The sequence below is a fragment of the Marmota monax genome, unplaced genomic scaffold (assembly GCF_021218885.2).
Source record: "Marmota monax isolate L192 unplaced genomic scaffold, Marmota_monax_Labrador192_F-V1.1 WCK01_AAM20220418_F8-fsc00024, whole genome shotgun sequence".
NCBI classification, from domain to species: Eukaryota; Metazoa; Chordata; class Mammalia; order Rodentia; family Sciuridae; genus Marmota; species Marmota monax.
Genome location: NW_026695224.1, coordinates 2,867,960 through 2,940,048, shown reverse-complemented (window position 1 = coordinate 2,940,048; position 72,089 = coordinate 2,867,960). Strand labels below are relative to the sequence as shown.

Genomic DNA, 72,089 nt, shown 5'->3' with positions numbered 1-72,089 from the left:
TGGAGATTGCCCCCTCAAGTGATAAGAAGTTCTCCAGAGCCACCTCCTAGTACCAGAACGAAATGATCAAGTAAACCACAGTGTGATCAAAATTGCTTAACTATGCATGCCTGCCAGCTCCTGCCCCAATTCTTCCTCTAGTTAAAACTAAAGCTCACCAGGTGCAGCCCACACACCTGTAATCCCAATGACTCAGGAGGCTGAGGAAGGAGGATCACAAGTTCAAGAGCAGCCTGGGTAACTTGACAGGATTCTAAGCAACTTAGCAAGACCCTATCTCAAAAACTAAAAAGGGCTGGGCTGTAGCTCAGTGGTAAGCACCCCTGGTTTCATCCCCAGTCCCAAAAGTAAACAAATAAATAAACCTAAAGCTCATGTCGGCATCCAGAAGACAGGGCTCAGATGCTTGACCCTACTTGCCTTCCTGATATGGTCATATTGACTACAAAGTTCCTTTCCTGCTTTTCACTATGGCCTCTTCTGTTTTGTTTTTTGGGGGAAATTTATAAACCTGATTTGTTGAAACTCCCAGAGTCAGGCCTCTGGCACAGGATTTTGGTAGCGTCCCCATGGAGCTGAGGGTATACTGGTGGAGCCAGACATGAATCAATCATGGCACATAAGCACAGAGAAAACTGGCACTATTGATACAAGGGAGAGGGGGGTCACAGCTCCCTGAGAACCTGCCTCAAGGGATTTTTTTTTTCTTGGCAGAGCCAGGGATCAAACCCAGGGCCTTGTATATGCTAGGCAAGTGCTTCACCACTAAGCTACATCCCCAACCCTTACACCAAAACTCCTGAGACAGAGGCTTCTGTGAAATAATAGTACTTATTGGATGCTTAGGCAGAAAGGGACCAGGTCCTGGGACAAGTTCCTCAACTACCAGCAACAAACAGAGAGTAATTACAGTGTGGCCACCAGGTCTAAGCCAAGAACATTTTTAGAATGTAAACATGGAAGAAGAAATGCATAAATGAGTTACCTTTTTGAACTGAAGTTCTCTGAAGAAGCTGCATCTGTATTAAAGATCCTGCAGACTGCCTGAGCTTGGCCAACAAGAACTTTGGGATTCTGGAGAGATGGAATATTGCGGGTCGGGAAGCAAAATTATCTTCTTGGACTGTCTTAGGCCCTTTCACCTGCCTTGTGTATCTCACCTTACTTTCTGGTTACTAATAAATAAGATTCTCAGAATATATCACCGAGCTTCTTGGACTTCTGGTCTCCACCAGCCTTAAAGCTAAGAACAATTTAAGAGAGCATCTAGAACCTTATAGAAAAGATTTTCCCATCCTGCTCTGGACAGCCTACCTGATGCACCCAACAGTGCAATTGGCAAATGTATGGATTTATGACTTTCTTTTGTTCTGTGCCTATAAAAGTTCATGTAATCTCTTCCCCATGGTTGAAAATGTCATCTTAGGGTAAATTGAATCCATGTTCCCTGGCCATGGTCACTCAGATTTGTCTCTGAATAAAGTATGTTCTTATTTATTTATTATTTCACTATTTTCTTATAGCCTTTAAAGTACAGTTGTTGTTTTACGTTGACATGTTGAAATTACCCTGGCTGTAGGTAAGGGAGGTGGATAATGTGAAGCAGGGAAAGTTTGGGGGCGGGTGGACCACGCATCAGAAGTGCTGTTACTTCTGAAACGGTTGGGGTGAGTAGTCCAGAAACTACACAAGAGCAGGAGCTAGCTGGAAATGGTGGTCCGCGTCTGTAACCCCAGCTGCTTGGGAGACGGAGGCAAGAGGATCACAAGTTCAAGGCTCAGCAACTTAGCAAGAACCTGTCTCAAAATTAAAAAAAAAATTAAAAGGACAGGGCATATGGGGGGGGGGGCGGGGGGGGCGTGGTGCTATGTGCCATTCACTGATAGAATGCCCCTGGGTTCAATGCCTAGTACTTCAAGAAAAAATAACGCATTCAGAAATGGGGGACCAACTTTTGTAGGGTTCACTTAGTAGTCCTCAACTGGTTAACTTCCTTTATCTCTTCCCTTCACCACCTCTTGGTCTTTTGTAATTAAATTTGGACATTTCAGAATTTTTTTTCCCTGAATGCATCTTTGCTGTGTGTGTGTGTGTGTGTTTGTATTGGGGATTAAACCCAGGGGCACACATCCCCAGCCTTTTATACTTTTAATTTTGCAACACTGACTTGCTAAGTTGCTTATGGCCTCACTAAATTGCGGAGGCTACTCTTGAATTTGTGATTTTCTTGCCTCAGCCTCCCTAGTCACTGGGATTATAGGAGTGCACCACAGCACGCAGCACATTATAAAACTTATGAGTTGTTTCTAGAATTTTCCATGAATATCTTAGTTGACCTTGGGTATCTGACAAATAAGGATAAGGGAATTCCTGTATCACCAAGGCTTCCAGGACTACAGTGGTTTATTTAAATTAAATGTGATTTACATGTGACTCATTAGGGTTCCAAAATGCATCTCAATGGAAGAAATGATGGATCTTCTGAACAATAAAAGATTCAGGATGGAGTTTTTATTTTTACTCCTAGCCTTTAACTCAGTTAAAGGAGACTATCCTAAAATCTTTGTAAAAATAGACAAAATTATTGTAAGAAAGCCAAAATTATCGTGGGCTCTCTTAGGACCTTTATTAGCCATTCTCCTTACCTTGTGTATCTCACCTAACATTCTGGTAACTAATGAATAAGCTTCAGTGACTTGGAAGGATGAGGCAGGAAGATCTCAAGTTGAAGGCCAGCCTTAGTAATATAGTGAGGGCCTGTTTCAAAATAAAATATTTAAAAAAAAAAACAGACTGGGGAGGTGGCTCAGTGGTAAAGCATCCTGAGTTCAATCCCCAGTACCCAATAAACAAATAAATAAGTCATCCCCCCATAAAATACTTGTTAAGACAGCTACCCCCGCCTATCTCCTAGGACAAGTTTTAGATCCTCTGACAGGTTACTGCGTCTCAAATTGTGGGGGTATAAGGGATGGAGTTCTCGTTTCCTTATCAAAGTTCCAGAGGAAAGAAATGGTGTCATCACTTGAGAAAAAACACTGAACCAGCGCAGCGGCAACTTGGGAGGCTGAGGCAGGAGGATGGCAAGTTTGAGGCTAGTAACTTAGGGAGACCCTATCTCAAAAATAAATAAATAAAAGGTGCTGAGGATTAGTTCAGTAGTAGAGTATCCCTGGGTTCAATCCCCAATACCCACCCCCCCCAAAAAAAAAGACAACATGCTGATCACCCACCACCCCCACTGATAGCAAGACTATTTTATGGCTAATGGAAATGCAGACTGCACTGGAGTGCAGGGTAACATATGCTCTGTGATGGTGGTGGTGTGTTGTCCGTCAGGTTTGTTGTTGTTGTTAGTTGTTGATGGACCTTTACTTTATTTATTGGCCCGTCAGTTTTTAACGAGGTACACACCATACTTGGTTTTGTATGAAAACAACTCTGTCCCCATTCTTGGTCTTTTTCTGTTGTGATATAGTGAGGCACAGCTTTATAAAGGCTGAAGGGCCGTCTTAGCTCTGGAGGCTGAGGCAGGAGGATCATGAGTTCAAAGCCGACCTTAGTAACTTAGTGAGGGCCTAACTGACTTGGGGCTGGGGATGTGGCTCTGTGGTTAAGCACCCTTGGGTTCAATCCTTTGTATTGAAAAAAAAAAAAAGCTATCTTAAAGCAGTTAGGGTTGGTGGAGGAGACGTCTATTAAGCTTATTGATATATTCTGAGAAGTTGGGTTATTTTATTTTTATATTCAGGATCTTTTTATTCATCACCTAACAGAGGTTGGTCAGCCAGAACCCAAATAAGCTAATACATAAGGCAGGGGTCATGCTACGACAACACAAAGACAGCAGAACATTCCTTTTTTTCTAAATGATTAGCACAAAAAACAATTAATATTTCAGCCAGTCTCTGAAAACCACGAGGTCAGAAACTCATAATCTTATCATTGAAAAAAACAGATCACGTTCATCAATGTAGGAGGTGAAGAAGATTTGTAGGTCTATGAGATCAGACTCAAATTAACTCGGATAAATTTGGGACTCTTGTGATCATTACTGTTATTCACTCTCACACAGGAACCCTTCCTTTATAACCTCCAGCTTTACTTACTTTTGGTAGGGCTGACACCAGTGTCCATCTTAAGTTACATTAAAAAATAAAAACCATTGATTTTCCTTCTAAATGTCCATGTAGAACTGTGTTTTTATACCATACTCTCCTGCCAGATGTTTAAGACCAAGTTGGTCAAAACTGACCTTTTTCCCCTTACTCTTCAGAATCAGCTAAGATTCCTCAGAGATCACACTTGGGGACATGTTTGAAGCCTCCTGGCTCCTTTAGCTTTCCTCTGCCAGTGATGCCACCTTCCAGGATGGGTTGGGGTTTGGCTGACCTCATGTGCCTTCTCTTGGAAGCATCAGGAACATTTTCATCTCCAATGACCCTCCTCTTTGTAGAATGTGCACTGATTAGCTTCCTGTTCTTTGGGATCCTCTTCATCTCCCTGATCTGCCCATCGGGTGACTCTCCAGGGTTGAAGGACCCAAAGCAGGGTACTGACATTCTTGGGTCCCAGCTGACCTTAGAGGGCAAAGGCCAAAATGTTGGCTGCTTTCTCCTTGACGCTTTTACTTCCTTGACTTTGGGATCCAATTTTTTGTTTTAAACATCCAGCAAGCCAGTTTCACCAGTCTTTAAGAGGGAATAATAGGTTATAACTCAATATCTATAATTTTACAGATACCCCTCTCATTTAATTGGCATTAGCATTAGTAGGAAGTCAGCATTATATATTATCTGACCTGTAGGTGATGCTTATTCTCTCAAATTAACCCAGGTTGTTGTTGTTGTTTAGAAGCAGTATCTCTTCGAAACACTAATAGGCAACAGGTATAAAGTTTACAAGGAAAATACAAAATGAAATTAACAGAGCAAAAACATATTCAGTTTATGTAATAGCTATGAACAAAGAAAAATGATTTTTATAATCTTTTTTAGTTGTCAGTGGATCTTTATTTTACTTATTGATACATGGTGCTGAGAATCGAATCCAGTGCCTCACACATGTTGGGCAAGTGCTCTTCCACTGACTCACAAGCCCAATTCGACTTTTATAATCTTAAACCTTTATTTAGTTATATACATTCCCTGTTTGAGATAATAGTAATCTTTAAAACAAAAATCAATCTTTTGAATACAACTTTAAATGAGCTGAAGTTTAGACTATTTTGGAGCCATTCTAACATGGAGTAAGGTGGGAGGCAGAGCCTTATCTCAGGTAAGGTGGGACTCTTCACAAATAATACAACATTACATCTGAAACATGAGTCAAAGAAAGACTAAGAGAGATTTTAACTTTCTTTTTGTGGAAAAAGTGGCAGAATGCTTCCATGTTTTACAATGTCACCTTTAAACAGATCCAGTTCTCCTTAATACCTTCCAAAAATACACTTAAATTCCAATTCCAGTGTGAAGAGTAACACAAAATTGTATATTTAACTTACTGACAACAGGTAACTTTATTCAGCTATAAAACATCAAACACACAAATAAATACCAACCAAATTTGTTATTTTCACAAACCCAAGATTTTTGCTATACCTAATTTTAGTTTGGAGAACACCAACTTGGCAAAGTGCTCTCCAAAGCTTTATATTTAACTAGTCTAACTTTTAAAGTATACAGTATATACATAGTATACAGTAACAATAATCACAGGTCTGAACGGGCTAACAAAAAGCAAATCTCTTATACATTTAGGAAACAGAATTAATGAGCAGAAATTAGCTTAGTCAAAGCAAACAGATATAAGGCAGGTCTTCAAAAGACAGTGGAGCCCTTCTACATCAGATACAATATATAAAAGAGAGCACTTATTGGTTATCTTGCCAGTAAACTTACATAAACTTTCATTTTACAAACTTTTACATAACATTTAGACAAGGCTTAGACAGATATAGTTCTCAGATGCATGTATTTAGTCGCATATATTTAGGATGTCAACCATATTGTTAGAATCTAAATAAACAGTTGTTTAACCAGTTACATAGTAATCATTTAAGACTTTGAAACAGGTACAACCCTAATTCCTTTAATATTTAGTTTCCCCAAATAATAAAACCTAACAAACCACAAGAAAATTATCTCATAGGTAAAGCAGATCAATGTTTCAGACTTTGTTTCATATCAGTACATTAAAGTTCAATTAACTGACTGCTAACTACAGCCAATTTAATCACAAATACAAACTTTTAGAGATTTACCTTCTGCAAACCTTCTGTGACTTACTTAAACATTCACAACTCCTTTACATTCTAAGTTTTGTCCTCTTTCATCTTGGAATATTACTTTACCAGACAAAATACTTTCTCATCAGGAGACATTTCTTTTATCTTCTAATTTTCCATACTAACATATATTTCCATACCTATGACTTTCTTTTATCTTTTGTAGTTTTGGACCCTTTCTTAAATTCATATTCCAAAACAAATCTTATGTGCATTTAATTCACACAACCAATTTCATCCCAGGAAAGGGTTGGACAATCCATCATTTACAAAAACAAACAAATAAAAAAAAAATTGTGGGTTAATCTTTTTTCTCCCAGGTTGCATTCAAGGGGTTGGAGCACAGGATGTTTTCTAGCCTGACCTACCTCCATTATCACTATCACAACGCCATCAACTTTAAGTTAGCGTTTCCTATGTCAGTTGTACCCAGAGGTTCCTCTGGGGCCTTTTTCTTGGCATGCAGTGGAGGAGGACTTTTCCATCCCTTTCTTTAGGTTTCCTTGAGATCCCTTTGCAGAAGCTGCCTACAAAACACGGTTGACCTTAGTTTCTGTCTTTTTCTTTTCTGGGTGCAGTTATTTATTCTGCCAGTCTCCCCAGGTCATAAACTAAGAGTGCTGGAACCCACCACCACATTCCTCATGGCCAGCAGCCTCCACGTCCCCACCCCAGGGCAAAAGGGGCTGGAAGACAGGGCAGAGGCCAGGTTCTCTTTGGCCATTTTCTACAGCCCGGGCAGCTCTTCTGGGATTTTTTTCCCTCCCATTTTAGGGTTGGTGTCCTTTACCCACAGTGAGATGATCTGTGGCTGTCTGGGGCCAGGCTGAGAAATAGTACTGGGAGTGCCAGCACTGGGTTTAAAAGATTTAAAAAAAAAAATTTTTTTTTAATTTAAAAATTTGAAAATTTTTAAAGTTTTTTAGTTGTTGATAGAACTTTATTTTTATTTATTTATATGTGATGCTGAGAATCAAACCCAGTGCCTCACACATGCTAGGCAAGCATTCCACCACTGAGCTATAACCCCAGCCCCAAGATTTAAATCTTTTTAACCCTTTCTTCTGGTGTCTGCTCCCCTTGCACCCCAGAGGCACCCTTTTGTCCCCTTCAACTTAGTTCCTGTTGGTTCAGACCCCTTATCATGCAACTGCATAAATGCCTGTACATACAGAATCACTTTCATATACTTTACTCCTGACATACCAACTTCAACTTGAAGATTGTATAATAATCCACACACATACACGCAAAAATTAAAAGGCCAGGTTGTGTTACAGTAAACTATCTTTCTCTTAGACAGGCTTATTCCTACAGGTGGCCTATGCAGCCAAGATCTCTGACCTCAAGAGACTACCAGTAAGATCAGTGCAGCATGACCCATGTCTTAAAGGGCCAGTATCAGACAAAAAACAAACAGATAAGAGAGGATCTCTGAAACCAGAACTGACAGACGGGAATCTTTAAAACAAAACTGAAAGTACGAATTTCTTCCACTTACTTTACCTTTGACAGACCAACTCCAACTGTAAGGTTGTACAATATTTTAGAAAGCTACCTAAAAGCCAGATCATTACAGTAAAACACACATAGACCTATATGTGGCCCTTTAACCACTCACTTTTCTCTGACAGTCTTGCAACTCCAATTGCAAGACTGTGCAAAAAAGAAACAGAAAGAGGCAACCAGAGAGGAACCCCCAAACCACGGCTGACAGATGGGAACCTTTACAAATTGACCAGTCAAGATCTTTCCCAAGAGACTACCCATAGAATCAATGCAGTGTCGGCCATGTCTGCAAAGGGGCAGCAGCAGATTCAAACAAAACAGACAACCAGAGGGAATTCCCAAAACGGCCAGCAGACTGAAACCTTGAAAACAGATAGTCTAGATAGGGGAAAATCCCAAGTTCCCAACTCCAGCTTAACCATGACTTCTACACTAGCGGTGCCACAGATGTCCCCATGAAGAGGGACCAGATGTTCCTACAAAGAGGAACCAGGTGTATAGAATCAAGGGTCTCAGCGTGCACACTGGGGGAGCTTACCAAATGGCCAAAGTTGTCGCTACTTTCCTGAGTTCAGTTTCCTTTTTCTCAAAGTAGAGCAACTGATGGAGCAACTTGTGCAGTTCAGGGAGAGAGGGCTGGAGTTCCCCGAAGCAAAATGAGCTGTGGCAGCTGCTAAGATGGTCCCTCAGTCCCTCCCTTTACAGCTCCTCTGGTTTGGTCTGTGGCAAACTCACGCCGTCTCCCAATTTCTCCAGAGGTCAGCTCCCAACAAATTCATCAGCCCCATGAATCCTCAGCATGGAAACGGGGTTCCTTGGAAAGTGGGGTTCCAGGCCTGACCAAGAAAGCTGGATGGGGGCTGCTCTTGGGTCCCATCTGGGTCACCAAATTTGTGGCCAAAACCTCAGTCCTTGTCCCTGACACCAATCCAATGACAAGGATATAGTTTTGAGAAAAAGGAAAAAGAGGGTTTGTTGCTTTGCTTGCAAAGGAGAAACACAGGGGACTCCTATCCCAAAGGAATCAATAGGAACATCTTCCCATCAGTAGGAAGAGGATTTTTTGTTTGGGGTTTGTTTTGTTTTGTTTTGTTGGTATTGGGGATTGAACTCAGGGGCACTCAACCAGTGAGCCACATCCCCAGCACTATTTTATTTAGAGACAGGGCCTCACTGAGTTGCTTTGCACCTCACTTTTGCTGAGGCTAGCTTTGAACTCTTAATCCTCCTGCCTTGGCCTCCCAAACCGCTGGGATTACAGGCATGGGCCACTGCACCTGACCACAGAGGGCTTTTACAGAGGTGATTCAGGGAAAATGAGATTAGGGAGGGGATATCAGTAAGGAAAAGATCAGGGAAGAGAGTTTAGGGAAAAGAAGATCAGAGAGAAGTTTGGGAAAGTTCGGGAAAAAGAAAAAACATGTAAGTTTCAAAGCGACAAGAGATATAGTCAAAGCATCAAGTGGACTCTGTTACAGTTGCACTCCTGTTTCTTACTTTAAAACCCTGTATGTGATTGCACCAGCACAGAACCCAGGAGGACACTGACCTAGACACTGCTGGCCAGGGGGCATCTTGAATCTGTTTATCAGATTGGTTGGGGAGCCCAGCAACATTCCATGTGCTGGTCTATTTTGAGCAACATCCCCAAGACAAATAAGATCCAAGCATTAGGGGATGGGGTTTAAGAACACATTGTCTCTTCTTGCTTACCTTTCACAAGGGCAAAAAAGGAAGCTGTTTACACATAAAGGTTTGTTATTATTATGACCTAGCAATGCAAGAACACTTAGCAGAGTCACACTGCCCTGGTTCAACTGCCCATTCCTAATATCTTATCAGCTTTGTGGAACATTCCAGAATCTCTCCATGCTTTTGTTTTGTTTTGTACTGGGGATTGAACCCAGGGGCACTTTAACACCAAGCTACATCCCTGGTCCTCTTTATTTTATTTTTATGCAGAGTCTTGCTAAGTTACCAAGGCTGGCCATGACTATCAATCCTTCTGACTCAGCCCCCTGAGTACCTGGGATTATATGCATGCACCACCACACCCAGCCCTCATCTTTAAAATATCCATGGATCCAAGTTTTAGGAAGCCAATAAACAATCATTCTGCCCCTTCTGAGGCCAGAACTGAGAAATAAAAGTGGAGATACAGATCAGTGATAAAGCCCTTGCCAAGCACGCACAAGGCTGTGAGTGCTATCCCCAGCTCTGCAAAAATAAAAAACAAAAAAGACAGAAAGGTAGAGATCAATGTCATCTTTATTACTAATAAATGCTGTGCTGGAAGATGTGGCTGAGGCGAAAATACTTCACCCAGTCGGTAACACAGTGGGCAACTGCAGACAGCAGATAGTAGTGTTACCGCTGTTGACCGGAGTTCTTGCTTCCCCAATGTTGAAGAATAACACCAAAGAAGCACGCCGAGGCAAGGTCAGAGTAGAAATTAGAAGTTTATTAAAGGACAGCAGAAAAGACTTCTCCCGGAGGAAGAAGGGGACCCAAGAGGTGGAGTCCGTGGAAGTGGGGTTGTCTCTCCATTTTATAGTTTCTTTCAGTGATGGAATGTAGGTGGGAAGGCCCAGGGGTGGGACACAGGTGGGCCAAAGAAGTAGTCTGAGCAGGAAGGACTTCATTAACACTTCTTTGGGATGGACTTTAGCCTAGGGCCTTTTCGGGACTTCATTAACATTCCATGAGTTGTCCTGTGCTTTCCCTGAGTCATTCTCCGCATGGTCTCCATTTTAGATTTCACTCGATATTAGACCCGATTTATCTAACTACACTGACTACCTAACTTTAAATCTGGCTTCATTAGCACACCCTGTTCAGTTGGGCATGGTGCTCTAACCCAGAACTGAACCTTCCCAGAAAGCCACTACTCAGGGAAATCCCCCTCTTGCTGTGGGGAAGAGTGAGAGGTGGATGAAAACTAGATAATCTCTCCACCTTTTGTCCTCCACACTCGGCCTTACTGGGGAGTAGAGTTGGGGATCTACCTGCCCACCTTGAAAATATGAGAATGGGTAATAAGTGATTCCCTCAATCCCATCTCATGCGGTTAATATGGAGATTAGAGAAAAATACAGAGAGTGTCTGGAACAGACTCCAGAAAGATTTCTTACCAGCCTGGGTTGTTCTAGGCTGGTAAGTCCAGCCAGACGGACAACACTGGCCAACTAAGGGAAGGTGTGGTTAGAGAATGTAGGAGGCAAGGAAGTGTTTTTGTTGGCTTTTTCGTTTGTTTGTTTTGTGATACTGGGGATTGAACTCAGGGCACTCTACCACTGAGCCATAGCTCCAGCTCTTTTTAGTTTTTGAGACAGGGTCTCACCAAACAGCCTAGGCTGGCCTTAAACTTATGATCTTTCTTCCTTAGCCTCCTAAGTCACTGGGATACAGGCATGGGCCACCACAACCAGCACAAGGGAGTTTCTTTCTTTCAGTTCTTGGGATTGAAACCAGGGGTGCACTACACTGGAGCCATATCCCCAGCGCTTTGTATTTTTTGAGACAGGATCTTGCTTAAGTTGACCAGGAACTTGTGATCCTCCTGCCTCAGCCTCCTGAGTTGCTGAGATTACCTAGAACACTGTGCCCAGCACAGGGGAGTTTTCTAAAGGGTGGGGGCGGGGGGGGGGGGTTGCACTTTCATTTCTCTATCTGTTCCCTACACTCAGGAAAGCTTGAGCGTTCCTTAATACTGATAAAATATGAACTGGCAAGACTTCTAAATAAGAAAAGAACCCCAAAACTGTGTATCTTTGGTAACATACCAACCCAGTGTCTTCTGAGTATAGTTAATGGCCGCCTTTATGGGTGTGTGTGCTATTTCAGTTGTTTTAGGGTGGGGTGTTTTTTAGAGGGTGGAGAGGAAAGGACTCTTGTGTTTTTTTCAAGGCAGGCTCCCTCCTCACCCAGTGATTAAAACAATCACTGGCCTGGAAGTCACTGGAAGCAAACAGGAACCAGCCCAGGGGAAAGCCCTGACCAGTTACTGAACAATATAGCAATTGCAGTGAGTGCGACTAAGAAGACAGGAAATAACAGGTTATCCTGATAACATGCCTTACTGGTATGTTGCAGGTCTGGGTGCAATGTATCATCAAGGCTGTACTTTCCACCTGATCTGCCTCAGCCAATCCCAGGTCATCTACCAGATGGAGCAAGGCTGCTGGTTCTGTGGACATCACAAAAGCCCAGGGCAAGAGGAAGCTGTTGGTCTGTGAGCCTGATGGTTCCCTTCCCTGTGCTTAGTCATCTCTTCAGTGGGGCACTAAGAGAACACCTGCCTGAGTTTCTGGAATACATGGAAAACCCCAGCAGCCTGCATCCCTGACAGGTTTTACCTGGGGTAATCCCTTTAACGGAGACATCACCCTTGGCATTTCCAACTGAAACATCTTTAGATCCTCCTCTCCTCAAGGGTCAATGGACACAGAGGGAGCAGGCTCCTAAGCTCACACAAGTTCCACGCACTTACACAAGATTTTCCGTGAATATTGAGGCTTGCTAATTTAGCAATAATAATACCTAGTGCTCAGGCATTATATTAATTTTCACAGTAGGAAGTAAGAGTTGTTGTTACCCACATTTTACAGAGGGCAAATTAAGACACAGAGAAGCCAAGTGGTGTTCCCATGGTTTCCAACTATCTGCTGCGTCCACATGTTTAGTTCAGAAGGAGGAAATTAATACTTTTCCCATAATTTGTTCTCCATGACTCAGAAAATATAAGATCTGGAAAAGGCCCTAGAGATAACGGAATGTAACCTTTACAGCTGGGATGTAGTTCAGTAGCAAAACGCTTGTTTCCCATGTGTGAAGCCCCAGGTTCAATCCCTAGTACCCTGCCCCCCCCCCCAGGGGTGTAATCTCTGATTTTACTGATGAAAAAAAATCTTAGATCTGGGGTTATTTGTCCCAGTGTTACCGCTGTTGACCGGTGACGAGTCCTTGCTTCCCCAGTGTTGAAGAATAACACGAAAGAAGCATGCCCAGGCAAGGTCAGAGTAGAATTTAGAAGTTTATTAAAGGACAGCAGAAAAGACTTCTCCTGGAGGAAGAAGGGGACCCAAGAGGTGGAATCCATGGAAGTGCGGTTGTCTCCCCTTTTTATAGTTTTGGTGATGGAATGTAGGTTGGAAGGCCCCAGGGGTGGGACACAGGTGGGCCAAACAAGTAATCTGGGCAGGAAGGACTTCATTATCACTTCTTGTGATGGGCTATCTTCAAATCTGCTGGGGGCTATTTCCTGGGTTCCATTAACATTTCTTTGGGGTGGACTTTGGCCTAGGGCCTTTCCAGGACTTCATTAACATTCCATGAGTTGTCCTGCGGTTCCCGGAATCATTATCAGCATGGCCTCCATTTTAGATTTCACTCGATATGATATTAGACCCGATTTACCTAACTTCACCGACTACCTAATTTTAAATCTGGCTTCACCAGTTCCACCATAAAATCACAAGCAAGCCTCAAAACTCCCTACTTCTGTGCCTCTCCCATGACATATTCCCCACCTTTTCCCTCCCAGAAATCACACTCTTGAAATTGTCTTATTACTACTATTATTATTTACTTTTCAGTTCTCCATGGGAATTCCCATTTTCTTTCCCCATCAACATTTTTTTAAAGGAAGAGGGTGAGTGTAAGGGAGGGAAGTAGGAGAGAAAAGAAAAGAAAAAAGAAGAAAAAGTCCCATCTGCGTGTTAATATAAAACCAGAAATCTGCATTATTAGATTGCCGGAAAGCATTGAGCCCTCATCAAAGAAGGCTGCTCAGACCTTCAGAACTGTGGTTTTGCCCTCAACCAACATGGTGAACGCGCATGACGTAGACATAGACTTCCGTCGCGCTCTCTCTACCTACCCGCTCTTCCCAAGGGGGCGGCGAACTTCAATGACGGCTGCAGGCGGGGCGCATGCGCGGCGGCGGAGCCCGGCCCGCGGTGGTGGCGGTGAAGGGGCGTAGGGGATAGCTGTCCGCAGTTGCCAAGCTGCGGTGACTGAGGCGGGATGGTGTAGCCAGGCCTGCAGGCGGGAGGGTGGGGGTGGGGGCGAGTCGGCCGAGGACGGCCGACGCCGCCCTACGGGCTCGGGTGTAGCGGCAGCACGCTGAGGGGGCGTCGCCGCCGCCGGCCCCCGGAGCCGCCGCGGGAGGCCGCGCCCGCCATGGCGGCCCGGGCGGTGCTGGACGAGTTCACGGCGCCCGCCGAGAAGGCGGCGCTGCTGGAGCGGAGTCGCGGCCGAATCGAGGGCCTGTTCGGAGTGAGCTTGGCGGTGCTCGGCGCGCTCGGGGCTGAAGAACCGCTGCCCGCGCGCATCTGGTTACAGCTCCGCGGGGTGCAGGAGGCGGTGCACAGCGCCAAGGTGAGTTCGGCCTCCGCCCCCGCGCGCCTTCCTTCCCGGGCCTGGCCCGCGGCCTCAGCCGGGCCAGTCTCCCCTCCCTCCCTCCCTCCCTCCACCCACCCTGACCCCAGCGCTGAGGTTGAGAGCGCAGTGTTGGGAGCCGGCGAAAATTGCTTTCTCGCGGCACATCAACCATGTGACCTTGTGCTAGCGGTTTAATCCCAGGAGCCTCAGTTTCTCTATTGGTAAAGTGGTGCGGTGGAAGCACCTACCTTGGAGCATTGTCGCGCGGATGGAAGTGGGTGATAGGTATAAAGCACAGGGCACTGTGTTTAACCGGGAAACGTTGCCTGTTATCTGTAGCCGCCTCCTGGATGTGCGTAAGGCCCGCAGCTCCAGGTTCACAGTGTGTTTGTTTTCATCCAGACCTCCTCCATAGGGGGTTCTTGAACCTTGTAGGGTCTCAGTCCCTCTTGAGGATCAGGAAAAAACCGTGATAGTAAATATTCAGAGACTGTCGAGAAGTAGGGTATTTAATCAGAATGTTTAAAATAATATTATTCCTTGGGTTAATGTTATGCACAGCTAACATTTGTATAATGTTGTTGCATATCAGACATTACTCCGAATACTTACGGAATAATGCAGCCCTTTAAAAAAATCCAATGAGGTAGCTTTTTATGTCCTCCCTTTTTTCTTGTTAAATTATCAGCTGGGGAAACTGAAACTTGAAGTGGTGACTCACCTTGTATCTAAATCAGCATTTTAGACTACTTCTTCCCATACCTCTCCTTTCTTCCCTTCCCAAGCCAAAAACAAAATACGACCTGTGTAGGGGAGAAAAAAGCTTTTTACCGACTGGAGGTTCTGTAATTCAGCCTACAAAAAGATGGCTGAGTAATTGAAATAAACTTGACAGTAAACACATTAGCAGGAGAAAAACCTTTTTAATCATGCATATATGCAAAGGAGTACCACAAAGTATGATTGGGAACAAGAGCCAGGTGATTGAAGTTTTGTAGCATCCTGAGCTACAAGAGTAGTAGGAGCTTGTGGTTTTAGGTGATGGTTTCCTCTATAGCGGTATTTGGACATTTTTGGAAGGTTTGCCTTCAGTCAGATCAGGAAACTTCTGAGAAAGCCCCTCCCTTCATATGCTGTTCCTCAGGTGCTCTCAATTTGAAGTAATCAATATACTAAAGTGGCTTAAATAAGAACGATATTTCCTGAACCCCTTCACCCTCCAAGGTACCCGAGTTTCTCCAAATTTTCCCATTTATAGTAGGGCAGCAATATTCAGAAGTAGGGAGTTTGTTTCCAGAGCCCATGTTCTTGATAATTGCCTCTCAAATGATTTCTCTGGGGATGGGAGTAGGTCCTTTTATTGCCTATTTCACAGTGCTCTTGAAGATCTGAATAGTCCTGACATTCGTGGATTTAACAACAAAAATCTTAGATGCTTACTTTTTAACTTGTGAAGCTGCAGTAGGACATTTAACTGTTGAGTCTTCTCCATAGCTTATCTTAAAAAGTAAGTGTTGAATCAAGTTTGCATTTCTGTGCTACTAATTTCTTATTAAGTTGACTTTCTATTTTGTACAACTGGTCTAATTTCTTCCCATACCTCTCCTTTCTCCCCAGCTGCCTAATTTCTACTACTCAGGGCTGAAAAGTTCAACATGACTGACTTTCCTGTTGTTTCTGAATTATCTTACCTGTATTCATTCTCCTTTCCATTGTCTTTGCTGTGATTAAGACCTTCATTTTTGGTATGTGTCCCCTCCCTTGCTTCAATGCCTTTACTCTATGGCTCCCTCACTTTCTGGGGAGCTGCTGGAGCCTCCTATCACCTAGCTCATTCAGTCTGAACTTGAACTAAGAAAATACTCCCTACTAATCCAGCCCCATCTTATTTTCCTAATTTTCTGTTATAGCAGCTCTTTACTTAAACCTCCACTGTAGTCTAGACTCTGCCCTTGCTGGGTGTTTTTGCCCACTCCTGGTTCTGCTTTTACTGAAAGCAGCCCAAGGATAGAAAGTACTCCCTTTGCTATACGGAAAAGCCCTGCCCATTCTGCCAGGCCCTTCCAACTGCAGTTCTCTTGGCAATTACTACCATACAGGTTTAGCATAAAGTAATTTGAAAAGTTCTATCTTACATAACTTTTGATAGCATGTGTCACCTCATAGTCCAACTCTCTCACATGTAAGAAATCCTTTTTCTCTCTTCCTTGAGATGCAGAGTAAGGAGCTGATGCCATGTTCAGGCTTTTTTTGTTCTTGATTGTTTGGAAGTGTGTTTTACATTTTTGGAGGAAAAAACATTAACTTAACTTTAAAAGTTAAGAACAGAGAGCCAACTTGATTTAACATCACAGTGTTTTAAGTTTAGCTGTTGAGAAACTGGTTGGGGAGAGGGAAAAGAGAGTAAAGAAGAGTTTTAATTATTTATTTATTGCAGGGCTGGGAAACCAACTCGGGTCCTCATCCACATACCACTAAGCCACATCCCCCCTGCCTAAGAATTATCTGGTATAGTCTCTGATCAGAATAAGAAGAGATGAACTGATTTAAATCGTGTCCCACCTGGTGATTTACTTTTAAAATGTTAATTCACTACCTTTGCAAATTTTTGAGGAGAATGTTGAGGATTAATTAGGCCTTCATTCACTGGAGAGAGGCAAGTTGGGAGCTATTGGTAGAAAGTGGTAGTGCCTGCAGAGTTCAAAAAAAGGCACTGAGAGTGGCCAGCTTTGGACTTTGAGCCTGGAAGATTTTAGGTACTTGCATTCCAGATTGAGGTGGTTATGAGCAAAAGCTTGGAAGCCAGACTGATTTAGTAGTAAGTCTCAAGGACCCCCTGGGAGAGATGAATGCCAAGGGACCCAAGAGCCATGCCAGGACCCTTAGATTTTATCTAGTAGGGAGTCAGGATTTTGAGAAGAAAAAATTTGCCTGCTTTAGAATTAGGAAGATCCAACAGTGGTAGGAATATCATTCCAAGTTAGAGTTTGCATTGTTGGAGTGGGTAAAGTTTTTTCACAGATTTTGAAACTGAGTGGATGTAGAGATTTAGGGATAGATTTTAAGTCCTGGTTGCAGGAAGAATGGTTGATGTGTGTGTCCTGTTGGTTGGTGGGGCTCACCAGGTAGTTCACATTTAAGAAAAGCTCATGTGCATTCGCTATTGCTGTTTCACCTCAAGGAGCCTGCAGTCTTGTAGGGGAGACAAATATGGAAACAAACAGGACAGTGTGATACATCTAGCAGTTGAAGAGTGCAAGGTGTTATAGTAATACAAGGAAGGAAGGTTTGCTGTCCTCAACTAAGTTCTAAAGGATGAATGAGAGTTTTCTAGAGGATGTTGAGTTTCTGGCAGAGGAAAGAGCACACACAAAATCACAGGAATAGCCAGGCATGATGCATTCCTGTAATCCCAGCAATTCAGCAGGCTGAGGCAGGAAGATAACAAGTTCAAAGCCAGCCTCAGCAACTTAGTGAGACCCTAAGCAACTTAGCAAGACCCTGTCTCAAAATATAAAAAATGGAATGTGGGTCAGTGGTTAAGTGGCCCTGGGCTGGGTTCAAGTCTCAATGCAAAAAAAAAAAAATCACAGAATATGAGAGTGTAATTGCATTAGTTTCCTTAAGTGTTGAGAGAGTACGGAGGAAATTGTTAGAGGTAGAAAGGAGTGGGGCACATGTGTTTGGGGCCTGCTGAAGAACATGGATTTTTTTAACATGCAGGTGGACAGTGGAGACCCCTGAACATGAGTGATGCAGACAGCAATATTCTTACAAATGCTTCAGTGTTCACCACTCTGGGCTTGTGTTCCATTGATGGTTTGTAATAAGTACAGAAGGTTTAGCAACTTTCATAGCATTCTGTCTTTACTTCAGGGACTGGAGAGACAATGTATGAAAGTGAGAGGAAAACCAGAAGAGAGTATTGTCCACAGGGGGCCCACAGAGGGAGCTGATGTCAGTGGTAGAAGACTAAATGGAAGCAAAGGAGATTGAATTTCAGAGAGGAAGGGAGGTAGTAACCACCTCATGCAAAAGGAAAGAGATTAAAGATGTAAAGCGGTGTGGGAATTCTCTTCATAGGCAGTGGTGGAAAGGGATGTTGTTGAGGAGATCTCTGCTGGGGAGTGAGATACTTTCTTTTCCATGAGAGAGTCACAAATATAGCTAGCACTCCCTGGTACCAGACAGAGAATCAGCCTAGGAAGTGACTGGATAGTACAGAAGAACTGGTGAGCTAAGGCTGTCTGCCCTGCAGGAGAGGGCAAATGCTCATGCATAGTATCAGACAGTTACACCGTGTAGGTTCATTATCCACAAGCCTTTGGGAGTCTAGATTTCATTGTGTACAATCTAATGTGTGTTTTTTTTTTTTAAGTGGCAACTAATTTATGTTTTTAAAATCACCCATGCTGTGAATTATATAAAATTTTGCATCAATACTTTTTAAAATTTTATATTGTTAAAAGCAAAATTAAAAACAATTATGCATGCTAAACAAAACATGTTAGTGAACCAGATTCAGCTTTTGAACTGCTTTTTTATGATTCCTACTTTAATAGCAGACAGGATTAGTAAGCTAGCACCTTTTAGTTTTTGGTTTTTTGGGCTTGGAGAAGAGGGCACTTGAAAGCCCTAATGGCCTACAGTACTGTCTCAGTAAAGTAAAATGCTAGATCATCCCCAGAGAATGAGGGTGAGAGATTGTGCCTCAGTCTGGCTGGGCACAAATGCTGCAGTCTGGCTGGGCACACAATCACGAGCCACCACACAGCTTGTAGATTCAAACAGCAACTCTTTATTTCCGAACTCACACCAGCCGTCTACAAACACGTTCTGGGGAAATCCACGTTCTCTGCCCAAATCCACCTCCACTGGGCTTCTGTCTCCCAAAATATACTGTCTGAATCCCGTGAGAACTCAAGGGGAACTCAGGCAGCAGGATACGCCCTATTCCCAGCAGGAATAATCTTAAACCTGGAACCTAAACCGGGAACGCCCTAATCCGCCTTGGTCCTTGAGCAAGGTCACCTACATTCAATGTCACTGCAACATGGGGTACGCTGGCAAGGAAATTGTCATACCTACTTGGCTAATGGCTCCCAGCAGATTGAATATACGTTGTAGGTACAGGGGAACTGCTGGAAGTACATTGGAAAAGAAAGAACCAGAAGAACTATGGGACTAAAATAAGGGCCAGGCAAAATTATCGTGAATTTATAGTGTCACTTTACCCAGAAACTAGCTTTCTTTTCTTTTTTTTTTTTTTAATACTGAAGATTTTTGCCACTGAACTACATCCCCAGCCTTTTTATTTTTGAGACAGAATCTCGCTAAGTGACTTAAGGTCTTGCTAAGTTGCTGAGGCTGGCCTCCAACTTGAGATCCTCTTGTCTCAGCTGTCCTACTTGCTGGGATTAGGGGCATGCGCACTCAGCCATCCAGAAACTTTCTAATGGCAGTGTTTTCCCCATTTTGGGGTTAGTGATGCCAGTACACAGACTAGAGGCAAAGGGGTCTAAAGTGCAATTGAGCAAGGCCAAATGGGGCCCAGGAATTGTTTTTGGATGGTCATCTTTTGGGGGCTAGAACAAGACAGGTAAAAACAGAAAGGTATGTTGCATGGTGGGAATAGCAGAAGAGAGAAAACCTGTTCCCTTCTAGCCTTAGAGTCATGTACCTGGGACATGTTCAATATATGTTAAAGAACTCTGGAGGTTATGATCAGAGGAATTTTCAAAGATTAGAATCTTGGATGTGAAGGAATTCTGAGCACCAGGGTTGCTTCTGGTCATGGGTAAAGTGAAAATGTTCCTTTCATCTTAGAGCAGTGAGGAGAGAAAGGAGGTGGAAGTATGAGGTATCTGAAGATAATGCAGTGCTGAGATCAGGAGTTCATAGTAAAAAATTGAATGCAAAAGTTAGTGAGACAGTACCCTGGCCTAGAGATTAACAAGTATAGTAACTGAAAGTAAGTACCATGGCTGCTTATTGTATATAGTGTCCCTGAACCTTTAGGCAGCAGAATTTGCTAACATAGCTGCCCTTCAGTTGATGTTTTCTTAGAAGTATTACTTCATGGAAATGAGTAGACATCACAAGCATACCCTGAGCACAAGCCTAGAGAACTCTAGGAGAGGAATGGGGAAGACTAATAGTCTTAAAACATTGAAACTTTGCTAAGATAGACAACATCCAATCCATTTTTGTGAAGAAAAGAAAAAGGGAAAGAGTCTTAAGAAGGAGTGGTAATTGACCTTTACCCAATTGAGTTTTTACTTATATATTTGTAGAGTAAGGGAATAAAGATAAGAATGAAAAAAAAATACACTTTTTGTGGTACTGGGAATTGAACCCAGAGCCTTACACATGCTAGGCAAGCACTCTGCTACCTAGCTACATCCCCAGCCTGCACCCCCGCACCCTTTTTTTTTTTTTTTCAATTTTATTTTGAAATAGGGCCTCTTTAAGGCCCAGGCTGGCCTTAAACTTAAGACCACTAAATTGTACAGGGTGCCCTGATGAAAAATGTGATGCACTCCGAAGTGGCCTATTACTCTACTGACTTCAGAGGGTTAAAGTTGACTTTGTGTTGTTTCATTTCCTTTTTTGTTGGGAGACCTCGATAGCTGGTTCATGAATGAACGGTAGATTTGTTCATGGAGGAAATACTTCAGAGATGTAATACTAGTTAATGTCCCTGGAGCTTTTGTTTTGATTTTACCAGAAAGAAGGGCGGTGTCCTTTGCATTTCCTAGAATGATCTTTTTTTTTTTTTTAACTCAATATAGTTATGAAAATAATCTTCTTAAGAAACAGTGGTTGGTTCGGTCTCTTTTTATGGTTAGTATTTTGGGGTTATACCGGAATGTTGAAATATGGGATACTCACACTGTTACTGCTGGGGTCAAAAGCCATTACTCATGACTGTAGTTTCCTCTTCCCTATTCACTTCCCAGCCAGTATTGTAGGGTTTTGTTTAAATTAAGGACCACATCTTGTATAGTGCTGACTTTTTACTAAATTGACATGATTGTGGAAGTTTAGCAGTCTTAAATTTCAAAACAAAATAATAGGAGGGAAATCCTTAGCGTAATTAAATTTTTAAAAAATCAGTTATTTAATATGAAAGCAGCATTTTATTTAAGTCTGAGGCAGGAAGATCACAAGTTTGAGGCCAGCCTGGGCAACTTAGTGAGAAACTGTCTCAAAATAAAAAGAACGGCTAGAGATGTAGGGTGCTTTCCAACCATCCTGGGTTTAATCTCCAGCACGGCAAAAACATATAGGTCCTAAAAATATAAAGTTAGCCTATATAAAACATTTATTTAGCTTGTTTTGAAGGAACCAGCTGAATAAGAAAACTGGCTCAAGGAGCATTGGAGGAAATAATATGAGTATTGAAAAAAGAATGTTAGCTAGCATGCACAAGGCCCTGGGTTCAATCCCCAGCACCACAAAATAAAGAAAGAAAGAATATTGGAATAAGGTTGCTAGATTGGGGGCTGGGGCTGTAGCACAGTGGCAGAGCGCTTGCCTAGCACATGTGAGGAACTGGGTTTGATCCTCAGCATCACATAACAATAAACAAATAACATAAAGGCATTCTGTCCAACTATAACTATAAAAAATTTTTTTTTTTTTTAAAAAGATTGCTAGATTGGATACCAAAGCTTTCAAAGTAATAAGCATGCTTTCAGTCACTCAGGTAACTCATGAATGAGGGAACCAGCAGGAATGTTCTATAGGATAATGAAACCATAATCTTTGGATTCAGAAATTATCTGTGTCAATATTGGACAAAAATCTACAAATTAACGTAATTTCACAGTTTCTGAAGCTTACTTTATGAGTAGTATGTCAAACAAAAATACATCCTTCTAAATCATACATCAGCAAACTTTTTTCTGTAAAGAACCAGCTAATAAGTATTTAAAAATTTGTATCATGTTCTTTGTTTTTACTTTCACAGCCCTTTAAAAATGTAAAAAGATTTTTTCAAAGGCTGTACAAAAATTTTCCAAGTTGGACTTATACTATCCAAAATGGTGGCCCCTAGCACATGGGGCTGCTTAAATTGAAATGAATTAAAATTTATTGAAATTGAATATTCAGTTCCTTGGTTGAATTTCAATGCTTAGTTGCCACATGTAACTGGTGGCTACTGCAGGTATAAAACATTTCCATCATTGCAAAAAGTTTTATTGGACAGTTTTGTCCTGGAGTATGAAGTAATCTGTGGTTGGACCTGCTAGACAGCAGTCTGGTATGACATTGAAGAATCATGCAACCTTTCTTTTAGGGGTTTTTGTAATCTTTGTTCATTGTGCCCACTTGTAATCATAATGTCCAGTGGTTATTCTTTTTGTGTATGTGGGTTTAACCCAGGGCCTCAAGCATGCTAAAGCAAGTGTTCTACCACTGAGCTACATGTATCCCTAGCCCACCTTTATTTATCATTCATTCATTCATTCATTTTTGGAGACAGGGTCTTACTAAATTGCCCAGGCTGGTCTCAAACTTAAGATCTCTTACTTCAGCCTCCTGAGTATCTGGAGTTACAAGTATGTGCCTGGCTGAATTTGTTTCTTTAAAAAAGATTTTGAAGCAGTATGAGCTTCTGAGAGTTTTGGTTTTGGTTTTTTGCTCTTAAAAGACAAACATATTTAAAGTATTAGATGTTTAGCTTATTTGTTTATTAGGAATTTTAGAAATAAAATTGTACCCACTTATAATCACAATGAGATTCATGGTGGAGATTCATATAAAGGCTTGTTATTTTCTATCAGCCAATTCGAAAACAAGTTCTTTATAAAACTTGATAATTTATTAACTAGTGCCCAGAGAAAGGAATATACTTCACATTCACATCATGGAAAATAAAGGCTCTTCTCATTTATAGTCACAAATATGAAGAGAGCCTTCAGCTTGGATTCTATAACCTTAGCTACAGTTCAAAACTAATTTAAAAACACATAACTAACTGGTTGAGATTTCATAAAAGCTATTTCATTGGCCTTAAGACATGTTCTTGCACAAACAGAAATGACCAAGACCACAGTTCTTATCTTTTTTTCCATCCATCCTTTCTTTTCTTTTATTCCTTTCTCTTCTTCTTGAACCCAGATCCTCCTTTGAACATGCTAAGCAAGTGCTGTATCCCTGAGGTACATACCCCAAACTGGACTTTCTCAGTCACTTGACCTGACTGAAAATTGACTCTTTTCTATTAGATTGCTAGTAGAGGTAAATTATCAGCCATGCACCGACCAGATTTATATATATGAAGTGTGCATTTGGGAATAACCTAGTGATCCCCTGTGCACTGGTCCCTGGGCCAATGTAGAAAGGAACATAAGGAGCATTCCTGTAGCACTGGGGAGGTCAGCGCAGGAGGTTTACTTGAGACTAGCCTGGGCGATATGTAGTATCAGAAGAAAAGAAAGCAATAGGGAAGCAACAAAAGTAAAATTCACTCCCTACTTGGGACTGGCTCAGGGAGCCAAAGTTAGACACACTTGGGTTTAAACACACAATGAGTGTGCCCTTCTTGGACCATTCAGTTTAATAGCTCCAACAGGTAAGTAGAATTGAGAACTGGGTCCTACAAAGCTTTCAAAGTTATAAGCATGCTTTCAGTCACTCAGGTAACTTATGAATGAGGGAACCAGCAGGAATGTAAAAGTGATTCGAAGAGGATTTGAGAATCAGTATTTATCAGTACTAAAACAAGATCATTGGAATAAAATTGCTCAGTTAGATAGCACATTTGGCTAATTGCTTATAATATAATGAAATCATAAACTTATTTTTTAACATTTATTTTTATTTGGTCTGAGGATCAAAATTCAGTGCCTTACATGTGCTAGGCAAGTGCTCTGCCACTGAGCTACAACCAGAGACCATAAACTTATTTTTTCTACCAGATGCATAGTTGGCATCTCGGTGGGACAGAAGTCTCATTTAGTAAGGTCCAGCTTTACAGTTCAGATAATGTTTGTAGTAAGTGGTATATCGTAATAAGTGGAAGTATACAAGAGTATATTTCCTAAAGAGTTAATGATTTGGGGGTAATACAAAGATAGTGCTTAATGGCAATTGCCTTATAGAAGTTTTGATGATTTTTTTCTCAATGTTATACAAACTATTAAAATGAAACACACCTTTTTGTCATTTTGGCCTCTCTCAACCAATATTTAACCATGTCTTTGATTAAAGGCTGGATGTTGGTCTGTGTTCCCAAACCTCCTAATTCCTCTTCTGACATGTATTTGTTAGAGCTATGTATTGATTTGTTCAGGGTTTCTTAACAGTAGCACTATTGGCATTTTGAACCAGATAATTGCGGGGAGGGGATTTTCAGGGATTGAACCCAGGGCCGCTTTACTGCTGAGCCACATCCCCATCCCTTTTTAAAATTTTATTTAGAGACAGAGTCTTACTGAGTTGCTTAGGGCCTTGTTAAGTGGCTGAGGCTGGCTTTGAACTTGAAGTCCTCTAAGCATACGCCACCCAGCTGACCCAGATAATTTTTGTTGTGGGGATTGTATTGAGCAATCCAGGATGTTCAGTAGCATCTCTGGCCTCTACTCTTTCCCCTCCCCTCCTTTTTTGGTATTCAGGATTGAACTAAGGGATGCTTAACCACTGAGCCATACCCCCAGCTCCTTTTTACTTTTTATTTTGGGACACAGTCTCACTAAGTTGCTGAAGCTGGCATTGAAATTGTGATTCTTTCTGCCTCAGCTTCCTAAGATGCTGGGATTACAGGCATGTGGCACTGAACCTGATGGTTTCTACTCTTTAAATGCCAGGAAAAATCCCCTCAGTTGTGAAAAACAGAAATGTCCCCTGACATTGCCAAATGCCCCAGGAAGAGTGAAATCACCCTGCTTGAGAACCACTGAATTAAATGACCAAGGTCAATCCTCACCCTTTATCAATTAACAGCCTAGAAGAGTTTAATAAGATATTTTTGTGTTTAGAACAGAGGTTAATACACATACTTCCTAGCTGTCTCCAAACATATCTTTGGATAAGAACACAAGGAACAAAAAGTTAAATCAGACTGCAAAATAAAACACTCTTGTTAGTCCAAGCCACAGGGTCTTTTAATACGGTTCTAAGGATCTTCAACATGAATCCTGCACAGGGAGAAGTTTGAGAAAGTTTTTGAGCAAGGAAGTGAAATGGGTATACTTCCAGAAATAACTTTGATGTTATAACAAAGGGATTGGAGTATGACAAAACTGGCAAGTAGAAAGAAGAGTTTAGAGTTGGTTGCAGTGTTTGCACGACGCTTAAATGACTGTCATTGAAAAGAAACTTGGACCAAGGATGAGAGATCCGTTTTGTGTGTTTGTTTGGCGGGGATTGGGGGGTGGGGTGGGGGGTGTTTGGTACAGGGGGTGGAACCCAGGGCCTCATGCATTCTAGGCAAGGGCTGTACCCCACTGATCTACATCCCCAACTAGAGTGAGATCTGTTTCAAACCTAGGTTTGAGGCACTGGGAGGGTTGGGAAGAGGGAGAATCAGGTAGAAATGCCCAGGGGGTATCTTTCAGCCTAGCAAAGTGTTAAAAGGCTAGAGGTTCAGATATGGAGTTTTCACCAGAACAGTGAAAGTGAGGATTGGAGTTTGAAGGGTCAGAATATAGTTAAGAGAAAGGACCAGGAGAGAATTTGGGGGAAATATCTACATTTAAGAAATAGTAGAAAAAGACAGCAAAGGATTTGGGAATAGAAAGAGAGAAAGTAAAGACAACTAGTGGTATGTTCCAGAAAACCCAGTCAGTCAGTATGAGAGCTGACTTCATGGTGTAGTGAGACCTAAGAAAGAGAGGCAGGCTCATCTTGGATTGCACAGGGCCATTTAATGGGGGACTGAGAGAAGCTTGTAGATGAAAGAAAGACCAATTGGATACTCAAAATTTGGGCCAGAAAGAAGGGTATATTTATGGGTTAGGACAAAAGGAATTTCACCCAGGATAGAATGTACCTGATTTATCTTGGTTTTTTGTTTTATTTTTTAATAAATACAACCTATTTAGTGAGCAAAGCATTAATATCTGTGAATATTTATTTTTAAATTCTATTATTTTTAGATATACATTATAGTATATTTTGACATTATGCATGGAGTATAATTTCTCATTTAAAAAATAATAATTTTAGTTGTCAATGTACTTTGGTTTTTTTATTTATATGTGGTGCCGAGAATCAAACCCAGTGCCTCACACATACTAGTCAAGTGTTCAGGTTATATATGATGTGAAGTTACACTACTCATGTACTCATCAGTGTACGTAAGATAGTTACGTCCGATTCATTCTGCTTTCTTTCCTGTTCCCATCCCCTCTCCCTTTCCTTCATTCCCCTTTGTCTAACCTAGAGAACTTCTATCCCCTTCCTTTGTTGTGGGTTAGCATCCACATAATAGAGAGATGTACCTGGTTTATCGGTACATAATATCAGAGTCCATTGGATCCCTGGAGCTTGGGTCTGATTGTAAATCTTCACATATGACTCTAGTGTTTTTATCTGTTAATGGTTTGCTGGGAAGTTATGCAGGAAAAGTGAGGTATAGGGTTCCTCAGGGCACTTATGGCAGTTATGACTCAAGATGGCTGCAGTCATGTTGATCTGTGTCCATACATGGTAACTCATAAACATGAAGTGCAAAGAACTTGTCATGGACAAGTCATTTGACATGTCACGCCCAAGAAGAATGAGTACAGAAAAGGGGTCTTTGGGTTTGGCATTGTTATTGTTAGCAGTCAAGAATTTTCAGTTTGAATAAGCCAGAATCCAGATTTCCAGGATTTGACTGTAAAATACAGTTTAGGGTACTTGTTTCAAAAAGTGTGAGGATGAAAGGATAGAGATAGGAGTGGACCCATATATTTAAAGTGGGGCATGAAGAAAGTACAGTGGAATCAGGGAGACCCAAGCCTATGTGTCAGCACAGGGCTAGTAGGTAAATAAAAGTGATGGTGCTTGGGGAAAGTCAGAATTTAAGGGTGTGACTTTGAAATGGAAGGAAGGAGAAAGAAATCTCATTTATTTATTTTGAGATAGGGGTCACTAAATTGCCCAGACTGTCCTGCCTAAGCTTCCCCAGCAGCTGTGGTGTGCCAAATGGAGAGGAAGTTGAAGGGATTCACTCATACTAACTTCCAGTCTCTGGTGAAATATTCACATCTTCTACTGAGAGTGAGAAGAGTGAAAAATGAAAATGAAATTGGAAGTGAAAACATTCTTTGGGTAAGAGTGAGGGGTAACTTTACCAGGAAAGCTGAAAAGTTTTGAAGATTGTGCACTCTTGAGTGTGCCTCTGGTCCTGTCTCCTGAAGTACACTCCAGTTAAGGAACCTTTCTGGGAGGAAGTTGATGGACACTGTAGAGATGAGGTTAAAGAAAAAGGTAAAATAGAAAGCAAAAGAAATTATATTACTGGAAAAATGGGTGATGTGGTTACTCTTACCTTTAAGATGATATTGTTAACATGAATGATAGAAGCAGCTACTTTTTACTGTTTTTAATTCCAGATAACGTACTGCTATTTCTTGTGCAATTTAAGCATTATTCACTTCCTATTAAGATAGATGAGGCAAAAACTACCCCCATTTTCTCCAAATAGTTATTTTTCTAGTAAAACAAGGAACAGGGTTTATAAAATCATGATTTATTAAAATATTAGTGCAGAACCAGGTACTGTACAACATATTTTATTTCTGGTACAGCTATTAATTTTTCCTAGAATTTTTATCTGTTCTTTCATCCACTTGTAAAATTTGCTTTATGCATATTGCTAGTGTTTTACAGTTATATCTTTACATTATTCATTCTCTTCATGTCCTCTGTTTGGGAGAGCCTTCTTCCCCCCTCAGATCAACTAGTTCTTTAACTTGTCTGCTGCACAACCAGGATCTTTGGGTTTCTGCGTGATGCTCTTCATGGGTAGTATTAACAACTTCCTTTCTTTGTTAAGTAGTGTTCCAAGAAAAGCATCCATGGAAATAATTTTCTGAGCCTTTAGCATGTTTAGAAATGCATTTTAGGGCTGGGGATGTGGCTCAAGCGGTAGCGCGCTTGCCTGGCATTCGTGCAGCCCGGGTTCGATCCTCAGCACCACATACAAACAAAGATGTTGTGGCTGCCGAAAGCTAAAAAAATAAATATTAAAAACTCTCTCTCTTTTAAAAAAAAAAGAAATGCATTTTATCTCCTTTTAAGTTTGATTTGTAATGTGATGAATATAGGCAACAACCTCCCTTATAACTTTGAATGCATTACTGCCCATTTTTTTCTGATAATCCACAATTGGCTATTGAGAATTTGGGCCATTCTGATTGTCATTCTGTTGTTGGATCCTGTTACCACCCTACTTCCAGGATTTTCCTTGTGGGCTTTTTTTGAAAACAATAATGATTAGATACTCTGTGTATCCTTTCAAGATGGGATCTGTGCCCTTTTGTTACAAGAAGTTAAATGTGATTTTTTTTTTTTTTTTTTTTACTAACTATGCATTTTTATTTTAGTTTCAGGAAAAGATTTTGTGTTAGTTCTCTATTAGTTGTCTGTCTTTTCTAGAAAGCCGTTATTTGAATTTAGAATATCCTAGAGGGAGCCTTAGGCCTCTTTTCTCTCATTTTTTTCCTTCTGTGTTTGTTTCTTTTTATGGTACTTTTGGAAATATTTCTTCCATTTTTCCTGTTGACTGATTCTGGCCATCATATTCTTTCCTTTACTCCTCTTTTCGTTTGTTTCTTTTAGCATCCTGATTCCTGTTTTATGCATCCAGTATAATTTTGTATTTGTTAGAAAGTACTGTTAAATTTTTGTCAAGAGTTTTCCCATGTACCTATAGTTCCTTCCAGTTTTCCTTATTTTGTATTCTATTTTATGGTATTGATTTCTGTCTTTCATATCTGAGCCTTTCTTTCATTTGGGTGTTTTTATGTTTCATAGTAAATTTGAAATGTCAATTGGACACTCGGTCTCTGCAGAAACTGTTCATAAGTGAACTTTACCTTGGTCAGAGAATCAGGTTTTTCTTTTTTCTTTCCTTTCTTTTCTTTTCTTTCTTCTTTCCTTCCTTCCTTCCTTCCTTCCTTCTTTCCTTCCTTCCTTCCTTCCTCCCTCCCTTCCTTCCTCCCTTCCTTCCTTCCTTCCTTCCTCTTTTAGAGCATTTGTTTTGAAGGTCTTTTACCTAGAGAAGAAATTGTACCCCTCCAGCTTGACTAATTAATTGTTGCTGGTGGCACACTAAACTTTTCCTTATCCCAATGTCTGCATTTATTGGTCTCAACAGTATTTGAGAAGTCACATGAATTCAGGCAGTAACTTAGCATATGCTGAACAGATAGCTCCTTTTTATTGGCAGGCAGCCTAAAGATCCTAGTACAGGTAAGACAGTGTAACTACCCTGTTAGTTCCTAATTAATTCAGCTGTAAAACCTAGAGAGAATGCATGAAAACAGCTTAAAGGAGGAGTCTGAAAAGTAACAGATTGGGAAGAAATACCAGAATGAAAAGTAACAACAAACCAACCATGAGTTTACTATTTTTTCCTGTTACTGTCCCACCCTGGAAGTGGAAATGGGTACTGTGCCCTGGGAGGAGCCCTCTGGTTTGGGTTAAAGGGACAGAAAAGGGAACACTTACAGTGAGAAAATCCTTATGTGTTTCTTTTCCACCTTTTCTCCATACTCATGAACACCAGCCCCCATCAGTCCTCTGGTGGTATTGTGGTGATGGGAGTTTGTAAGAGCCAAAATTCTTAGGGAGGAGAACCTTTTCTCTGGTTGCAGTTGTGGGGTCAGGCTCTATTGATTTTTATCTTTCTGGGTCTTCTAGATGGATCCAGGGACAGTTTTAGAAGTGCAAGCTAGAGTGGGATAATCAAAACCCAAACTTTCTGGCTCAATTACCAAAAGAATAACCCCAGGAAACCAAAGTACCAAGGAGATTGCAGAGTGGAAGGAGCTCAGGAAAGTTGGCCCTAAAATTATGACCCTAGGCCCTTCCTTAAGCTATATGTGCATGTATATGCTCTTTATCAGCTCTAGAAAGGCTCTTGAGGACTGAGCAAACACTATGGCCACCATCTAAATCATAGACTAGAGACACACATGTGGGGCAGATACAGATAGCATCACAAAAGGGTTTAGAAACTAAGCTGACATTGTAACCAAAACTCACAAAGAATAGGTTGCAGCTTGCAGCCTGAATCTTACTAGATTAATTATCTGTTAAAACAAAGTGTTAGCATTCCTAAAATTGAAACACATACCATAAAGTAAAAAATGAATAGTAAAGAAATAGTTGGTAAATAAAGAACCAGGAAAATCTCAACTTTTTTTTTTTTTTCCAGGATTTAACCCAGGGATGCTCTACCACAGAGCTACATCCCCAGTCATTTTTAATTTTTAAATTTTGAGCCAGGGTCTCACAGAGTTGCCAAGGCTTATAATCTTGCTTTAACCTCCCAAATTGCTGGACTTACAGGTGTGCATTTTTGAAAATTCAAAATTATTTTTTAGGTATACATGACAGTAGAGTATATTCTGATATATTATACGTACATGGAGTATAACTTATTTTAATTAGGATCTCAGTCTTGTAGTTGTACATGATATGGAGTTTCACTGGTGGTGCATTTCACATATGAACATAGAAAAGTGAAAATTGCAATTTTAACCAGGTGTTGGAATCTTTTGGGGATGGAGAGGGGTTTACAGGGAATTGAACGGGCACTTAACTACTGAGCAACATCCCCAGCCCTTTCTATTTTGATTTTGTTATTTTTTAATGTGTTCTGGGGATTGAACCCAGTGTCTCATGCTTGCTAGGCAAGCACTCTACCACAATCCCAGCCCTATTTTTTTTAATTTTGAGACATGGTCTGGCTCAGTTGCTTAGGGCCTCGCTAAATTGCTGAGGCTGGCTTTGAACTCATGATCCTCTTCCTTCAGTCTCCCCAGCTGCTGGGATTACAAGCATGTGCCACAAGGCCTGGCTTTAATCTTTTGACAAAGAGTAAAATATCTACAATAAAAATTCTCTAATAGGCAATCACAAAGACTCTTGAAAAATTAATAGAAAAACAAGGTTTCAGCAAAGAAATAACATATAAAAGAAAAACCAAGTGGTAAATTTAGAACTGAAAAATGGAATAACCTTAATAAAAACTTACTGGATGAGCTCAATTTTATTTATTTTGGTAGTTGATTAATTAATTAAAGTACTGAGTGTTGAACTCAGAGCCTCACATATGCTAGGAAAGTATGCTACAACTGAACAACATCCCCAGTCCTGAACTTAATTTTATAATGGAGATAACAGGAAAAAGTCAGTGAGCTTGAAGATAAAACAGAAAACATCTAATCTGAATAAAAGGTATTTAAAGAAATAATTGCTAAAGATTTCCCAGATTTGGTAAAAGATACTAATACAAGAAGCTTGGTGAACATGTACAGTAAACACTCCTGAAAATCAAAGACAAATTGAAAATAATGAAAACATTGAGAGAAAATGCATTGTTTGTTAGGGACCCATAACTAAAATGACTATAGAGTTCTTATCAGAAACCACAGAAGCCAGAAGGAAGTGACACAATATTTTTTAAATGATGAAAGAAAAGAACTTTTAACCCAGGATTCTTTGTTCAGTGAAGTTATCTTTCAAAAGTAAAAGGGATATAAAGGAATTCAGTTGAAGGAAAATTATTACCAACACTGCCCCAAAAGAGTTGCTAAAGGAAATTCTATAGAGACAAATGGCAAATATCTGGGTAAATGTACTAAGTCACTTTGCTTCTTGACTTCTTTAACATGAATTTGATTCATTAAAACAAAAAATACAACCATGGTCTGACGAGGTTTCAAATTTAAACACATAAATGAAACATGTATAACATAAAGGGAAGTGGGGCTGGGGGTGTGGCTCAAGCGGTAGCGCGCTCGCCTGGCATGCGTGCGGCCCGGGTTCGATCCTCAGCACCACATACAAACAAAGATGTTGTGTCCGCCGAGAATTAAAATAAATAAATAAATATTTAAAAAAAAAAAAAACATAAAGGGAAGAAAGAGGAAAGGTAGCAAGGATTAAAGGAAACTGTATAACTACATGTGTCCTAAATTTTGTGCCCAAGTGTTTGAATTTGTGGAGGTGACTGAGTGAGGATACACAGGTCAAGAAAAGGGAGCTGCCACACCAGCAGGGTGACAAGGGAAACATCAGACCTTGGGTCAAGGGGCAAAAGCAAAGAGGCAATGGGTAAGGCTGGGCCACAGCCCTTATTGGGCTTTCCATGAGGAAAGCAGAACAGGGGATAAACAGGAATTGGCTTGTGTGAATAAGTATCAGGCCTTTATAAGGACTATTCTAGTTGTCTGACTTCTGACCCTGGCTTGATTTAAGGCAAGGGAAACACTTGCTTGGTATGTAAGCATTAGTTAAGGAGGTAGATGGGTATGGGATACTAAATTGGGCATTCTGCACCTGAAAGGTATGCTCTACACAAGCTTTTCACCACCCCTAAGAATTAGCCCTTGGAATAGGCAGTTTTCCCCCAGGTCTGTAACATTTTTATACACTCCTTAAAATGACAGAATATTAATTCTATGTGTACTTTTGAAATTTAAATACATATATTGTAATCGCTAGTGTGATCACTAGAAAGACTATATAAATAAGTTTAGTAAAATCCAAGGAATTATAATACTAGAACATGTTCATATAATGCAAGAGGAAATAGGGAAAACAGAAATAAGATGTGTGGACAAACAGCAAATAAAATGGTAGGCTTGCCGGGCATGGTGGCAAACACTTATGTTCCCAGCAGCTCAGGAGGCTGAGACAGGAGGATCTCGAATTCAAGGCGGCCTCATCGATGGCAAAGTACTAAGCAGCTCAGTGAAATCCTGTCTGTAAATAAAATACAAAAATAGCAAGGATGGTGGAATGTGATGGTCATCATTATACAAAGTACATATAGTAAGACTTGAATTGGGTGTCAGCATACCTTATATACAAAAAGAGATATGAAAAATTGTGATATATATGTGTATTAAGAATTGTATTGAAAAAAAGTATATGTATGGTGGCATAAATTGGCGTGAACATACTTTATATACAGAGGAACGAAAAATTGTGCTCTATATGTGTAGTAAGGATCGTAATGCATTCTATTGTGTATTTAAAAAAATAATAATAAAATCAAATTATGACTGCTTTACTGCTTTTTATTGCTTTAATAGTGTTGTGTTATACTCAAGGCATACTATCTCCATTAGCTGGAGGAATAAAATAAGAATCATATGCAAAAAAATAAAATAATAAAATCTCTAGGTCTGACACCCCCCACCACCACCACCCCAAAAAGACTTAATTCCAGACTTCCCAATAATTGTATTAAAAGTAAATAGCCTCAGTACACCAATTAAAAGTTGTCAGGGTGGATTAAAAACACATAACCAAACGAATGTTTTGAAGAAACTCATTTAAAAAAATAATATAGATAAAAATAAAAGAAGCCATAACTGAAATGAATATTACAAAGAATATTACAGTATTAAAAAATAAAGTAAAAAGGGGGGAAATACACCATGTAAACATTAATTAAAAAGGTAAGGCTAGGGATGCAGTTCAGTGGTAGAGACTAATTTGCTTAGCATGATTGAAGTCCTGAGCTTGACGCCCAGTACTGGAAGGAAAAAAAAAAAAGAGTGGCAGTGTGACCATCAGACAAAGTAGACTTCTGAGCAAAGAAAATTCCCAGAGATAAGGAAGCTATTATAATAATGATAAGACAGTCAGTTCACTAAGAAGACATGTGACATGTTAAATGTGTAACAAAATGCAAAATATTTCTAACAAAAACTGAGAGAACTGAAAGGAGAAATTGACAAATCCACAGTTGTGTTTGGAGACTTCGTCACCCTTTTCTCAACAATTAAGACCCATTAAAGGAAAGGTCGGTCAGCAAGGGTACAGAAGAACTTGCTAACACCATCAACCAACAAGATTGTATTTGATATTTACAGAATTACTACTCAACAACAGTGGAATACATGTTTTTTTCAAGCATCCACAGAACCATCAAGATAAGCTTTGTCCTAGCCATAAAATAAATCTCAATAAATTTAAAAGACTGAGTCATAAAGAATGTTCTGACCACAAAATAACCAAAACAACAGAGATAACAGGAAAATCTTTAAATACTTGGAAACTAAACAACACACTTCAAATAATTTATGGGTCAATGAAGTTCTCACTTTCGTTTTATTTATCTTTTTTTAAACATGGATCTTCTAGATATGCGAGTTCTTTTTTCGTGGTGCAGGGAGTTAACAACCAAAGCATCATGCATGTTAAGCAAGCACTCCACGACTAATACCCCCAGCCCCTGAAGGGAAGTTTGTAAAAGTGCACTGAACTAAATGACAATAAAAAGGCAACTCATCAAAACACTGGGGTACTGCTAAAGCAGTGCTGAAAGGGAAATATATAACATGTCAGTGCAAGAAAAGAAGTCTCAATAATCTAAGCTTCCGTGTCAGTGAATTTGAAAAATAAGAGTGATATAGGCCTAAAGCAAGCAGAAGTAGGGAAATATAATAAATTTAAGAGCAGATGTTGATGAAACTGAAAGCAAACAAGAGAGAAAAACCAATTAACCCCTTTGATAAGATCAATAAAATTGAAAAACCTCTTGCAACATAAAACACGAGTTTATCAGGGATGAAACATTTTCACTGCAGAATCTTCAGACATTTAAAAGATAAGGAAATACTACAGCTTTGCATACATAAATTTAGCAACTCAGTTGAAATGGACCAATTCTCAAAAATGGCAAACTGCCATGACTTTGCCCCATGTAAAACTGATCATTTAGATAACTTGAAGTTATTAAGAAAATTGGATGGGTTTGTTGGTTGGTTGGTTTATTGGTGCTGGGTATTAAACCTAGGGCCTCCCAGGAATTAAACAAGTGCTGTAACACTGAGTTATGCCCCAGCCCCTGGAAATTGAATGAATTTTAAAATGGACATAAAAGAACTCTCTAGGCATACTTGTTTCACTGAGAATTCTATTAAATGTTTCACAAAGAATTAACCTCAGTTTTACATATTTTTTTTTCCAGGAAATGTGAGAGAGAACACTTCCTAACCCATTTGTGGCTAATGTTACCCTGATGTTAAAACCAAAGACAGTACCAAAAAGGACTACTGTGTGGACTTCATTTGTTTGGGTGTTTTGTAGTACTGAGGCCAAAAAGGAAAACTTCAAACAGAAGACTTTCATGAGTATAGATGCAAAAGTTCTTTTTTGGAGGGGGGTGGTACTAGGAGTTGAAACCAGTGGTGCCTTATACTGAGCTACATTCCCAGACCTTTTTATTTTCAGGCAGGATCTTGCTAATTTACTGAGGGTTTCATTGAGTTGCTGAGTCTGACCTCGAACTTACAGTCCTCCTGCCTCATCCTCTCAAGTTGTTGGGATTTCAAATGTGAACCACCACATCCAGCTTAGATGCAGAAGTTCTTAACAAAGTATTTACAAATAGAATTCAATAATTAAAAAAGAGGTGTATAGGGCTTGATCTGTATTCAAAAAGTCAGTGTAAACCCACCTTATTTATAGGCTGAATAAGGGAGAAAAGTTCATAATTATATCAATTAATGCAGGAAAGCATTTGATAGATTCCAACACCTATTCATATTCATGTTCCTAGAAACTAGGAATGCTGAGTGACTTTCTCAACTGATAAAGACCATCTGTGCAAGGTCTACATCTAACACCATACTTAAAGATAGAACATTTTCTCCTTTAGATCATGAGGAAGACAAGTATGTCATCTCTAGCCACTAGTCTTCAACATAATGCTAGACTTTCCATTACAGAAAGAAAGAAAAATAAAAGGCATGTAAATAGAAAAGAAGAAATAGTGGCAGATGGCATAATTGTCTACATAGAAATTGTACAGGGAAGCTCACACACACAACCCTGGACTAGAAATAGGTTGAGTTCAAGAAGGTGGCAGGACAACAACATGGAAAAGTCTGTTATAGATAATTTTTTTTTCCCTGATACTGGAGATAGCCCAGGATCTCTCATATTGCTAATACAAACTCTACTACTGAGCTACATCCCTAGCATATTTTATTTTGAGCTAGGTTCTCACTAAGTTGTTCAGGCTAGCCTTGAACTTACCAGCTTTCCCCCTTCAGCCTCCTGAGTATCTGGGATTACAGTCATATGGCAGTGAACACATAGAAATCAAAATTTGAAATATTGTACCTTTTATAATTAAAAAATGAAAAACTTGCTGGGTGTACTGGCACAAGTCTGAAATCCTAGGTACTAAAGAGGCTGAAGGAGGATGATCACAAGACCAGTCTGAGCAACATAGTGATAAATAGAGGAAAGAAAAGAATACTAACTTAAGTGTGAATTTAGCATAATTATGCAAGACTTTTCTAATCAAAACTAAAAGTGCTGCTCAAAGAAGAAAGCAAAGCAAATAAATGGAGAGACATGATAGATTCATGGATCAGGAGACCCAGCAGATGGCAGTTATCCAGGCTTAACACAATTGCTGACAAAATTCCAGCAAGATATTTTTTATATGTAGTAAAAGATTGTTCTAGGCTTTGTATGGAAAAGCAAAGGAACTAAAACAATTTTAAAAAGAATAAGTAAGAATAGTTTCTACCCAAGTTCAACATATTGTGTAGTTACAGTAATCAAAACTGGTATTGATAAGGGATAGATAAACATGAATCGATGGAACAAAATAGAGAGCCCCTAAATAGCTTCCTAAAGTATGGCTAATTTTTTGATTTTGGGGTGGATATTTGGGTTCAAACCCAGGAGTGCTCTACCATTGAGCTACATACCCAGTGTTTTGTATTTGGAGACAGGGTCTTGCTGAGGTGCAGAGATTGGCCTTGAACTTAACTCTTGCCTCAGTCTCCCAAGTAACGAGAATTACAGGTGTGTGCCACCATGCCAGGCTGTGTGTGATTAATTGATTTTTCACATAGATAGTCCTTGAAGTTTCATTTGAAGAAGGTGTACTAAAACAATTTGATAATCCATAAAGCAAAAACATGAATCTTAACCTAAACTCACACCATGCAGAAAAATCTGCTCAAAGTAGATCATAAATTTCAAGGTAAAACTTTTTTGAGATAACATAGGAGAGATCCTCAAGACCTAGGGCTTCTTGAAGGTTAAATTATAGCTTTGACTGTCACAAAACACCCTATTGAACGGATGAACAGAAAGACTCTACTTGGAGAAAATGAACCACATATCTGACAAAAGACTAAGACTCTTAATTCAACAGTATAAAAAAAAATCCATTTGGAGAATGGACAAACTAAATAAACAAAACATTTTTTTAAAAAAGATATATACATGGTAAATAGCACATGGAAAAATATCCAGCATCACTACTCAGTAAGAAAATGTAAACTAAGATGAGATAATATTACATTCCTGTTAGAGTGACTGAAAAGAAAAATAGTGGCAAACCAGAAGCTAGCAAGATCGTGGAGAAACTGGAAGTCTTTTATATGTTCTTGGAAAGTAAAATGGTGTGGCCATTCAGGAAAAATAGTTTGTCCTAAATACGAAAAACTAAATATGCACTTACCATGTTTTCTGTTAGTTGTACTCCTAAGTACTTGTCCCATAAAATTGAAAACCTGAGTCCACATAAAAACTGTCAGAAGCCACATATTGCATAATTCCATTTATGTAACATTCATGAGGCCACAAAATTATAGAGGTGAAAATAGATTAGAAGGTGTCAGGGAATAAAACATAAAGGTGACTGTAAAGGGGTAACATGAAGGAAATCTTTTGGGTAATGGAATAATTCTGAATCCATTGAGATGGTAGTTTTAAAGCTATTCATGTGATAAAATGGCATGGTATCAATGTAGATGCTTGCTTTTGATAGTCTATCATCCTTACATAAGATGAAGTGGTTAGAGGAAACTAGATGAAACTTAGAAGAGTACCCAAGGAAGTGTGTACTACCTATTATTTGTTTAAAAAAATTTTTTTTTAATTACCCTTCAACCTGAATACAGCATAAGTACAAACATGTACTAGCCAAATGTTGCCTATTTGGAAATCTTTCAAGGATACTTACACCAGTATTTAACACTGTGTTTGAGCATTCAGTAGGAAAGCATGATAAGTTGTTATACCTTGGTTTAACAAAATCGCTATGTTAACAAAAATAGCAAATTTTGCTTTTAAAAATGGCTTCTCTGTCCAGGCACATTCAAGAGATGTGAGGGAGCAAAGAACCCAACTGAACATCATAACACTTAGTTCAAGCTTCTCCTCTGTAGTTTTTCATCTACTCATAGGAATTTCATGGTTTTAAATAATAGATGCACAAAGAATGTGCACTCATATTTGAATATAAGTTCTAAATATAAGATAATGTGTGACAACATCAAGTTTATGGTAAACAAACCTCTTTCTGACAGGTGATACACATGTGAGACTTTTTACTATTTGGGGTAATGCTCTCTGTGTGTGTGAAAGGGAAAGACAGACTGGGAATTGAAGTCGGGAGTGCTACATTCTCAGCCCTTTTTACTTTTTATTTTGAGACAGGATCTCACCACATTGCTGAGACTGGCCTCAAACTTGGCCATCCTTTTGCCTCAGCCTCCCCAGTCACTGTAATTATAGGTACTTAGCTTAGTAAAGCCATTCTGATTGTACCTGAAGTATGGATTAGTTATGGTGCTATGCTTATTCTCACAAATATCAGTTCCAGAAAATTTTCATTGATAATGTAAGTATTTAGTAAGCATTTACTATGTGTGAAGTATAGTATTAAGACTTTATATTCATTATTTATTTGAAGTCTGCAAACCCCCTATGATTGCTATTCTTGTCTCTTTTACATTTGAAGAAATTGGGCATAAGTTAGGTGACTTGAGCAAGATCAATAGTGGGTTTATTGCTGGAATTTAAGACCAAAACATGAACTGCAGAACAAAAGTTGGCTGTATACACAAATGTGTTTCGCTCTCCGTGTGTGTTTGCTCACTTGATTCACTCTTCTACCTTCATAGCAACTGATGGCTGAGAAACCCAGTTCACGTGCCTACCTTGTTTAGGTCTCCTTCAGTACCAGTATCTGAGAATAACATTATGTTTTAGCATTTTCTGGTGATTTGTTTTTAGATTTAAAGTTTGGCCTTTCTTAGAAAACAGACATAAAATTATATAGGGTATAGATTATTCTAAGCAGCTGGAAGAAATGATTTTTGTTAAATTAATCATGTTTTTTCTGAATACCTTCAAGAAATCTGGAAACAAAGGGTAATAGTGTTTGTTTCATCTGGAAACTGGGAGTAATGCTAGCAATGCAAAAGTCAAAATTTGTTCTCTAATAAATCATTTGACTTTATTATGTAATCTCTTGATTATGTCCTTGTAGTAATAAATGACTGGTAACAGGCAAATATGTTTGTTCTCTAAGTAAATCTAGCTTCTGGATTATCCATTTAGACAAATTCCTAAGATCATACTGCAAAACACACAATTAAAACGTTTAAAGTTGTTTTAAATTGTTTAAAATTGTTTCCTGACTCTTAGATATAGATGCAAAATTCTCATTTCCTCCAAAGTTGATTAAATGGTTTATATATGTTAATCTCATTTTATGGAAACTGTAATATTTTCCCCAAAATTATAAACATATTTATGATGTTTTGTGAAGTCACATTAACATTTGTTAGTATACATGTAACTTAATATGTGCTGTTGAGGAGCTCTTGTAAATTGATCTAATTTCTTTTCTTCTCTTTATAGGAATATATCAAAGGAATCTGTGAACCTGAACTAGAAGAAAGAGAATATTATCCCAAGGCCATGCACTGCATTTTTGTTGGGGCACAGAGCCTGTTTCTGAAGAGCTTGATTCAGGATACTTGTGCTGACCTCTGTGTTCTTGATATTGGTCTTCTTGGCATCAGAGGAAGTGCTGAGGCTGTAGTTATGGCCAGGAGTCACATTCAGCAATTTGTAAAGCTCTTTGAGAATAATGAGAACCTACCCAGTACTCAGAAAGAATCAGAGGTGAAAAGGGAATTTAAACAATTTGTTGAAGCCCATGCAGATAATTTTACAATGGATTTGTTGATTTTGCCCACTTCCTTAAAAAAAGAACTTTTGACTCTCACACAAGGTGAGGAAAATCTATTTAAAACAGGAGATGATAATGTTATTGAAATTAGAGATGCTCAACATACAGAGTTTACACAGAATGCTGCCACGGGACTGAATATTTCTAGAGATGAAATTGTTTTGCAGGAAGATGAAAGAAATAAAGCTGGGACTCCTGTTTCTGAGCTTACAAAACAAATGGACACTGTCTTTTCTAGTTCACCAGATGTGCTTTTTGTTCCTGTAAATGGCCTAAGCCCAGATGAAGAGGCACTTTCCAAAGAGAGAATTTGTCACAAAAGGAGATTTTCTGATTCTGAGGAAAGGCATACCAAGAAGCAATTTTCTTTAGAAAATGTTCAAGAAGGAGAACTTTTACACGATGATAAGACATCCTCTGGAAGTGTAATCATTGACCTATCTGATTCTTCTACTGATTCTGAAAATTTAAGTCCAGATGTAAAAGACACTACTGAGGAAATGGAATACAATATCCTTGTAAACTTTTTTAAAACCATGGGCTATTCTCAAGAAATTGTTGAAAAGGTCATTAGGGAGTTTGGGCCTTCTACTGAACCATTATTGCTCTTGGAGGAAATTGAAAAAGAAAATAAAAGGTTTCAAGAAAACAGAGAATTTTCACCTAGTACTACAGACACCAACAAAACCAAAAGTAAAGGTGTTTGTAGCAGCATTAATGAGCTCACAACAGATTCCACTCCAAAGAAAACACAGAGTCACACTCAGCAAAATACGGTAGAAAAATTTTCTCAGTTACCATTCAAAGTAGAAGGTAAGCCTTGTACCTCAAATTGCAAAATTAATACCTTCAGAACAGTGCCAATAGAACAGAAACGTGAAATCTGGGGTTCAAACCAGAACTATGTTTGTAATATAGACCTTGAAACTGATGGCCGTTTACCCTCTGCTCCTTCAAGTCCCAAAGACGTCAATTTTGTTTCAAGGGGAGCTTCAAGTCACCAGCCCAGAATTCCAGTTTTTCCTGAAAATGGTTTTCAACAGCAGGCAGAACCCTTGCTTTCAAATAATATGAAATCTGCCTGTGAAAAACATCCAGGACATTGTAGCTCTCCTCAGTCTAAGCCAAATTGTCCACCCCTTTCTCCACCAATGCCGCTGCCGCAGCTATTACCTTCAGTTACTGATGCAAGATTGGCAGGACCTTCTGATCATATTGATTCCTCAGTTACAGGGGTTCAAAGGTTTCGAGATACTCTGAAAGTACCCTACAAGCTGGAATTAAAAAACGAACCAGGGAGAATGGACTTGAAGCATATTGTTATAGATGGAAGCAATGTTGCAATTACGTAAGTCCTCTTATCTGCAAATTATTTTATAGTTTTACATAGTACTCTAAGTAGTGTCTTGGAATTACATACATGTATATAGAAACCCTATGCATGTGTCTAGTGAATCTGAGGTGAATCTCCAATAACCAGTTGGAAAGGTTTCATCATTTCGTCTTCTAGAGTCATGAACTTTACATTTCGCCCTCCTAAACTTACATTCCTATGGGCAGGAAATGTTAGAAAATTTACACTGTATTGCCTAATGATAATGCAGTCTAGAGAGTTTTTTGTTATATTATCAGTCCTATGAGTGCCGTTAGGTTCTGAATACAAGTGTGGAGCCAAAAAAAAAAAAGTTTTTCTATTTATGCTAGAATATGCTTTGTCACTAACCAAAAGTATACAGTGGTAATAGGTGTGATATATTTCTATTGCACTTTTGATAGTTTCCTTCTTAAGGAAATTAGTTTGAGCTTCATTATGTGCTGTGTTCTTCCTAAAAGTTTGTAATATTTGTTTTTATTTAAAACAAAAAAAAATGTGGAATGATCATGTCTATTTAGCTTGTCTTGGATCTCCTGTTAGGATTCTGGTTTTATTACTGTAAGATTAGGCTGTTTCTCCAAGGGACATTTTAGCATAGTGCCTAAGAAGAATATGAGGGTCAGAGTCTCCACCCCACCTTGGAGCTGTTTAATTTTGGTCAGGTCACTCAGTACTTCTGAGCTTTATTTGCTTCAAATCTGTTGTCTTTTCACCTGCCCTTAAGGACATCTTTATCATGCCATTTCAACTTGCTAGGTACTTTCTCTCCAGTGTAGTACTCTCACCCCATTATCATAAGCTTTAGTAAAAGTAAATTTGGAGAATTAATTTTAGCAAAGATTTGATTCATGAATTGGGCAGCATTCATAACCAGAAGTTCAGAGAGCTTCAGCTATCAGCAGGATTTACAAGCAGAAAAAGGGAAGTGATATACAGAAACAATTTTGATTGTAGCTCTACATTTGCCTTATTTGGGAATGGTGTGATGAGACAGTTGCCTTATGTGGACATGATCAGATCAGTTGGCAGCCTGTGGTTGGCTAAAATTCAGCTGCTGCGATTAACTGAGACTTGTCTGTCACATGAATGTACTCTTCAGCTAGGTTGGGGTTTATTTTGTAGATCTGGGTTGTGGTTCACTACATGTATGAATTCAAAAATCAGGGGCACCTGGGGGCAAATTTATAGGGACCTTCAATGTCTAGCATTTTAGGAAGCCACCATTCAAGACATAGAACGTCTGCACATGGAATGAGGGAAAGGTTGCCAGATCTTAAATATACTTTTTATGCATTGTTGAATTTGTGACCCCTTATCCCAGGAGTTCTAAAAGTTCAATTAATGTCCTGAAATTTTAGAAATACCTATTGAAATTGAAAAATTAAAATTATTGACGTTTATTATATGTTTGTAATTTTTGTTTTATCTGTACTCTCTCCTACTGCCTTACACCCATGTTGTTTGTTTGCTTGTTTATTGCAGTGCTTGCAAGGCAGGTGCTCTACTCCTGAGCTACTCTTCAGCCCTCATTTCATCCAGAAATATTTTCGTATTTGTTGTTGTTGCTCTTGTTCTGAATGTTTTCTGTAAAGGTTTTATTACACAAAGAGGGGAGAGGGGTGTAGTTCTTCTTGGCAGCTGTTTTTCTTAGGGTGGTGAGGTCACCTCCTCTCATTTCCTGTTAGTACAGATCTGTATCCCTGCCCTCTTCTTGATGAGCTTGAGGGCTCGTTTGCCCTTGGGCATCTTGAGAAGCTCCGAAGCACACTGCTCTTGTAGGGCATAGCCACACGCCTCTTTGGTCACGTCTCACACCAACTTGGTGTGTTTGGCAAAGTGTCCACTGTGGCAGCTTGTCTCTGCCTGCTCATGTTCTTGGTTGCCTTGTGGCTCAGGTTGAGGCCCACAGCCATGGAGTAGTGTGGATCTGTGGCTGTAAAAAAGCAGTGGGGAGAGCAGGTGTAGGTGAGGCTCAACTTGATTCCCACCTCCCAGAACCCTGCCGCCAGCTTCTTCAGGCTTGCTCATTGCATCCAGCCAGTCCTCCAGTCCCCTGGCAAGCCTGGAGTCCCATGGAAGGTCTTTAGTATGTTGTTGTTGTTGTTATTTTATTTTGAGACAGGTTTTTACTAAGTTGCCCAGGCTGGCTTCTAACTTTAAATCCTCATACCCTAAACTCCTGTAAAACTGGGATTACAAGTGAGCACCACAACATCAAGCTGCTTTTTATTTTATTTTTATTTATTCACTCAGTTATTTTGGTCCTGGGGATTGAATCCAGGGGCACTTTACCCTTGAGCTACATCCTCAGCCCTTTTTATTTTTGATTTTGAGACAGGGTTTTGTTAAGTTGCCAAGACTTGAATTTGCAGTCCTCTTGCCTCAGCCTCCCAAGTAGCTGGGATTACAGGCATGTACCACCTTGCCTGCTGCAGCTGCTTTTTATTTGTTTGAATGAATTGTTGGTGTTGTCTTTGCTGTCCAAAGAATAAAGGAAAATGCCAGCAGTTCATATATTAAAGTTTGAAGATTGGCCATAAAAATATGTAATATACTTGTCTTCCTCTCTAAATAATACTATTTATTGTCAGTTTTCATTGTTGTTTTTTTTTTTTTTTTTTTGGCAACTATTTTGGGGGAACCCAGTAAATGACCCACAGCTGCCTAGCATTATCTAAATAAAAATCTAAAATGGAGTTTCAGGCTCAGCACCAGTTCCTCATTGTAAGGATTTCTTTCTTTTTTGGTTAGGATTTCTTGAGCCATGTGATGATAAAAATTTTAAGTCATCGCTGTGACTAATACTAACCCTTTTTTCAGAAACTTTTTTCTATATGTGGAAAGATTTCCCAAATTGATGTTCAAAAAAAGAATGCAAATTAACATAGACTAAGCAGTTGCTTCTAAAAACGTTCTGGAGGAATAAGTAGCCTGTTTCTCTAAGGGATCACTATTGGAATTTACGGTGGTACCATCTGATATTGTGTATCTGATCCCTCCTATTTTGTTCATAGTGCCCCCTCTCTGGTTATTGTGAAACCCCAAAACACTAGCACATATTTCCTATCATCCTTGAGCACAGTGCCAAATCTCCTTTGAAAACCACCAATCAGTGCAGTAAGGGAAACCTGCAAGCTTTCATTAATTCTCTCTGAAAACTGATTATTTTGGAAGAGTTTGAATTTTCTTTGAACTCGTAAATGTCTTAATTTAAAAGCAATGCTTTTAAAAAAGGATGTGATGCCCATAGTTACACTTAGTTGGATATAGATTGATCTGAAAATATCAGTAATTAAAATTAACCCTTTTTATGGGAAACTCTTAATGGGCATTGGGTTTTATTTTTGAGGAAATATTTTAGAACTTGGTATAAGTGGTGGTGACACAGAATTGTTAATGCCATTGAATTGCTCACTTTCAAATGATTGTTTTCTATAATTGAATTTTTAATCAGATTTATCTCAGTAAATTAAGTTGGAAAAACATGACCATTCTAATGATCAATTTAGATCAAATTTTAACTGAGGCCATTAGTTAATTAAGTAAATATAATGATAATTAATGTCTGGTATTACATTTTTAATGCAATTATCAGTTTTATGAGGCAAAAATGATCTGTAACTTATATAATGTGAAATAGTTCAAAAAGCTTGTCCAGGGCTATATACATGATATGTTTCTGCTCAGAGCAGCCCTGTCTCCTCTCACAGAAGTTGAGGTTAGAATTTTCAGGCTTGGCATCATTGGAGACTTAAGTTGTGAGTTTGTGTAACCACTGCTAAATAAACCATACTTATTTGACCTAACTAGTTGAGGAAGTAGTTTTTTTTTTTTTAAAAAAAAAAAAAAAAGGAAATTTAAGTCCTTAGGCAATAGGCTCTGTTGGTATAAACTCCACCTGAAAGGAGCTCAGGCCCACTCTTCCCTGGGTTTCTGCAAAGCCTTTGTTTAATTAGTTAGCCAGCATGATGTCTCCGGCCCATAAAAACCAGTGAGAAATTCCAAAATACCCTACTTAATGCTGCTGATTATGTATATCTTTACTAATTTTTCCCCCTTGTCACCATGAATGAGTCAAATGATGAGTCAGTGGAAACTGTTTGCGGTATATGGCTAGATATCACAGTAGTGGCAAGGAACATTTGGACTCTGTCAACCCGAAACTTCAGCATAAGAGCACCTGACTTGTCTGAGTTGATAATTTTCCATGTAGATGAAGCTTGCCCCCCCTCAGTTGTTAGAACTATGCTTTTTTTTTAAAGCCTTTTTTAATGCTCATCTTTCAATATTGGGTTTCAAGGTTATCTTTGTTAAGTGGGAGCTATAGAAGGAAATAACTCTTTCCTGGATAACTGAGAAAGAACTTTGCACTGTTTTCTGATACTCCCCTGTCTGCTTCTATCACTGTTGTGATTTTTTCTGTCTCCCATCTCTCATGCTTTGGACACACTTCCTTTGACTCTCTACTCTAATATGGAAAACAACCAAAAGACACAGTTTGTTTCCGGTGACATGGGATGGGAATTCAAATCTCCTTGAGAGCCTGTCTATCTGCCTTCCAAACAAAAGCGCTGTTCATTCTGCACTTGGAGCTGGGAACCCCATAGTTTTGGTCTTCCCCAAAGTATACTATGTATGTTAAATATATGCTTGTCTCTAGGTCAAGGCAAACCCTTGGTCTGGGCTTACCTTCCAACAATGAGCCTTTCCATGTCAGTGCAGAGAGGTTGAAAGGCAGTGAGGATTAAACACATCTGCTTAGTCCAGATGTTGGAATTGGAACTAGGAAAGATTCCTGATGGGGCTTTTGGTAATATTTTCAGGACAACAATTTATCTCCACTTGACATTTTTTCTTTTTTCCCTGTAGTTTTATTTTTGGGGCATATCTGTTATTTCTTTGCCATAATTTAGAAGCAGTATTCCTCCAGCTCTGGAGATTTTTCAGAGTAGCAAAAATGATTTGATCTTTTTACAAAAAACATCACTGGAAATCAGAGCTGATCTAATGTTTCCAAGAACTTTATCCCCTCCCCCCCAGCTTGTGTTTGTGAGGGGTACAGGGCAACAGCATTCCTTTATCTGTATCCCCAACTTGACTCAGTGGAATGCTATTTCAATCCATTCAATTTCTACAGTTGTCAAGCAGAATCATTATATGAAAAGCTGGTAGTATATACATTTCTGTCTATTGAAAAAGAGGTACTTTACAAGTTCCCCAACGCCCCCGGATTGGGGGTTGAACCCAGAGCCTCATGTATGCTAGGCAAGCCATCTACTGAGCTACATCCCCAATCCTTTTTTTAAACTTTTGAGAACAAGGTCTCACTAAATTGCCCAGGCTGGCCTCAAACTTGTGATTCTTCTGCCTCAACTTCCTGAACAGCTGAGATTACAGGCATGTGCCACTGCATCCACCTCTGTGAGGTTCCCTTTTGTGGGGGCTGGGGGTGTACTGGGGATTGAATATAGGAGCACTTTACCACTTGAGCTATATCCCCAACTCTTTTTATTTTTAATCTTGAGACAGGATCTTACTACACTGCTGAGGTTGGCCTCAGATTTGGCAGTCTTTCTGCCTCAGCCTCCAGAGTCGAGTCACTGGGATTCCAGGTGCGTACCACCACCACTCCTAGCTTTTTAGTACATTTCCGTCAAGGGTTAGCCTTTTTAGGGATAAACATGGACCCTTTGGTTGTTGTATTTTAGATTTTTATGTTAGAGCTAAATAGCATTAACTACAGGCCTGTCCTTGCTAATAAAAAAGGGTGCCCTTTAAAAACAATACACGTTCTCCCATTCCCCCCCACCACCACATGTCATGTTGCTGTATCCTTGCCATATTTGAATGCCTTTAGATAAGCCACCCACTCCTGAATTATTTTATTAAGAATGAGTTTGTTTACTTGCAATTGTGTTTGGATAAGAGCCTCTATCATCTGTATATATGATTCCCTGAAAAAGAAAGTAAACTCCAGCCTCTAAAAAGAGAAGTTTGTGAGCAACTCTTCTGAATCTCTCCCCACCTTAGCTGTTGGTTGAGTGTTCAGCCCATGCCTCCTCTCAGGTGTTAGAGGTGCAGTTGAAGTGACACCTCCATGTGCAGTAATGGGAAGGGAAAAGGACTGACTGGCCAGGTGTGAGGAAGCCAGCGGGTGAGATCTAGCATATCCACCCTCTGGCAGGGTAACCCAGGCAGATCATGCTGTCTGTCAGGGTTATCTTCTTATCTCTAATAGAGAATCTAAATTTTACTCCATCTCTGATTCTGTTGCAGAGCAGGGGAGGAAGTGAGAGGAGAGGAAGGATCTGATTGGGGACTTGTGTCTAGAGACAGCTTCATAGGAGGACTGGGATAGAGTAGGCAAGGAAGATTCAAGAGCATTGCACACAAAGCAAGCAACAAACAGGAAAGCTCAGCCAGGCCCAGTGGCATATGTCTGTAATCCCAGTGCTCAAGAGGCCGAGGCAAGAGGATTTCGAGTTCAAAGCCAGCCTCAGCAAAAGCCTCTAAATAAAATACAAAAGAGGGCTGGGGATGTGACTCAGTGACCAAGCGCCCGTCAGTTCAATTCCTGTTACCAAAAAACGGGGTGGGGGGGGGGCTGGGATTGTGGCTCAGAGGCAGAGTACTTGCCTAAAAAAATACTAAAAAGGGGGGTGGGAGGAGGGAGCTCAGAGGTCAGGCATCAGGAGGAATGGAATAACAAGAGACCACCTGACCAGACCAAGAATATATCGGCTCATTGATTTGGGAGAATAACTTTGGCCAGATCCCTTCTAACTAGTAAGATGAAGAGGGGACCCCCAAAGCCAAGCCAGGCAGGATTTATGTAGAAGGAAGCACTCTTCCTTCTCCTCTCCCTCTACCACGTAACTGCCTAAGAGTAAGACTTAAGTAGTTTTTCTTCTTTCAGAGTGTTACTAGATTGATTTGAGGGGATGCATTTTTTTTTAAATCTTCTATGCCAAGGTTCACACACTGTTGGTGAAATCAGCCCCCTCCTGCTTTTGTGAATGTGGAACACAGCCACACTGGGCTCATTGACAACTATTTGCCTGTGGTTGCTTTCACACTTTTCTGGCAGAGTTGAGTGGTGAGACAGATCATATTGACCTTCACAGAAAAAAGTCTGTTGGCCTGTTCTTGTATGTTTACCCATTTTCCCTTTTTTCTGCTTCCTTCAAGGGTTCTATTAGTTTCATTTGATTCTTGCCCTTAAATTATTTCCCGTAAGTTCTGCCGTGTCTTAAAATAAAAAAAATATGACTGGGGATATAGCTCAGTGGTAAAGCATCTGGTTGAATTCCCAATATGTCCCCCACCCCCCAAAAAAAGTTGTTGTAAGTTTTAAATTGGGTAGATTTTACAGTTCTCCCAAAGGGGCTGGAGTCCAGCTGGTGATGGCAGCTCCTTGGTCATTGTGATAGTGATCATCTTGTCACAATATCAAATCTTAAACTATTCTTCTGTCACAGGCAGGCATGGGATATAAACATCATAGCTACTAAACTAATTTCTGCTTTAGCAACAAATTTTAAGATTCTTAGAGATTCTTGGAGGCCAGTGACTAGGCAGAATTTTAAAATACTAATGTTTTCCCCCTAGTAGGATGAACTCTTTTTTGGGGGAGGGGGGGAGTTGGGTGGCGATTACCAAGGATTCAACTCAGGGCACTCGACCACTGAGCCACATCCCCTGCCCTGTTTTGCATTTTATTTAGAGACAGGGTCTCACTTAGTTGCTTAGGGCCTTGCTAGGTTGCTGAGCCTGACTTTGAACTCGTGATCCCCAGATACTGGGTTAAAGGGGGAAAAAAAACTGCATTAACTAACAAATTTATCATGAAGCTCATTACCTTATACCAAAACAGCACATCCATTAAATCAACCAAAATACAAGGAAAACCATAAGACTATCATATTGAGTGACAGAACTCCTTCAGTGGAGTCTCTTTTGGTTTTGTGAAGTAGTAGGCTCTGCCACTGACCCCTTCCCCCATGGTAAAAGATCATTACAGGGAATTTTGTTCTTTTATTTATGAAGTTGACATTTTCAAACTCCCAAATTTTTCATTTACTCAAAAAGTGAGAGATAAGGCATGAATAAACTCATACCAAATTTTAAGTTATATAAGCTAGCTGCATTTTACATACCACAAAAATATATTGTGACAAACAGTTCACTAGCTTCAAACATACGCATAAGAAACACATGGATATACCTGTGTTTTTTTAACCAGTCTCGTGTCAATAAACAGCTAAGTGTTTGACATATACATTTCCATTAATGTATTAATGGCACAATTCTGTGAATATCAAATTCACAAATTATGTTTTATATAATCGGGATTAGGAAACTGGAAAAAGGAAAAGGAAAACAGGACTGAAACTACTACACTTCCTGCACTGGATCACATGTGAGAAGGAACGCTACCAGTAGTTCTCTCTTTGGGAATGGCTTTTTGAAAATTTAAAGTATTACTTTACCAGAAAGTTTTGCCTTTGGTGTGAAGAGCAGGTTAAATGATGTACTAACAATCTCTGAGGACCTAACAAATTATAGATTTTGTGCCTAGTTACTAATGTATGCTTTAAGAGGTTAATACTGGCTGTTCAACAGAATCTTCAGAAGATTCTACTTCTGTGGTTGCCATAGCTTTACATGTCTGTGAAATTTAAGATTCTTCATTACATTTTGAACATGTTAAACTGAAATAAATTTTTAAATAAATTTTTCTTACAGCCATGGTCTAAAAAAGTTTTTCTCTTGTCGTGGAATTGCAATTGCTGTTGAATATTTTTGGAAGCTTGGCAACCGAAACATTACTGTGTTTGTTCCTCAGTGGAGAACAAGGCGTGATCCTAATGTCACAGGTGAGTCAAACCAATTTTTCCAAATTTCTAATTAGAAATTTTTAATGAGTTGGCTTAGAATTGCAACACATAGTACTTAGAGCCATATATTGTGGCAGGATCTTTTAACAACAAAATTCTAAGTCTCTTCCATCTAGTAAGATATCAGTTGAAGAGTACAACAGTATAAGAAGTAATTGAAGGAAAGATGCAAAAGTTCATATGATTATTTGAAAGATACATTAGAATTTATTGTACATCACAAAAATTTTCTTTTGACATTCTGAAAATGAAAATATGCCCTCTATTAGGCCAGATTTCTGACTATTTAAATAGCATTTTTTAATAAATGGCCACTTGATAAGTTTGGCACTTTAAAATATAATGTCTTTTCAACAGTAATACTTTAATATAAATCATTAGCCATATAGTACTTTGTGCAGACCACACACAAAAGGTTGGAACCTGTTATGATTTATGAAATTATTCCAGAGAAACTTAACAGTTGTTTGTGTCTTAGGTCATGATAGGAAGACAAGTGAAAAAGCTTTGCCAGACAGCTTAACATGTTAGAGCACTTAGAAAAGGTAGATTGGGATTGGGGTGAATATAGAATTTGTCCAACACACTAAGCAGGAAGTGAGACTTTGGGTCACTAGTGAAGTGGGAAGTGGTCAAACTGCACATTTCCCAGGTACTCCCAACTTCCTTCATTTTGGAGAGCATTTTTCCTAGCAGAAGGTACATGAAGAACAAAACAGATCCACTCATTTTGTAGCTATTTTTGAAACTTGGATCTCTGAAAGAGTCTTAATAATTCTTATATATGTACACTTCCAAGACAATCAAATACATTGTATGAATTTTAGTTAAGTCAGTGATGAGTATTATTAGGGGACCGCGGGTATGAGAATTCTGGTTGTCTGAAATGTGGCTTTGGCCCCTAGTTCTCGTTTGTCATCACCCACACCCATAAATATCCGTAAATATTTGTACAGACAACTGTAGATGTATGGCTTACTCCTAAAACACAAATGAGTTGAACCTGTTTTTAAAAAAATCTACTTATTCTAATTTGTTATACACCACAGCAGAATGCATTTCAATTCATAGTATACATATGGAGCACAATTTTTCATTTCTTTAGTGGTACACAAAATAGAGTCACACCATTCGTGTCTTCACACATGTACCTAGGGTAATGATGTCCATTTCATCCCACCATCTTTCCTGCCCCTCTGCCCCCTCCCTTTCCCTCCCTCTGTTTTGCCCTGTCTAAAGACCCTCCATTCCTCCCATGCTTCCTGCCCCCATCCCCATTATGGATCAGCATCCTCATATCAGAGAAAACATTCAGCCTTTGGTTTTTTGGGATTGGCTTACTTCACTTAGCATGATTGAGTAATATTTCATTATGTATATAGACCACAGTTTATTTATATATCTATTGAAGGACATCTAGGTTGGTTCTACAATTTAGCTATTGTGAATTGTGCTGCTATAAACAATCATGTGGCTGCATCACTGTAGTATGCTGTTTTTGAGTACTTTGGGTATAAACTGAGGAGTGCGATACCTCGGTCATATGGTGGTTCCATTCCAAGTTTTCCAAGGAATCTCCATACTGCTATTCATATTGGTTGCACCAGTTTGCAGTCCCACCAACAGTGTATGAGTGTGCCTTTTTCCCCACATCCTTGCCAACACTTATTATTGTTTGTATTAGTGATAGCTGCCATTCTGATTGGAATGAGATGAAATCTTAGAGTAGTTTTGATTTGCATTTCTGTAATTGCTGGAGATATTGAACATTTTTTTCATATATTTGTTGATCAATTGTATATCATCTGAGAAGTGTCTGTTCAGTTCCTTAGCCCATTTATTGATTGGATTGTTTGTTTGTTTTCGGTACATCAGTGACAAATCCTCTGAAAGAGAAGCTAGGAAAACTACCCCATTTACAATAGCCTCAAAAAAATAAAATACTTGGGAATCAATGAGAGGTGAAAGACCTCTACAATGAACAATTTACAGAATTGTAAAGAGAGGAATTAAAGAAGACCTTAGAAGACAGAAAGATCTCCCTTATTCTTGAATAGGCAGAATTAATATTGTCAAAATAACCATACTACCAAAAGCACTATACAGATTTAATGCAACTCCAATCAAAATCCCAGTGGCATTCCTCATAGAAATAGAAAAAGCAATCATTAAATTCATCTGGAAAAATAAGAGACCCAAAATAGCCAAAGCAATCCTCAGTAAATAGAGTAAAACAGGTAGCATCACTATACCAGAACTTAAACTATGCTACAGAGCTAAAGTAACAAAAATTGCATGGTATTGGCACCAAAATAGACCAATGGTACAGAATAGAGGACACAGAGACAAACCCATATAAATACAGTTATATCATACTAGACAAAGGCACCAAAAACATATATTGGAGAAAAGATAGCCTCTTCAACAAATGGTTCCGGGAAAACTGGAAATCCATATGCAGCAAAATGAAATTAAGCCCCTCTCTCTCTTACCATGCACAAAACTCAACTTAAAGTGGGTCAAAGACCTAGGAATTAGACCAGAGACCCTGCACCTAATAGAAGAAAAAGTAGGCCCAAATCTTCATCATGTCAGATTAGGCCCTGAATTTCTTAACAAGATGCCTATAGCATGAGAAATAAAATCAAGAATAAATAAATAGGATGGATTCAAACTAAAAAGCTTCTTAGCAAAAGAAACCATCAGTGAGGTGAAGAGAGCTTACAGAATGGAAGCAAATTTTTACCACACACACATCAGATAGAGCACTAATCTCCGGGAAATATAAAGAACTCAAAAAACTTAACACCAAAAAAACCCCAAACAATACAGTTAACAAATGGGCTAAGGAACTGAACAGAGTTGAACCTTTTTATTGTTAAAAATACAGCTAGTTCATATGCTGCATTTGCCTTGGTATGGGTCTTGCTTGATGCTTTTTCATTTTCATTAATTCTTCCCAGTAAGTTAGTAATACTGAGTCAATAGAAAGGTTTTCTAAAACTCTCCAAGTGAAACATTTGGATGTACTTCCATTTATTTACACATCTGGGAAAATAGCTTTTTTCTGAGTGTGTGTTTAACTTATTCCATGAACAGAGCAGCACTTCTTAACCCAGCTCCAGGAGCTTGGAATATTATCTTTAACTCCTGCCCGGATGGTGTTTGGAGAAAGAATTGCTTCTCATGATGACAGGTATGAAAGGCCATTTTCCTTTCTAAGGTGGGAGTGGGGTGGTGAGGAACCAGCCACCTGTTCCTTTGGACAGATGCACACTCTCAAAGGACTTGAGTTGCTTGACTCAGGTTTGAGGATTTTAATATTCATGACCATTAAGTTTAGATGCTCAGCCCTGTGTGAGGGGCAGGGCTCTGGAGTGTACAGGTTGGGCTTCTGGATTCAGGAAAAGCCTTGAGGTCTTCCAGCTCACCCAGACTAGGCTCTTGCTTGATTTCTATGGTTCTCTGGGTTTTGGAGGACGTGGATACATGTGCTGATTTGTGGCACACTCACTCAAGCCTTAGTTCCTACTTTTATTAACACCTCTACACAAATATCACCACTTAAATTCATGCCAGTTAGAAAAAATTTGTAAAATATTCATTAATAAAGAACTAAATCATGTTTATTTCCAAGGTCTTTTAAGATCTCTGAAACTGATGAGGCTTTTTTTTTTTTTTAGTGCCCTTTGAATAATTACTGCTAATAACAATTATTGTTAGTTGGCACCTTTAATTCCAGTGATTCCGTTTGTTTCATTGTCTTTGTCTACATTGCCTTAGACATATGTGGTGATCCTGACTTAAGAGATGAAATTTACATTGTCCTTAAAAGTATGCTAACAGGATCCACAGGAGTAATCTCCAGCAATGAAACAGCATTTTCTTTATTGTTTCTTTTTCATCATTGTGTATCTTTTCATAACTTCCATTTGAATGACTCTGTAGTGTAGGCTAAGTAGAATGGCAGGTCTAGCTAGTTCTTTTTTCTTAAATCAAAGCACAAAATAGGAGCCTTTGAATTTAAAAATATATATATACAAGACTGTACCATGCAGCTAGTCTTAGAACCAAAAAACTGTAGCTTATTTGCTAAAAGGCTGAATAGTGATTCCACAGGCTTGTCACCTCTAATTCATTCTCTCCTCCGGTTCTTGTTCATTCTTATTACCATTGTTTATTGATAATATAATTTTTCTAGAAAAATGTATAAACTGTTTTTTAAAACTAGATTTTATGAAGAATAGTTCTTTTATAACAACACTAATAATTTTACAGTTCTTCATTTCTAACTGATCTTCAGTTGACTGGGGCATAACTTTTCTAGCCTTGGTTGAATTCTTTGGTCATTTCCTAAGAAGAAATTTTTTATTTTCTTATAACATGGCTTCTCTAAGCCAGGGATGCCTGTTTGCTCATTTTAAACTCTTATATTACCATAGGTTTCTGCTACACTTAGCGGACAAAACTGGTGGCATAATTGTAACAAATGATAACTTCAGAGAATTTGTGACTGAGTCAGTCTCTTGGCGAGAAATTATTACAAAAAGGTAATATTTTCGTCTTTGTTTTTAGTTAGAAAAGTTTTTTGTTATTGTTTGTTGTTTTTGTTTGCATTTTGTCTGTCCACTGTGTACATTGGTCCTGCAAAAGACTCTTCTATACCCCGTCTACAAGGTCGTTGGCCCCCTTTTCAAAGCCTCAGAACCAGTGAGTGGTGTGTCAGGGCCCACTGTGTTTGTCCACATGGTGTCCTCTGAGAGATCAGTGTTCTCAGGCATGAAATGAGGTATAGTTTTGTGGCATGATGGAGTACAAGGGCACTTCCCTCTTGCCTTGGCAGAATTTGTCAGGCCATGAGGCCTTCCTCAGTTACTTAGCTGTGAAGTGAAAGGTTGGATTTCATGACAACCGAGATCTCACCTCTGAAATATTGTGATTCCAGCAAGAGGATGGGACCAAAAGCAATATACTGATTGGGGTTTTACTTCTTACGGATAGGGGAGAATATTTCTACTTTTCATATCTGATGCTTTTCAAGAGCTTTTTTATAGTCATCTATACTAAAAACATGTTTAGATCCATAAATAAAAATAACAAAGTTAAGAATTTAGCATTCACTGCTATAATTTTTCATTTGTATTGATACTGTGATTGTCCAACTACTGAAAACTGCCTTGAGATCAGCAAACACTGCAGGGCTTGGTGGCGCATGCCTCTAATCCCAGCAGCTTAAGAGGCTGAGGCAGGAGGATCACGAGTTCAAAGCCAACCTCAGCAACTTAGCAAGGCCCTAAGCAACTCTGCAAGATCCAGTCTCTAAATAAAACATTAAAAAGGCTGGGGATGTGGCTCAATGGTAAAGCACCCATAGGTTCAATTCCTGTACCAAAATAAAAACCAAAAACAAACCCAGCAGACTGAAGCTTCCAAGACTTTTTATTAACATGCATCCTCTGTCCAGTTACTTAGAACAAAAGGCAAGAGTCTGCTCTCATACCAGGGATAAAGTCAGATAGCCCACAAATCTTAAGACATGAGATGAATGTACCTCGAGCCAAATGTAACTGGTAAGTAGTGTAACTAGACATTTGTCTCTATTGAAGTTTCACAGTTGCCTCTAATCTGATATATTTTGCTAAATCATTAGAGGATTTTAGAAAAAGCTTTGCTATAAATGAGTATATAGCATTTTGACCCATATGCTGTTAAAAAACTTTTGGTGATAACTGAACCAAGAATGAGCCTTAGCATTTTATGCAATTTATGAGCATACATTAATCTTCTAGGACACGTTTCTGTAGGATCTTTGCCCTGGGGCTCCTTGTCAGTATTAGACACACCTGTTACTTGTTGGCAACTTTAAATGAGACTCAATACAACTTCTGTTCAGAATTTGCAAAAGCAAACCAGAAACTGAGATCTGGATATACATACACACATATACAAACATACATAAATACCTAAATCTGGACAACAAACATAGGCTCTTAATTTTGTTTATTTTTTGGTGGTCTAGGAATTAAACCCAGAGCCTAATACATTATAGGTAAAAGCACTCTTCTACTGAGCTACATCTTCAGTCCTTTCCCATAGTTGGTAAGTAATGCTTAATGACTAGATTTTCTTTATATATTGCATTGTTTTAAAAAAGGTTATTTACAGTAGGTTTGCCTATGGATGCATGTATTTCCATTTTCATTAAAAAGTTAACTCTTTGTCGATCACCTTCTGGGTCCAAAGTCTTTACATCTTGTTTCTCTAAGTTATATTAGAAAAAGAAGCTGCTTCCCAAACCCAGAGAAATATCTAAATTGCAAAATTTCTAGCACTGCTGAATTTGTGTTCAAAATAGAAATTAAAATAGTATAATTTGAGTATAGGTTTTTATCCTTTGAAGGCAGTAAAGCAGTCTTAGAATTTATAGGCTGATCATTCCTTTGCAGTTGGGTGAAAACTTTTGAGATAATCTGAGATGCTGTAGCCATAAAGAATTAGTGTTTTTTTTCATTGTGTGATTTTTCTGTGTTGTAGATTGCTTCAGTATACATTCGTGGGGGACATATTTATGGTTCCTGATGATCCTCTTGGAAGAAGTGGACCTCGATTAGAAGAATTTCTTCGGAAAGAGGTCTTTCTTAGGTATTTAGTCTATCTTATGTTTAAAAGTTTATTTCATTTAAATTTTTTGTGCGATATTCAAGTGCTCTCTTTGAAAGACTAGAAGTGTAAAAGTGGTATTATAATCTTTATTTTGTGATACTGGAGATAGAACCCAAGGCCACTTTACCCTTGTCCTATATTCCCCAGTCACTCTTTTTTTTTTAAATTTTAAGTTGCTGACCTTGAACTTGAACTCCTCCTGTCAGTTTATTATGTTTATGTTAATGTATTTACTGTTCAAGAATCACTACCTGGGGGAACTGACAGTTACTCTTTACCATCTCCAGTATTAAATTTTTCTGAAATTGTTTAGTAGTTTCAGGGTTGTTTTTTGTTTTTGTTTTGTTAAGTTTAGGTTTTATTTTTAAGGAAAATAGTGATTGGTAGTGCTAATGGTTATTTCTGTTTTCAGAATTCTCAGGTAACAGATGTTAATCAGTCTTTTATGGGCCTAAATGGCAGATCATATAATATGGTGACAGACCTCTTTTCTTTTTAAACCAAAATAAGTTATTCTTCTGTGTATCTCCCAGCAGATGTTTGCATAAGAGTTTTCTGGAAGTCTCTAGAGAGGAAAACACTGCTCTCCCTGGTTTTTGTTGTTGTTGTTTGTTTTGGTATTGGGTCAAACCCAGGGACACTTTGTCACTGAGCTACATTCTCAGCCCTTTTCATTTTTTATGTTGAGACAGTGTCTTCACTAAGTTGCTGAGACTGTCCTCAAAGTTGAAATCCTCCTGTCTCAGCCTCCTGAGTTGCTGGGATTACAGGCATGAATCACCATACCTGGCTGCTTTCCCAGTAAAACTTCACAGCTGATCTTTGCCATTTATAACATGAGCTTTTGGGGCTCCAGGTTTGGACTTGGTAGTGGTTAAGGGAGTTCACACAGAGGTATTATCTTCTACAGAGACCAGCACAGTTTAAGTCCCCTGATGGATCATTTCTCTTTGAGTGTTGGGTTTTATTATGCAAATGAGGGCTTAGTTCCCAAGGGTCATGCACTCTTCCCACAACAGGAGGATGGCAGCCATTTCCAACACCTGCTGCATGTCAGCCCATCTCACTAACCCCTGCCCCAAGACCTGTGTGTGAGTCCAGGGCCTGTGGTTCAGATGGAACAGAGGGAGAGTTCTCTCTGCTTCCTCATTGTGTCCTTTTATCTCTTACCCAATGATTCTTTGTAAACGTGGTAAGTAATTGATAGTCTCTTCCTTCCTGAAGGGACTACTTTTTAAGTTATTTGAGTTTTTGAAATTAGGAAAACTGTTGAGCCAGTCCCATTTCTAGACTGCAAGCCAGTGTCAGGTGGAAGATTTTGAAACAATACAGATGCCCTCTCTGTACCCCCACATTCCCCCATATCCATCTGCATCAGGTTGTGGGCACCATTATAGTGCCTCACCTGTTATTTGGTGGGGAGGGGGAACCATGAGCCTGAGGTAGCTACCTTTCTACCCAAAGGGGCTCCTTTTTCTAATTCAGAATCATACTCTCCAGAATAGAAGGACACTGTGGTCCCTATTTTTTAAAAAATTCTCCCACGAATACACTGGTTTACTGCCAAAACAGGTGGATAAGGTCAGCCCTCAGACAGCAGGCCTGGGACGAATCTAGCTCATCCCCTGTCCTTACCAGTCTAGAGATGGGTATCAGTGAAAATCCCCGAGGCTCCCCTGTAGTTGCTGATATCGCTGCCTCCATGGCAGTCTGGTATCTTCCCTATTAAGCAGAGAGTGGCATCTTAAGGATCAGGGTTTGGATCAGCAGCACATGCTGTAGAGGGGTTTCTTGTTTATGTTGTAAGTACTCTCACCAAGACTCACTTCATTCACAGAGATATGCAACCCCTGCTCAACGCCCTGCCGAACGTGGGCATGTTTGACCCCAGCTTCAGGATTCCTGGCACCCAGGCAGCCAGCACCAGCCACCAGCCTCCAGGCCGGATTCAGGGAGCCTCTCCAAGCCACTGGCTTCCTCAGCAGTCCCACTTTCCGCTCCTGCCAAACCTGCCCAGTGTCCCGCAGAACCTGCCCATGCCAGCACAGAGGTCTTCTGCAGAAACCAGCGAGCTAAGGGAAGCCCTGCTGAAGATCTTTCCTGATTCTGAGCAAAGACTGAAAATTGACCAGATCTTGGTAGCCCATCCATACATGAAAGATCTAAATGCGCTCTCTGCCATGGTGTTAGATTGAAGACTGTGCTGAGAAGCTTGAGCTCATGGCCAAGGGATCAAACTTGAGCTAATGGTTATACGTGATGGGAAGTACCATAATGTGAAAAAACCTGTTTCCCAGTGTAAACATTGTTGTAGTATATAGAGAAAGAGAAAAAAAGAAAAGGAAAAAAAAAGATGTTTTGTGTATAAAAAAATCTGGGTTTTCAAAACCAGCTTTTTTCTATATATAAATTATGCTGCTATTACAGATTTAACATTTTCTGTAAAAGGAAAGTCTACATTTTCTGCCTGTTCAGAACTGTTTAATAGCAGTTACTCTTGAGTGTATTTACATTTTTATGTTTTTTAAACTATTTTCCTTAAATCTAAAGATATTGACAAATGGATATGATTAGCATTTCTAAATAAAAAGAGTTGCTTTCTTAAGGAAAGCAAGACCTCTTAAAGTATATTTTCTTGAGGTGAATATATCCTGTCCACTAACACGGAGTGTGCTCCCCTCTCCTGCCGCCTCTGCCCTCCCCTGGGAGTTGGGGTTGGTTTCCTCCTACGGGGTCTTTTGTCGGAGCCATTTGTGAGAGTGGACAAGTGGTGCCACTAGATGGCACTTTGTGCTTAGCCATTGTTTATGACCAGGGCAAAGTTAGACTCACAGAATATTGGGGCTAGAAGAAGCTTGAGAGCTAGTGTGGTCTCGCCTTTCTTCCCTTTCCACCCTACAGAGGAAGCAGCTGAGGCCCAGAGTGCTCACTGTCAGGACATGCCCACAGCCACTGCCACAGAGCAGCCAGGCAGGGGCAGACTGCTCACCCAGCGCCGTGACACACTCACCTCACCTGGGCCTCCATATACCTACTTGGCTCTCGAAGTCTTGTCTTTGCCTCAGAAGACCTCACCAGGGTCTGAGATGTTTATTGAAGGACCCAATATTTGTGGCCAGCTTTTGGCCCTAACCATGGAAGAACGTGGAGTTTGTACAGCTTTGCCAAAAAAAGTTTCTATTCTCGAGAATGACCCCAGCCAATAAATAGCATTAGTAGCCTCTGTGGGGCCCAGAGCCCCTCAGTTTATTTTTATGTGTTCTTCTCTTTGGTATCCTGCTAGCAGCTCTTCCTGTGAGTCTTTCCCAGAGCTAATTTATCTTAGTATTGTCTGTTTTCAGTGTCGCTCAAAATTGTCAGTGAAATTCCTTTCTGGTATAATTCTTAACATCTTTACTATTACTGGACCTTCGAAGGGCTTTGTCTTATATCTGCATTCTCCCTGGGCTGCTCTCAGTCAGTTTCATGTCCAGCTTATAGCTCGTGTCTCTCTTCCACCCAGAAATAGTGGCTGAGGGCTTGCTGCTGGTGTTCATGGTGTGGGACCTGGGTGGCATTCTTCGAGAGAAGAACCCAGAACCCTCCAGGTGGCCAGACTTGTATTTCAATTATGTTTTTGCCCAGATGCCTTGACAGTGCCTCATAATGCAAAAGTAGTTGTCAGCTGTCACTTTGGACAGGTTGCCGATTCAGCCAGCTGTGGAAGTAGAGGCAGGAGACTTGAAGTGAGCCAGGGAAGTGACTTTAGTCACAGTCACCTATGCCTCAGCTTCACAGCTGGTTGTTTCCAGAAGCACAGCAGAGGTGGGAGGGCTGAGGCCAGCTGTTGACTCTTACCTCCAGGCTCAGGATTTAGTCCAACATGTCACCAACCCCTTTATTTCTCTTCCATGTTAGGAAAGTGACACAGGAGACTCATCTCGATTGCCAGGGCTAAGCTTCCACTAATGTCAGGTGGAGTTGGCTAGGCTGAGAGGGTCATGAATTTTCTAGGCTCTAGAAGCAATTTGAACTTGACCTTTGAGTTCTGTAAGCCTTTGTGTTCTTGGTATTGGGTTTTTCTTTTTGGGTGGGTGAGGATACTGAAGATAACCCAGAGGCACTCTGTACCAATGTACATTCCCAGTCCTTATTTGTTTTTGAGACAGGGTCTTGCTAGGTTGTCGAGGATGGCTTCAAACTTGTGATCCTTCTGCCTCAGCATCCTGAGTCGCTGGGATTATAGGCATGTACCACTGTCCCAGACTCCCCCCGCCCCCCAGGGCCTCGAACACACAAGGCAAGTGCTGTACCACTTAGCTACATCCCCAGCTCTTTTTGAGAGCGGTCTTGCTAAATTGCCCAGGCAGTCCTCATACTTTTGATTCTCCTGCCTCAATCTCCCTGATAGCTGGGATTATAGATGTTTGCCACAGGGACTTAGTATTGTTTCTGAGAGATCTACATACCCTCTTTCCTTTTCTTGAATATGGGAGGGGAGAAGAGGAAGTGGGAAGAGTACAGAAATGCATTATATTGTAAATTATAACATGAAATATAATTCATGTTTGTTTTTCTGAAATTAATCATGCTTATTTAAGTTAAATATTTAAAACCCCATTAAGAAAACCAGTATCAAACCATTAAAGAAAGCTCATGACCTGTTAGCCACTTCCTCTCAACTGGGTTCTGTTGCTTAGAGACTTGTAGGTGCTCTACCTCCTGTGTAGATTTCTCCCACCTGTGACTTTAGGAGTGCCAGCAGGAGCACTTCCTTGTAATTGTAATTCCTTCTTGCTTTTACATGGAGTGGCTCTGCCTTCTGTGTGTCGTGGCATTTATGCAAGGTGGCTGGTGGGGCAGAGTATGTCTCTTATTCAGCCCACAAAGTGTCTGACGCTCAGAGCGATTGTCCAGGTCAAAGCCCAAGTAGCTGGTGGAGCTGATTGATTCCTGACCCTGTATTTTCTCCTAGGCCCCAGATACCATCTCTGGGAATAAAGAAAGACAATCTATCAAATGGCATGTGTTGAGACCCTAAAGTCTGCCAGTCAGGAGTATCAAGTGCGCATCGGCCATCCTTGGTGAAGGGCCAGCATTGTTGAACAGGCTCAGCTCTGTTGCCAGGGACTCTTGCCAGGGTGCAGCTTTTGGAATAGAGTCACTTTTGTAGACTTGTTGTGGCATTTGTGGAATGTGAAGGGGGACTCAATGGTGTACACATGGAAACCCAGGCTCTCCATAATGCTCTTCTGACCCCTGCCACACGCCCCATGGCTCCCCCCAAGCGGGCAGTCATTCCAGGCACTAGCCCACCTCGGATCCCAGCCTGCGCCCCTCACTTCTGCAGTGTGGTCTTCCATTGGGAATCTCACCTCCATCTCTCATCAGTGCTTCCTCATCCTCACCTGTGCGTTCCTCCAGTGTCTCTGAACAATCCTAATTTGTTCAGTTACTCTGCTTACCTCCATTTCTTTTTTTTCCCCAACTTCTTTTTTTATTATCTACCTCCCCATTATTCTCCACGTATTTCTGATCCTTTAGATTAAAATAAATAGCTGGAGTGTCTGAGGAGTCATGTACATTCCTTGTTGATGCTTCTCTCAACTTCCCATTCTCTAATCCTGGGTTGCAAACTTCGTTTCTGCCCCATCACTCGAAAGTAGTCCAGGAAGAACCTCCAGGGCTACGAGATTGAAAGTCCAGAGGCCTCTTCTCAGTTCTTCATCTTGATATGTACACTCAACCACCCAACATCTGATACCATTGGCCTTATTTTCCACGTTTTCCCTTTTTAGACAGTCTTCATTCCTTTTCTTTTACCTAAAGACCAACCCTTAATACGTTCTCTTTGTCTTACAGGTGATTCTCAACCTTTGGGCCACCTATGAGGCTCTCCTTGAAAAAGCAGATTGGGCCTGGAGATGTAGTTCAGTGGTATCAGGCTTTCCTAGCATGCACAAGGCCCTGGGTTCAATCCTCAGCACTGAAGAAAGTTAAAAGTGCAGATTATTGGGCTCCACCCCGAGGTGTGGACTCAGTGGCTGTGGAGGAAAACCTGGGAATCCACTGCTTTAGGAGCACACCCTGATGATTCCTGTTTAAGTGGTCTATGGATCACATTTTGAGAAACTGCATTCACCCTTAGGGGTCACTATTCTGTAACTCCACTCTCCTTCTGTAGCTATTCTTATCCTGTCACCAGCCCTGTGGAATCCTCAAACTCCCTAGACCCTTGTCCTGCATCTGTTGTTCTTTCTCTTTCCCCATGCACTCTCTCTGAGGGCCCTGTGAGGTTGCCCTCTGCTTACCACTGCCTATTAGTCGCTCTCAAGCCGTCTCCAAGGGCATTGGTTCCTGACTGCTCAGCCTACCTCTTTAGTTCCCCCCTCTCCAGAATGCACAGTGTTCCGGGTTTATCTTCCAGAAACCCCCCTCTGTCCACCCTCTTACTCTTCAGTGATTTCCCATGTTGTAACAGAGCACCAAGTTCAGAGCCCGTGGGCCTAGAATTCATGACTGTCTGCCTTCTGGCCATACTTGATTGTCCATTTTGTGTACTGTACCCAGCCACACAGATTTCCTCAGTTCCTGTGGGCTCCTCCTGTGTTGTACCTCTTCTCTGCTAGAAATGCCTTTCTTCCAGATGGCTTCCTCCTCGGAAGCCCATCCTTGCCCGTTCTCTGACTAGAAGCAGCCCCATGGTGTTCTGTGGCCCCACAGCACTTTGTGTCTCGCTTCCAGCACGTGTGGCTCTGGCTGGTGTTGCTGCAGCTGACTGTGTACTGTGTCACTTCCCTCTCTAGACTGTGAGCTCCTCGTGGGCAGGGACCGTCTGTGCTCCCTCTTTGTATTTCTGTGGCACCTAGCACAGTGCCTTGCACTTGATAGGTGCTCAATAAATGTCTGCTCGAGTGAACTGGAGGACGGTGCCTTCTTACTGCGACATCCGGCAGCAGTACTGGGAGGACCTTCAGAAGTGGTGTTCACAAGGGCCAGGAACCCACTGCCCTGCTGCGGCAGGCATGGGGCCGTAGGCGGGCAGCTGCCTGGCTCACTCCATTCTCCCTTTCCTTCAGAGCTTCAGCACACTGTCCTGGGCAGGTGGCATGGCCTGACAACATGCTCAGCACCAGGTACTCCCAGTTTCACTCCAGCCAGCGTGGTGCCTTAGGGTTTCCCCTGGTGAAAGCCATGGGATGCCTTGCCCACGTCTGCCATGGGAGTGGCTGATCCTTGGGAGGAAGGAAGCAGAAACATTCCTGGCATGGAGAGCTCCAGGTTCTCATCAAGGAAGCCCTTCCTCAGATGTCACCATGCCCAGTGTTGTAACACATTTCTTTTTCTGCTAATTCACACCAGACTTACATCCCCAAAATCAAGAGTCTACCTTGAGTAAAACACGTGTCCACGTTCAATGGGAGAGGTCCGGCTTCTGTTTAGAAAGGTGCCATACAGCACTTAGGGGTGGTCACCCCAGTCAGAAAATGTCAGAGCCCTGTAATTCCTGAGTACACATCCCCTCAGAAGAGAGCCCCCCACCCCCACCCCGTGGAGCAGCCTGTTTCCTGCTACTGTCTCTGCTCACATCCACTTCCTCTCAGGGCTCTAAATCCCCGTTATGAAGTTCTTTGCTCATCAACTGGGCAGAGACCAGCCTGGTGTCTTGGAATTTGACGTCCCTGTACACTTGAGTTTACCCCATCAGTAAAATAAGCTTAAGATAAGCCTTCTTCAAGGCCCTGGGAGGAACGTGTGTTGGGACCTCTGAGGCACCTTTAATGGTGCCTGGCGTAGAGCCATTGGTGAATGTACTCCTGTGGACACACGTAACTGCCTACCGTTGCTCCCTCCCGTCTGTGCTGACAAAAGCCCAGATACAGATCTTCAGGGTGTGATGTGGTCCTCTGATCTCGCCCACCACCAGAAGAGTGGACCTGGATGAGGACACACAGGTTAGTACCTTTTTCAGAGCTTCAACAGGGCCCCAGGAAGCCCAGCTGAGGCCTAGAGAGGCCTTTATTCCTTAAAGTGGGCTGGCATGAGGATCACCCCGCAGGTGTCATTGCTAGAGAACAGAGGACAGTGGGCAGAGTCGCCACGTTCAGGCATGCTGCTCCCCATGCTGAGTGCTGAGCGCCCACCATGTACCCCAACATGGGTTTTTCTCAGTGCTCTCAGCAGTGCTCTGGGGTGGACTGTTATCTCCACTTTGTACAGAGAAAACCCGAGGTATAGAAGGGCTAGGAACTTGAGTTCTCGAAATTCCTTCCACCTCCCCAAAAGGCCAATCTCCTTTCCTCCAGAGGTGACTCTATGGCCAGATGGTGTATAAGATGGCCCTCCTTTACCCTGTGAAAAGAATGGAGGGCCATGACAGGCCTGGGTCAAGGTTGCCTGCCTGCTGGCTGAGGGAGGCTGAGGAAGGAAGCCGCCTCCCACCTTCCTGAGCAATGGGGCCTGTCCAACCCTGTTCCCGTGGGAGAATGCCAAGAACACATTCTTACAAAGAAAAAGTTGACCAGAGCTACAGAAGCCGGTAGGAGGAGGCCCAGCAGGCATCATGCCCACCTTCCACTTCATTTATGGACACACGATCAGTAACCGGGCTCTTGATGGGTTTTGAAAACTCAAAGCAGCCTTTTTCGTTCCAGTCCTCTTTTGACACCTGTGGTGCCAGGATGGGGGGCGTTTGCTGGGGAATCTGAAGTTGGACAGGCAGGGATTTGCCCAGAATCAGGGCAGAATTCCACAGCAAGTGCTGGAGACTTAAGCCAAGTGGGCTTGAATCAGCCCCCTCCCACCACCTCCGGCTTGGTGGCTTTAGCGCCCAGAGTCACAGGACTCCAAACCACAGACTACACACAGCCTTTGGGGCTTTCCTTAACCACTACCCCCCTGGTCCCCAGGGAGCCATGCTGGGCCCCACAGCCTGAAACCCAGGCTGGGGTCAGGCCTGGGCAGGCCCTGCCCTTCCCCACTCCCTGCCCCCAGCAGAGGAGGCAGCCTGAGGAAAGAATGTGCTTGTCTGCCTGCTTGTCTGGCTCCCAGATCAGTCTAGGGTTTCAGTCACCAAAAAAGGCAGCAGGAAGAAGACCTCCGGCAGCTGGCCCCAGGGACATGGCTTTACTCACTGAATCCCCATCCACCATCTCCTGAGGCTGCAGGTCCCCTAGCCTCACAAGCGCCCCACACCTCTGAACAGGGCTGGGCATGCTGCTCATTCCTGAGGCTCAATCAGTAAGCGACGGAGGTAGGGCTGGGGTCCCAAACACCTACTTCCTCTCTGGAGGCTTCTGCTTTCCTGGCCCCTCTATGATTCCTTCCCCCGCCACCCCGTTCTTGAGCAGTCCTGGAGCAGACATGTGCAGGGGACAGTGCTGGGGGATGGGAGGAAAGAGCCAGAATGGCCCTCGTTCTGAAGGCTTATCCGTGCTCACCAACGCCTGGGTTGAGCACGTGGGCCTTGCTCTGATATCTAGGGCTATGTGACCTTGAGAAAGTTATTCAGCCTTCCAAGGCCACAGTTTCCTCATCTGTTGATGAAATTGATGGCACTGTTCCTAGAGCTGGTGGTTTTCAGTCCTTACTACTTGAGTCACTGCCAGGAGAGCTTTTCCAGTATTCAAGCCCAGCCCACGCCACAGCCCAGTGCCATCTAAACCTCACATCTGTCCCTATTTTCTGTCAGTCCCCATTTATACCAGTGTGTCCTCAAGGTGGAGAACCACTGCTCCACTAAAGAACTGTTGCAACCCAAACTGAACCCCAAGTCATGGACCTGTGCCCCAGGAGAGTCCCTCCCTTTGCTGATGTCCCATCATTAGGAAGGTGCCTTTGCACCTGGAAAGCCTGTCATTCCTTAGAATGCAGAAGGCTCCACAGCCGTCCCTAAAGGCCTCATCCATTCTTTGGTCCTTTTCAAATCCAAGACCTTGCAGAAGCAGATCACAGCGGGGAGCCCTGAGCCCCGGAGCCCAAAGACCTTTCCAGCTCCCCGCTTTCTTTCCACAGTGCCTGGTCCAGCTGTGTGTCCTCACTTTCTGAAAGAAGCCAACTCTAATGATATCTGGGGACAATCTCTGAAGGAGGGAAGTGGCTGGCATCTGCTGAGCACACAGACTTTTTTCCATCAAACCAGAGCCTTCAAACTGCCCCACCATACCCTACCCCTGCAGACAGCAGCCACTACAGGTCTGGAGTCCTGGGGCGCTGTGGAGAGGTGTCTCCCCCACTCTGGAGAAGGGCAGGAGAAGGTTTCCAAGTAGATAATTCTTTCATAGTTTGTACAGAGGCCCTGATGGCTTGAGTTGCCTACAACCACAGGCAGTTAGGTGAGGCGACACTGGAATCCAGATCTTATTCCCACCTGTTCTTTCCACTGCCTCCCCAGATGGGGGGTCTCTTCCCTGGGAGAGTTTTCCCATTGTCAGATGCCTCTGGGTGTGTCCCTGAGGCCGGGACCGTCACATACCTGCAGAAGTGGGGTGGGGAGAGTGACGTCACGCGTTCGTCCTGGACCCCTGGCTCTGACGGCACCCGGAGATCCTTGACCACCACAGAAGTGGCTGTCTGCAGAAGTAGTAGTGTCCACCCCAACATTCTAGCAAGCTTGGATTATTTTGCTACCTTCAGGCCTGAACCATCCTGGAGGCTTGTTACCCCTGTCCCTGTTCCAGGTGACCACAAGGAAAATCTACAGCATGGGGCCAGGACCAGGGCTGAGAATCGGCCCCGATGTGAAATGACTTTAAGACATGTTCCTTGACCCTACTCCAGCTCCACAGCCACCTTCAAGACTGGAGATCCAGGCCCCATCTGTCTGGTGTCAGGTTCCCCACCCCCCAGGGACCCCTCAGTCCCTCTAGAGCTGCTCACCAACTTCCTATTTGAGTCCACCTCCACAACAGCCCAGTGGGGAAGGCAGAAATGGTTATCTCCCAAGAGCCATTTGTGGTCAGCAAAGTCAAGGCCTGTATCCAGGTCTCCACATTCAGAGAATGCACTCTTTCCCTCCCCTGAATGGTTCAGGAAACCACAGCGGGGGCCCATTCATTCATTCATTCATTCACTATTCTCACCTCTGTTCAAACCTTCCAAAGGCAAGATGTCTGGTGGGGCACACCCTGTGGGAGGCTGGGCACAGAGACCAGGGACTGAAGAGTAAATGGGGTGAATGGGCAAGAGTCCAGCTGGATCCCCAGTTCCTGGGTGAGCAGGCCGTGGATGAGAGTCCTGGCAGGGGAGCCAGCGTGTGGGAAGGAAGGCCACGGAGTGGGAGCTTTCCAGGGACTCAGGAGTTTTCTGAGGCTGGAGAGGTCAAGGAAGAGGGCCTGACTGTGTTCTGAAGGATGCGTCTGCCTTCTGTCCCTGGGCAGGGGGCCTCAGTGGGAGGCCAGCAGGGTTTGCACTCTGCTTTTTGGAAACACCTGTCTTTCTGCATCTTGGAGACCACTCCTGATCCAGCCCTCTGACTCCTCTGGAACAGAAGGGCAGCCTGGGTTTCCAGCCAAACCAGCTCATCCCGTGGCATATTGAGGGGTTGGTGGTGTAGGGATGGGGCCTCGGCTGCACAGCTGAGCTCCAAAGCATCAGTTCAGGGAGCCCAACCTGTCAGCAGCATGTGACGGCCCAAGAGTGGCAACCATTACCTGGGACTAAATGATCGGAGATAAATCTTCCCAAAGCCCCCGAGATGGGCTGTCTCCTCAGCAGCTGGCTGTTGCTTGGGTCTCCATTTGTCCCATTCTCCTGGGGTCAGTCAGTCCTGCCACCTGTAACTGCAACGTTCATGACCTTCTCTGGTACCAAGAAAATGCATCTGGTTCCTTGTTAGGAAAAAGCAAAAACAAAAACTGTTGGATTTTTTAGGAGCAAAGATTCATTCCTTGTTCATTTATGACAATATAAATCCTCTACTCCAGAGAGTTCTTGACTGCTCTGAGTCTTGGTTTTCCCCATTTTTACTCTTGGTCACTCTGTTTGACCAGATAAAGTCATTGTCAGCTTACACCTGGCAAACCCTACACAATCAAGGTGGGGGCTAGTTCCTTTTTTCTTTTTGATTTTTTTTTGAAATGTAATTGACAGGTAGATGAGTACACAGATCACAATCATGCAGCCTGCTGGGTCTTCACACGGGGAGCCCACAGCCTCACCAGCACCAGAAGAAAAGAACATTTTAACTTCCCAGCGCTCCCCCTGCCCTCTATCCCCACCCCCATCAAGGTAACGACCACCCCGACTTCTAACAGGCTAGAAAAAGGCTTCCTCTGCCTTCCTGCCAAGTGGACAAACCAGGACCCTTTTTTAAAAAGGCAAAAAGGAAACAGAGCAGGAAGTCAGGGGTTCCAGGGCTCCTACGCAGGACACCAGGCGAGAGAGAGATCATCGCCCTCAGTCTCAGGGTGGGGGGCCCATCTCCCCTAGGGCTGGGACTTTCCCGCCAAGGGGGCCCCAGGGGGAACCTCCAGGAGCCCATATGCAGAAAGCCAAACAGGCATCACTTTCAAAGAAAAAAAAAAAACACATTTTTCTTGTTTATAAAAAATTGTGTGACATTTTAGAACCATATGCCCAGTTAGTGGACCAGAGCAGAGCAGCAAAAGAAGGCTATTTTATTTTATTTTTTTTAGGTTGGAACCTTGAATGAATTGCGTCCAGCTGCCCTGCATTCCGGGGGCCCCTCTGCTGCGCCCTCTCTGAACGAGCGTGCTTGTTCCTTGCCCGCCTCTCCCCGTGCTGGGTAATTGCAACCATCTGTCCAGAGTGGAAACTCGTGCTTTCAGGCCCCAGCAATGCCTGCTGCTCCCTGGAGGGTGATTGTAGGTCACTGGAAGTCCCTCCCCCTGCTGCCCATGAGCCCAGCTCTTCTCAGGTCAAGGGCACCCCAGCCCTGTCCCAACTCTGCTGGGGATTGCCTTAGGCTCAACCCTTCCCCTTTCTGAATGTCAGTGTCCCAGAAAGTCCCCATGCTGCTATTAGACTGAACAACTGTGAGCCCCCAGATGCCAAGCAGTGTGGGGTTTTGATTTAGCAAAGAGTTCCCCAGGGTCAGCTCCAAGACCCCGCTTCTAGGAGGTCTCCAGGGGTGGGGGGAACTTCAACTGTGGCGGATCATGACGTCCCTCTGTTCAGTCATCATTTTTTTTTTTTTTTTTTTTGGCAGCTTCCACACACAGGCACAGGGAGCACACAGCTGTGAGCCACAGAGCAGCATCCTGCCAAGTGGAGCTGTGGCTTCTGTCACCTGCCTGTCACAACTTCCATTAGTTTTGCTGTGGTCAGCATTGGGCAGATAGCAGTGCTGGAAAGCAAGACGCCCACCTCCCTGAGCCCCCTGGGGGAGAGAGAGGGGTCGAACAGCTGGTTGTGCCCTGGAGCCCGTCACTCCTGGGCAGGGACTGAGAAGGAAAAACACAGGGAGCCACAAGATGCAAAGCCCAGAGTCCTCACCCTGCTTAGGTCTGGGAAGCCCTTGGAGGTTCTGAACAATGAGGAAATGTTAACTGAAAAGTGGGAGTGAGAGCACCCTGCCCCAACATCAGAGCAGGGAGACCTGGCAGAATCACCCCTCCAGTGCCCGGGAGGTGCCCTGCAGAGTCCCAGGGTGGGGACGGTGCTTGGGCCACTGAGCACAAGGCAGGCCGTCTTGGCAGGGGAGGAGAGCTGGCTGGCCTGTGGCACTGCATCCTCCCAAGGTTCAAGAAAACCTAGAAATCTGGAGTTTTAAAAATGTAAATTCAAGTCGGGTTTTTAAAAAATTATTGCTATTTATGTATGTACGCATGAGCTCCCCTCTACCCCTGACCCACATCCCCAGCCTCAAATCCATTTTTCTTTTTTGGAAGGAGGGTACTGGGCATTGAACTCAGGGACACTCAACCCCCTGAGCCTCATCCCCAGCCCTATTTTGTATTTTATTTAGAGACAGGGTCTCACTGAGTTGCTTAGCACTTCATTTTTGCTGAGGCTGGCTTTGAACTCATGATCCCCCTGCCTCAACCTCCCGAACCACTGGGATTACAGGCGTGGGCCACCACTCCTGGCTCAAATCCATTTTTCAATCTTGGCTCAGTTTTTTTTTTTTTTTTTAACTACTTCTATAGATTCAGAGCAACTCCTATCAATATTCCAGCAGGATTTTTGGTGAAAGCTTTCAAATTGATTCTAAAATATATATGGAACAGCAAAGGACCTAGAATATCCAAAAATAATTTTGGAAAAGAGCAATCAAGTTGGAGGACTCACTCTACCTGTTCTCTAGACTTGGTATAAAATTAGAGTAATCTCTGGGTGGAGGGGCACATGCCTGTAATTCCAGGGACTTGGAAGGGTGAGGCAGGAGGATCCTCAGGTTCGCGGCCAGCCTCAGTAACTTAGCAAGACCCTGTCTCCAAATAAAAAATAAAAAGGGCTGGGGATGTAGCTCAGTGGTAGAGCACCCCTAGGTTCAGTCCCCAGTAACACACACACACACACACACACACACAACCTGCTGTAATCAGGCCATCATATTATTGGCAAAAGGGTGAACACAGAGATCATTGGAATAGAAGGCAGTGTCTAAGAATAGATGCATGCAAATATGGTTAAATGGACTTTGTACAAAAGCATACAGACTGTTCAATGGAGAAAGGATTTGTTCAACAGATGGTATGTCCACATAAAGGGCAGCCTTAGATGGCTCCATACCCATTGCCCCTGGCATTCAGGACCTGTGGCGTGCTTTTGATCAATAGGTTGTGGCTCCGTCTCCATTGCTGACCACCCCGGACTCCTCGCTGGACAGTGAATAAGCAGATGTACTGG

General features: G+C 41.5%; 1 protein-coding gene and 1 long non-coding RNA gene across 4 annotated transcripts in view; both read left to right on the top strand.

Moving 5' to 3' along the window:
• LOC124086319 (uncharacterized) overlaps positions 1–1,497 on the top strand; it is an 8,183-nt gene extending 6,686 nt beyond the window's left edge. For both annotated transcript variants that reach the window (XR_009225929.1, XR_006849768.2), the window contains one exon: positions 1–1,497. This exon is cut by the window's left edge and continues 1,024 nt beyond it. This is a non-coding gene — a long non-coding RNA (uncharacterized LOC124086319).
• Positions 1,498–13,925: 12,428 nt separating this feature from the next.
• On the top strand, positions 13,926–64,197 carry N4bp1 (NEDD4 binding protein 1). 2 transcript variants are annotated; one of them, XM_046434413.2, is made up of 8 exons: positions 13,926–14,173; positions 40,031–41,177; positions 41,592–41,712; positions 50,485–50,615; positions 53,736–53,832; positions 55,079–55,186; positions 57,171–57,278; positions 59,137–64,197. In XM_046434413.2, the coding sequence occupies exons 1-8, from the start codon at positions 13,976–13,978 to the stop codon at positions 59,492–59,494; spliced, it is 2,268 nt and encodes a 755-aa protein (XP_046290369.1). In that variant the 5' UTR covers positions 13,926–13,975; the 3' UTR covers positions 59,495–64,197. The 2 variants fall into 2 exon arrangements, with proteins under 2 accessions (XP_046290369.1, XP_046290368.1); XM_046434412.2 differs by having other exon boundaries at positions 40,031–41,712.
• The last annotated feature ends 7,892 nt before the right edge of the window (positions 64,198–72,089 follow it).

Bases quoted from the DNA above. Each gene is read 5' to 3' on its own strand.
- N4bp1 (XM_046434412.2), top strand. From the start codon at position 13,976: ATGGCGGCCCGGGCGGTGCTGGACGAGTTCACGGCGCCCGCCGAGAAG. The intron at 50,616-53,735 runs GTGAGTCAAACC...TTCCATGAACAG, and splicing joins GCGTGATCCTAATGTCACAG to AGCAGCACTTCTTAACCCAG. The intron at 53,833-55,078 runs GTATGAAAGGCC...ATATTACCATAG, and splicing joins ATTGCTTCTCATGATGACAG to GTTTCTGCTACACTTAGCGG.